Below are 72,089 nucleotides of genomic sequence, written 5' to 3' on the forward strand. Positions count from 1 at the left end.
ACCACGTCAAACAACGCCTCAGGCTAATGGGTGTCCCCTTCGCCATGATGTACCCGGCTGTCCTTAGGATCAAGATCAATGGCCAGGAGAAATCTTTTAGAACTCCAGAAGCAGTCTCAGCTTACCTGGATAACGTGCCTCAAGGGGCGGGACCGTGCTCATCCTCGCCAATCCCTCGTCTCCTCCTTTCTTTTTACTTATTTTTTTTCCCTGTTTATTATTATTGTTATTTTTTCTGTTTGTTTTCTTTTTTTCTTTTCGGGAGATAATAACTGTATACATATAGACTATTTTATTTAGCCATTTATAATCCGAATCCTTGTTTTAGCTGCGGGCGGGCAGCTATTTCACGTTACTGATTAAGAAAAGACTCATACTCTGGTCCAGCATCTTTCTATGTCCAAGTTGGAAAGTTTGCTTGCGCCCCCCGCTGGGCGTTGGAGACCTTTGTCTGACCTCCATACTCTCTGGTTTCTTGACGGTTCTGTTTCTTGTAAATAGTTTTTTGTTAATTGTTACCAAAGCAGGACGTTTGTTTTTCTATGTGTATTTTACTTGCCACTGGTGTTGTAGAGCAGTGTTTGGGAGCCCTACATATCAGCTATGCTTTGGTCACCTGAGCGTGGTTCCATGCTTATTTGAAATATTGTATGATCTGGTCTGCAGGATTACTTTCAGATGGTACATGATGCCACTGCCGTGGGTCTGTGAGTGACCGTATCCTTTGAATCCTATTTGCCACAAACATGTGAAAGCTCTTTGCATCATTATTCACGTATCCCAACACTACCTTGGAATCTGTCCAGAAGTGTTCTTCAAGATCACTTATCTCCAGTTCATTTCTTAACATTGCACTTGTTCTTGCAGCAACTACTGCAGCCGTTAATTCAAGTCTAGGGACAGTAGTGACCTTGGTTGGGGCTACACGTGCCTTTCCCAGGACTAGGGCACAATGAACATCACCCTTTGATGTTACTGTTCTTAAATAACTACACTCTCCGTAGCCTGTCACACTAGCGTCTGAAAAATGGTGTAATTCACACTGTGCAATGTCTGTGTTTGCAGGTAAGACATGTCTTTGAACTTTCACCTTTGACAGGTTTTGAAGATCTAGGAGCCAGGATTCCCACTGTGTGCTGAGATCATTTGAGAGTGGCTCGTCCCATCCAACTTTCTCTTGACATAACTGTTGCAGGATTTGCTTTCCTCTTAGGATGAACGGTGCCACAAATCCCAGTGGGTCATACACTGATGCTATTGTGCGCAGAATTCCTCTTCTTGTCATTGGGTGCTCTTTTACAGTTATTCTGAACTGAAATTCATCAGCAGAAACGCACCACTGAACACCAAGAGCCCTTTCCATTAATGGCTCTCCAAGTGCCAAATCTAAATCCTTAATACTTTCTGCACACTCTTCTCTCGGCAATGACTTTATCACATTTTCACTGTTTGATATGAACTTGTGTAATCTTAGTTTACCTGTGCTACACAGTTCTCTTGCCTCTTGGACTAGTTTTATGGCTTCTGACTCTGACATAACACTAACAAGTCCATCATCTACATAAAAGTTCCTTTGAATGAACCTTACAGTGTTTGGAGTGAACTTTCCCTCACCTTGCGTGGCTAGATGTTTTAACCCAAAGTTGGCACAGCCAGGAGAAGAAGCAGCGCCAAAGAGATGAACCTTCATTCGAAAGACTGAGGGTGGAACGCTTAGGTCACCATGCTCCCACCACAGGAAGCGTAAGTAGTCCTGGTCTTGAGGTGTTACATGAAACTGGTGAAACATGCGTTCCACGTCACACATTACAGCAACGGAGCCCTTCCTGAACCTACAGAGCACTCCCACCAAAGTGTTTGTGAGGTCAGGCCCTGTAAGCAGGTGCATGTTCAGCGAAGTGTCTTGATATTGTGCAGAGCAGTCAAAGACTACACGTATCTTGCCGGGCTTCTGAGGGTGGTATACCCCATGGTGGGGGATATACCAAACAGGTGTATTACAGTTCTTTCTCCGGCACTTTCTCTGCGTCACCACATGCTATCATGTTCGCCATAAAATTTGCATAGTCTGTGTAGTACCTTTGGTCCCTTTTGAATCTGCGTTCGAGACTACTTAAACATTGCATTGCACTTGGCATGTTATTGGGAAGATCTGGCCTGTCACCCTTGAAAGGCAGTGGCATTTCATAGTGTCCATCTAGCTTTTGCTTTATTCCTTCTTGTAGCTTTGTAATAAAGCGGACATCTTCTTGCAAAATGCTTGTCTCTTCCACTGCTCTCTCTGTAAAGTCTGATTCAAGTGCTTTGATTACATCTGGAAATGTTACTTCCTTTACTTGTGTCTTGCAGATGTAATGAACCTTATTCTTTAGTTTTGTGGGTGACTCAGTCTCTGGTATAACTTGTTTTACAATGATGCGGTGACTTACTCCAATTACATCATTACCCGTATCACATGAATCACAGTAGCTGATGATGCTCCAACCCAAATCTGTTCTCTGAGCGTATGGCTGGTTTTCTTCACCACATACGACCTCTCTGGGCATTAAGGCTTGTGTGCAGTTGTACCCTAAAAGGAGTCCTATTTCACAGTCCAAAGGGGGTGCAATATGTTCAGTGAGATGCTCCAAATGTGACCATGCCCTTGCAGTGTCTGGAGTAGGAATATGACTACGATTAGCGGGTATAAAGTCCCGTGTGTAAACAACTGGTACAGTGAGTTTCTTCTTGGAAAACAGTCCTCTTATTTGCAGAGCTTCAAGTTTTGTGCATGGTACAGTAGTTTTCTTGGATGACATTGTAGATAGATTGAGCTTAACTTGAGTTTTGGTTGTGTCCAAGTTATTTGCTACTTCATTAAGAATAAATGAAGAATCACTCTGTGTGTCCAGCAGAGCGTAGATCAGTACTTCTTTACTTGGCTCATTTTGTGTGGATACGTAGACTGGGACTATTGCGGATGTCTGTGTGTTTTTACTTTCATGAGTCACTCTATTAGATGTGGTCTCATTGACTATGTCTTGTGACTGTGTTACCTGATGCTGGGTTTCCTTCAGTTCACTTACTTGTTGCTCTTTAGGTGGTTCTTTCTTTGCCTCTTGTCTTTGTCTTTCTTCATGCAGGCATGTAGGATGTCGTTTTGAGCATGTGTTGCATGTCATCTTGTTGCTGCAGTTCTTGGAGAGATGGCCACTATTTAAACAGCCAAAACATAATTTTTCACCTTGAATGAATTTGACTCTCTCAGCGACAGGTTTCTCAGTGAACTTATGACACTTGTGTAAGCCGTGTCCTGCTCTTTTACAAAACACACAAGAGACCATGCTTCTTTCAGTAGAGTTAGTTGTGAAGATTTTCACTGTATCTTGTCTCTTAGGAATGGGTGTAGGTTGAGGTTTTGTCTTTGGTTGGTCAAAGTCACTTTGTCTTATGGCTTGGTATGATGTAATGGGATTACATGCGATACTTGCCTCCATTGACAGGAATGTTACAAAGTAACTGAAACGTGGGAATCCTTTGTGCTCCAGCTGGTACTCTGTAGCCTTTCGGTTCCACCTGTTACTTAACCAATCTGGTAGTTTAGCAGCAAGTCTTTGATTCTCAATGCCATCATTGAGAATGTTCAGATTCTCATTATTAGTCATTGCAGATTGGCAGCTTTGTAAAAAGTCCACAAACTTTCTTAGCTCTGCACTATCCTTTCCTGTGACCTTTGGCCAGGTGTGTAACTTGTCTCCAACGGCCTTAGCAATGACAAAAGGCTCTCCATAACGTTCATTGAGCATATTCCATGCTGCCTCATATGAGTCTTCAGAGCCAATCAGAAAATAGCCATCTAAGGCTTCCTTAACACAGCCACCAACATACTTCTGTAGAAAAAATATCTTTTCGGCAGTGGGAATGTTCTTTCTCTCTATTAGAGTCTGAAAGGACGCCTTCCAATGCTTAAACTTAAGTGGATCCCCACTAAATACCGAGGGCTCTGGAATAGGCAGTCTATTAGCTGACATAGCTTCTGCCAAAACCTTTACAAGCTCACCTGTGCTCTCATAAGTGACATTTAACTCTCTTCGTGGTTGTAAGGGTTGATTAGCAGTATTCTTGGACTCTGTTACCTGTAAGTTTGCAGGGTTTAGAGTGACTCTTTCTTGCTTTACTGAAACGTAGTCTTCCTCATAAACTTGTAGTTTTGCCTGTGCTGCCTTGAGTCCTTTCAGATTTTCCAATCTTTCAATTTCTCTTCTTAAGTCCTCAACTGACTTTCTCCTTGCAGCACTTTCCTCTTGTTGTCTCTTTATCACAGCCACTTTCTCCCTTTCTCTTTGTAACTTGCGCTCAGTTTCCTCCTTTTCCTCCAGGAGACGTTGTGACATTGCAGCAGCTGCTTGCTCTGCGGATATGCGTTTGTCTTCTTCTTCAAGCATTTGCATTCTTTCTCTGTACTTCTCTTGTTCTGTCATTATCTGAAGCACAGCCTTTGTGGCTTCATACTCTGCTGCAGCTTCTTGTCTTTTGGAGGAGGAACCATTAGAAAGAACTGTATTGGCTTTAAATGGACTATGAACTGAGACACTAACAGAGCTAGAGGATGTAAATATAGAGCCTGCATCAGGCCATACAATCTCCTCTTGAGTTTCTCCTTTAATGTGACATTTGATCTTTTGCAAAACTACTGTAGTCACTGATGTGCATTTGTCTAGCTTGGAACGCATATCATGAGGTGGTCCATCCATTGCTCTGTATTCATCATAAATATCATTAAGCTCGGCTGCTTCTCTTTGTACAACGTTCATGTGACCTTCAAGAATGTCAGGTGGATCTCCTTTTATAACAGATTTTTTTGCCACCTTGATTAATGCTTTCCATCTGTCATAAATACTGTCAAAGCAACGTTGCAACCCTTGTAACCTTTGATTATGGAATTCTTTTCCTTTTTCTGTGAGCATGCGAGACCTTTCACTTCTACGTTGCTCTATTTGCACTGTTTGCTCTAAAGAGGTTTCATCCACTTGCCTTGCAGCTTGTTCTGCACTGGGAGCTTCAATTTCTGTCTCATTTGTGTCTGACATTTTGTTTTTCTTGTAATGCACTTATTTGTTGATGCAAAATCTCCCTTTAACTTGACTTGAGTAATGAATTGTGAACTTGGGTGCATTAATTCCCTTCTTGCTAACTTGTGATGCTGTTGTTGTCAGGCTTAACACAGTTCCTTATTGTTTCTCCTTCCTTGTGTCATCTTTCCAAACATAAACTTTAATGTCTGGCTTCTGGACATCTTTATGAAGAAGCAACTGTGAACTTGTGTGTCCATTAACATTTGCAGCAGCTTGGTCCTTGGTGCACTGGCACGATGTTGCCACCAGGGGGCCGGGAATCATGCAGGTCCGAGTTCGACTACCACTTCTACCTCTTCTTAAAGTCAATAAAGAGTTCTTTTACTGATGGCATGAAGTTGGCTTTAATGTTAGTTGTAAGATCTTGGGGTTGTCACAGCTTCACCTTGATCACAAACTACGCCACCGTCGAACTAAAACATAACATAAAATCCAATGAGATAGTAAGACGAGTGAAGTAAAGACATAAAATGATCTATATAACATACAAACATACCTCGCTGGCTGACCCATGCTTTGAGGCAGAAATGAGCACTTTACAGATACTTTTAAGAAACAACTTTCTCTGAATTAAATTGGCTTCTCTTGCTTCAACTTGCCATGCTCACACATCAACATGGGCGTGCATCTCCCTCAGGTGCACCAGTGGAACCAAAATGCAGTACAATAGTTCCTACATGAGAATTTTCACAATAAATGACCTAATGGCATATAAAATATGCATAGTGCAAAACAAAATACATTAACTGAAAGTAAGGCAGTAAAACTATTACTCTTGTTCTCTTCTGCTTGTTTTCTTTTTTCTTTCTCAGCAGGTGATCCAGGTGATTGATATATGCATTTTTTTTTCTCTGCCCGTTCTGTTGGTTTTTGTCTTTTACCCTTCTCCCCCGTCCCTCTTCTCAGCTGTTTCTCTTTCCCTCTTTCTTTCTCCCCTTCTTTCCCCCAGTCAAGTCTGTCCCGTATTCAGCAAGTGAAAATAAAATAAACAATAAAAGGTGAATCAAATGGACCATTACGGCAAGGCTGGGATGGTCAATTTGGTAAAGTAAATCTGTTGGGCATCTTTGTTTGCCTTTAGACAACAATTCTGATGGCAAAAGAGCCAAACGGGACAGGCCAAAAAAAAGAAGAAAAAAAAAAAAGAAATATTTTTAAATGATCAGCTTGAACATTTTTTTAAAGATTAATGCAACCCCTGAAGTTTCTCCAGGCCTGCTTTGGGACACCCTGAAGGCTTACACCCGTGGACTGATTATATCATATTCAGCAGGCCTGAAACAGAAAAATCAGATGGAACAACGGAAATTAGAAATGGAATTGCACGAACTGCAAGATAAACATAATGAATCACCTTCAGAGCAATTAAGGAATGAAATTCAGGTGGTTAAAACAGCTTTGGAGGCACTATTGACAAGAAAGGCTGAGAAATCTCTTTTCTTCATGAGGCAGAGGTTATGAGTTTGCTAATAAACCTAACCGCTATCTGGCCAATCTTCTTCATAATAAGGGTGCTGGTTGTAATATCCCATGTGTTAGAGACTCATCTGGTTTACCTAAATATTTAATTATTAATGATACTTTTAAAACTTTTTATAAGCAGTTATATACCTCCCAGTTTAAATCAACATTGGAACAAGGTATGCATCACTTCTTCTTAGGACTAAATTTACCTAAAGTTACTGAAATCCAAAGGGATGATTTATGTAAACCTATAACGCAAAGTGAAATTTTGAAAGTTATTCAGATGCTTACAAATAACAAAGCCCCGGGTCCAGACGGGTTCACGGGGGAATTTTTTAAGAAATTTAGTACGATTCTGACTTCCCCACTGTATAAGATGCTTCTGCCCTCTTTTGAGGCAGGCACTCTCCCCCCCTCCTTAATGGAGGCTAATATTTCGCTAATTTTGAAGAAGGGGAAACCTCCTGAAGAATGCGCCTCCTATAGGCCTATATCTGTTTTAAATCTCGATTTGAAGATACTTGCTAAAGTCCTGGCTGTACGCCTTGAGCCAATACTACCTTCGATCGTTGAGAATGATCCAACTGGTTTTATACGGGGGCGGTATTCCACACATAGCATCAGGCGCCTACTTAACATTATTCAGCACTCATCTTTGTTCAACCCTGAGGCTCTAGTCATCTCACTTGATGCTGAAAAGGCCTTTGACCGTCTGGATGGCCGTTTCTTCTTTTCACACTTCAAGAATTTGGTTTAGGTGACAACTTCGTTAAATGGATCCAGATCCTTTATACTTCCCCTCTTTCGGCAGTGATTACCAATGGTTATAGGTCGGACAATTTCAGTATCGAACGTGGCAGTCGGCAGGGCTGTCCGCTGAGCCCTTTGTTATTCTCCCTGGCTATGGAACCCCTTGCCACAGCCATTAGGAAGGATGCTGCTATTGAAGGACTCTGTTTGAACAATTCTCAACATAAGATTTCACTTTATGCAGATGACGTCTTAATTTTTCTAAATTCTCCTGCTCACTCAATTACTAGATTAGTTGCGTTAATTTCCCAATACGGCTCCTTCTCAGGCTACAAGATCAATTTTTCTAAAAGTGAGGCTATGCCCCTCTCTGTTCTAAATGAGGTTGATCCAAACATTTCTCAGCCTTTTCCTTGGTCTCCCTCCGGTTTCACTTATTTAGGGGTAAAGATTTCACCGAATCTAAAAGAAATGTATAGTCTGAACTACACCCCTTTAATTCAGACCATCAATCGCAATTTGGGTAGGTGGTGCAGCCTCCCTCTGTCTCTCTTAGGTCGTATTCATCTGGTCAAGATGAATATCCTCCCTCGCCTCTTGTATTTATTCCAGATGTTACCGCTTGCTCTGTCAAAAAGGTTTTGTCAAAATTAAATGGTTCAATTATTTCTTTTATATGGCGTAAGAAAAGACCTAGGCTGAGATACAGTTTTCTGTGTTTGCCTGTTCAGAAAGGCGGTCTTGCCGCTCCCTCCTTCCCACAATACCTCTTGGCTGCACAGTTTAAATTTCTTACAGAATGGTTTATGGACGATCCGGATTCCATTTACCTCAGCGCTGAGTCCACTTCTTTAAAGGGTATCCGTTGCGGAACCTGCTATATATTTCCTCAGGTAAAGCCACAGTTCTAACACAAGATAATATGGTGCTAAAGAATATGCTCGTTATTTGGCGCAAAGTCAGGCGCCTGGAAGGATATTATAATTGTTTCTCCCTTCTTACTCCTATTCATGAAAACCCTGACTTCTTACCTGGTCTTCGGGCTGGTTTTGCGGACTGGTCTCAAAAAGGGATTAATACAGTGGGTGATCTTGTTCATGAGAACTCTCTTCTTACTTTTAATCAACTGAAAAGCAAGTTTGGTCTGACCAATAAGGATTTTTTGAAGTGCTTTCAGGTAAAGCACTATATTACTTCTAAATCGAAGGATTTTAATGGAGGGTTTGGTCTTTCTCCTATAGAATCACTCATGGTAAAAACTACCCAAGTAAAATGTATCACTAAAAAGATTTATAACATTCTGTCTGATCTTAGAATGGATAATTCTAACAAAATCAAGGGCCAATGGGAATCAGACGTAGGCGCTATAGATGCTGAAGCTTGGGATGAGTTGTGTTGTCGTCCTTTTAAAGCCTTGGCATCTAATTCTATTTGGGAAAGGCAGTTTAAACTTATAAATAGGCTTTATATTACACCTGAGAAGAGACACATGATGTTTCCAGCTTTGCCTAATCTCTGTAACAAATGTCAGTCTGCTGTTGGTTCCTTTTTTCATTGTCTGTGGAGCTGCCCTGTTATTCTACAGTTTTGGAGATCACTCATAGATAAGCTATGTACTATATTTAATTGCCGACTGCATCTGGGTCCAAGGACTTGCTTGTTAGGACTAAATGATGAGCTACCTGCCGGCTTTCGCAGCAAAGATCTCCTTCACATACTGCTACACTACGCTCGAAAGTGCATTATGGTACTGTGGATTTCTGATAAGGCTCCATCTGTCAACCAGTGGCTACAGTCTGTGATATGTATTGTGCCAATGGAAGCCTTCTCTACAGCACTTAAGGACAAACCTTTCCTTTTCTATCGCATATGGGACCCTTTTTTGGGCCATCTGGGCACTCCCTCTGCTCAGAGGTTGAAATCGGGCTTACGGGATTTAGCCTGGCAACAAAGGGACGATTGTTAACCTTTTTCATTGTTTATTACTATTGGCTTTTTCTTTCTGCCTCCCACGTCCTGCTATACATGTAGATGCATCTTTGTCCTGTGTATGTATATGCTGGTGACTGCTGTTTTCCTGCTTTGCAATTAAAAGTTCAATAAAAAAAAAAAAAAAAGAAGCGGCAGGCAGAGTTAAGAGCTCTGCCCACCCGGGGTAAGTCTTTTGACTTGTCCCCTTTTAGTGAATGAAAGCTGCCTAAAAGAGTAGTGACTCCCGCTGCCTCCCTTTCTTTAGTGCACCGAGGGCGCAGAACGCGGAGAGGAAGGCAAGGACGCCGCCGGGTTTCCCTCCTGCACCGCCTCACTGGATTTTTAATTCTTATACCGTGGCGGACGCCACTGGACTTTTAATGTTGTGTTTTATTGATTTTTATTGTGTTGTCCCCTGACCAGGGTTGTTTTAATTCATTTTACATTTTTAACTATTTAAATATAATAAATTATATTTTAATTATACAGTTTTTAATTCGTGTGCTTTCCCTTGGCGGCTCCACTGCTCTGTCCGTTTGGAGGAAGGTTTCCCTCCTTTAAAAACTCTGTGGAAAAAAAACATCACCTTCGCTCCGTTACAAAAGCAAACCACCTGAAAATTTTTAGCATTTTGTGTATCCCACAGATGTTGATTACCTTCTGCCAAACTTGTAGGGTGTGGGTTAACCAGGGGTTCCCCAGCTTTTCCAGCCGGCACATTAGACCCTTACCTGCCATTACAGCTTGTAGGGGGAATCGGTCCAACAGGCTGGACTGAGTGCCATAATAGTAATTCCTGAAGCAGGGGAGACCCAATCCTCCCTTTTCCTTGGAGAGCTGGAGGGTAGCATATTTAATCCTTGGCTTTCGGCCCTGCCAGATAAATCTGGAGATCCATTTGTCCCACTCAATAAATTGGTAATCGTTCACTTCTATTGGCAAGTTTCTAAAAAGATAAAGCAGTCTGGGGAGCGTGTTCATCTTGATTGTGGTTACCTGGGAGCTGAGACTCAAAAAGGGGACCAGATTCCATCTGTGCAAATCAGCTTTTATACTTGCAGATATTGGCTCGTAGTTTGCCTGAAAGAGCCCCAAGAGGTCCGCAGTCAAATATATTCCCAGGTACTTAATTTTGTAATTATCCCAATTTACTTTAAATTTCCTACGTAAAGCTGCAGAAGCTGTATAATTTAAAGTCATCACCTGTGTTTTTGAAATATTGACCTTATAACCAGATAACTTCCCCAAATCACTTAAAGTAGACATTAACTCACTAAAAGACCTCTCCGGCTCCCGCAGGTAGACCGGTACATCATTGGCAAACATTACCACTTTATGTTCAACTCCTGACAATGCAATACCCCTAATGTTATGATTTTGTCTAATCGCTTGGACTAATGTTTCTATGAATAAATCAAAGAGAAGTGGCGAGATTGCACAACCCTGCCTACAGCCACGTTCCAGAGCAAAGGGCTTGGAGAGATCACCATTCACCTTAATACAGGCTGAGGGTTGAGCATACAGACCTTGGATTACTCTAATAAACTTGTCTTGAAAGCCAAACTTCCCCAGAACCTTATACAGAAATCAGTCCAGTTTTCCATGTGGGAACAGCGTTTACACTGGAATCTGCCTTTGACGGCTTTTTTAGAGCAAATATGAATTCAGCAGTATAACTGACACACAATACAAAACAATACCTACACAACACACTAAGTACAGCCTCCAAACACGCTAAACATCACTAATGTCTCTTTCGCTCGCCCGCTTTCCATTGCGGGTGTCACTCCTAAAAACTTCCCCTTCTCCCTAAACAACCAAATGTCACATGTTACCTTATCATTTTTTTTGATTGGCTGACATGGTAAACTCTAACACCAATAGGGAAGTTTTTTTTTTCTCTTTCTTTTTTCACTCGCAAAGGGAGAGTGTTTGCTAGTCTGTAGAAAACGCCGATTTTACCGTTCTTCCCGCTGTAAACGCCACTGTTTTGTTCAGAAAAAAACATCGTGTGTAGTTTTTATCCTAACTCTGGTTTTACGTAGCCCATCGACACAATTCAAAAACTGGTATATAGTTTGAAGTCCACACTTTCGACCAGTGTTGGGAAGGTTACTTTTAAAATGTATTCCATTACAGAATACAGAATACATGCCCCAAAATGTATTCTGTAACGTATTCCGTTACGTTACTCAATGACAGTAACGTATTCTGAATACTTTGGATTACTTAATATATTATCATGCTTTTTACAACAACGTGAATGTACTATTGCTGTGTGATTTATTACTATTACTGAAGGTCCGCGACTCCGAACTGTAGTAAAGGGACCTCTGACTAATACGGCGGGGTCCCTGTCGGCTCGTAGCCGAAAAATAGCTTTACTTTGTTGTGTGGGTCAACTTTTCTTGCGAGAGACAGAGAGAGGCGTTGAAAGGCTGCTCCAACAGAACTTATTGTTTTCGGAGGAAAACACAAACACGGTGTACAGTCGAGTCTTAATAGCTTACTTACAGCTGGGCTCGTCAGGCTCTCTTCTTGGCTGAAGTGGTTATTATTATATTTACATGCTTCCAGCTCCCATTTTTCCTCGATGACAACTCGTACCTTTCCACTCCCCTTTTTCTCTCTCCCTCCTCGCGCTCACAGACCCATAACGTGTATGGCAGTCCATTCTCCCTGCAGCACGGACTACACTGCCCATGATGCTACATTCTTTAGAGCTATGCTTGTAGCATTCTGCCTGTTAGCTTAGCACAACAACAACAACAACAACAACGAAAAGGCGCTCTCTCACCCAGGAAACACACAGTCGCAGAGAGAGAGAGAGAGCGTCGCCCTGTAACCATGGCAACCGTAGCGCTGCCGCCTGGAACAACAGAACGTAGCTGTCAAACAAACCCAAACAGTCCTGACCCGCGACAAAATGAAACAGGAAAGTACCGCAGTGTAATCCATTTATTTCAACAAAGTAACTGTATTCTGAATACCACCTTTTTAAACGGTAACTGTAACGGAATACAGTTACTCATATTTTGTACTTTAAATACGTAACGGCGGTACATGTATTCCGTTACTCCCCAACACTGCTTTCGACCCAAGTTGAAATAGAGACTCTGAATCGCTGCATCTTGTAGCTGTGTCCTCTTAAATTGGTCATGGGATTTTGACACGCCCGGCGACCCCAGAGGGTTAAGTGGGAGGCGATAGAAATTAATTTACCTCTCATTACCGCTTTGAGCGTATCCCAAAGAATAGTTGGAGATACCTCCCCTGTGTCATTAACATCTAGATATTCTTTAATGTCTACCTTTAATTTGGAAACTATGGCAGGATCATTAAGGTTAAATTTCCACAATGTGGTACGTTTTTTCCTAGCCACCTGCAAAGATAGAGATAAGACTGTGGTCAGATAGATCTCTTGTTAATATGTCACAGTCCCTGACCCTACTTTAAACTTTAAACATGAAAAACTAGTCCAGCCTTGCATACACTTTAAATGAACCAGAGTAATGAGTGAAATCTATGGTAGATGCCTAGCGGTCCCTCCATACATCTATTATCCCCATCTCTACCATATAGGAATTGACTTTTCTAGTAAGTGCTGTTACCTAGTTGGTCGGGGTGGAGGAGTCTAGTTTAGGGTCAAGTCTAAAGTTAAAATCCCCCCCAAAGACAACTATCCCCTGAAAATCCACCATTAAATCAAACATATTCCTATAGAATAGCCAATTGCTCCCGGGGAGAGCATAAACATTTAAAATTGTGATTTCAGACCCCTCTATCCTTTCTGTTATTGTAACAAATCTGCCTTCCTCGTCACAGAGTTCTTAGATATGTTCATAGTTAAGTGTACCAGAGATAAGTGTAGCCACACCCGTCTTGTGTTTGGACTTAACGGAAGAGGAGAATACATATTTAAAACCCTTTCTTTTCAATCTCAAGTGATCTACTTGGTTCATGTGTGTCTACTGAAGTAGTGCAATCTGCAATCTGGGCCTTCTCCTTCCTTAGTTTGGACAGTATCTTATTCATCTTAATCACGTTCAGAACCCCGTTAACATTAAAAGAGATTACTTTCACTGACTCACTTCCCATAAAGATATATTAAGTTACCACAGCGCATAAACTCAATAGCAGCAGGCAACCCCCTCTTAAAACAGTAACAAGTGAAAAAAGTTAAGAATAAACAGAAAACATTTGAACATAACTGGATCTTGAAAGCTCCAAAGCTGGCTTCTGACAGTGGAGCACTTCCACTGACACCCTCACAACTTGAAGGGAAACCCCTTATTACTCCCTGAGTTAGGGGGCCTTCCACTGCGACGGCAGTCACAGCACGAGAAGCCCCACCCATTTTAGCTCGACAGTAACCATAATTCACCATGTTGTTGTTAAGGTTCACATAATTGAGGAAGGAGAGTACAAACAACCAGGTCCAGAAGATCTTGGTCAAACAATTGATTTTAATGAATACACGCGTGGGAAGACCAGTCTGTACGCAGACAGGGATTGATCTTCGACTTAATCAAAGCATACACAGATTTTTATAGCATCAGGGTTTGAATTAATGACGCCCCTTCATACGTCACAGACAGAATATATACATACGTCAAATCAAAACCACAATGACTTTTAACACAGTTTAAAAGAACGTTGTCTTCGTCTTGATGGCAGGTACATCCTGTCACTGCCGGATGCTCGCTTGTCATCTTGACACCTCAGCAGCAGTTCTGCGACAAACTGCTCTTTTTGCAACCCCAAGCAAAACATGATTAAACTTCCACCTATAAATGATTCTCTCTAACTGAGTGTGTGTGTGTGTGTGTGTGTGTGTGTGTGTGTGTGTGTGTGTGTGTCTATGTCGTCCTCAAATGCTCTCTCATCTCACCTGTTGCACTTCGGACCTTTTACCAGACCAGAGGCTCATCCTTATGTGTAATAACCTAACTGAAACTACATGTACTATGTTGAATAAATGTTTTAATCAAGAACTTCTACTAAAAACTTAATAAAAGAATATAAAAGTATAACAGACAATTTGAATAAGCTAGTAATTCAAATAGCCTTGTCTAACCTGCTCCTCAGAATAACTTAGACTCTGCTTTCACTTCTGCAAACTCTCTGCAACTTCCTGTCAGCCTGCAACTTAGTCTTTCTGAAAGACACACACACTGTTTAAACCTCTGAATACAATATCAATACTGTAAATTATATTATTAATGCAATGGTTTACTTACAGCTGGGCTCGTCAGGCACTCTTTTTGGCTGCAGTGGTTGTTATCATATTCTATCTCCTGTTTCTGCTCGGTTTCAACTCGTAATTTTCGACTCTCCTTTTTCTCCTTCCCTCACGCTCACACACACACAGTGGGGGGGGCAGTCCCACACGTTCTCCCTGCAGCACGGACTATACTGCCCGTGAGGCTACAGTCTTAAAGGGCCATGCCTGTAACACTCAGCTCATATTGCCTTTATATTAAATCAATTTGTGAATAATACGTTTTAAAAGATTTCTTCACATCAATATGCAAGTAGAGGTGACGTAATTTAGTGATTCACCTGATTCACCTGATCCAGCCTTAACTATAAGCTTTTTCAAAAAAGAAAGTCTTAAGCCTAATGTTGAAGGGGCTGAAGGGTCTGCTTTCCATACTACTTTTAAATATCCTAATAACCACAAGTAAGCCAGCAGTCTGAAAGTTATGTGCTTTAATTGGGTGATATGGTACTATGAGGTCTTTAAGATGTCTGTCAAAGGACTGTAAGGCCAGTATGTGGAGTGGGCCCAAAAGCAGGCTCAGTTGAAAGCAGGGACGATTTTAGCCCATTTTTGGGGGTGCTTCATGTTTGCTGCCCTACAATCCGTCCTGCTCTGTAGTAAAATCAGCGACATTTGACTGTCCTGTTGCTCCCATTGAAATGTATACAGCCTATTTAAAATCTAAAACTTAACATTGTCCGTAGCCTGCTGTTGTTATCACTGTCCTGTTTGAAATGTAATGAGAGAAACTGGTTATTTTGTCATATGTGCTGATATTGAACCCAAGGTACTAACTAGCTAATTGACTGGATGCCCATTAACCTTATAACTCCTGGTGTGTGTGTGTGTGTGTGTGTGTGTGTGTGTGTGTGTGTGTGTGTGTGTGTGTGTGTGTGTGTGTGTGTGTGTGTGTACAGAGAGACAGGCAGGTTCATAATGGATATAAGGAAGTTTTTTTAAAAACAAGAGCCACGTTTAGGTAAAAGTGTGAGATCACATGATCTATCAATAAAGGATAATGTTGGATCATCCATCCATCCATCCATCTTCATCCGCTTTATCCGGGGCCGGGTCGCGGAGGCATCAGCCTAAGCAGAGAGGCCCAGACCTCCCTCTCCCCAGCCACCTCCTCCAGCTTATCCGGGGGAATACCAAGGCGTTCCCAGGCCAAGCGAGAGATATAATCTCTCCAGCGTGTCCTGGGTCTGCCCCGGGGCCTCCTCCCGGTGGGACATGCCTGGAACACCTCACCCAGGAGGCGCCCAGGGGGCATCCTTGTCAGATGCCCGAACCACCTCAGCTGGCTCCTTTCGATGTGGAGCAGCAGCTGCTCTACTCTGAGCCCCTCCCGGATGGCCGAACTTCTCACCCTATCTCTAAGGGAGAGGCCAGCCACCCTTCGGAGGAAGCTCATTTCTGCCGCTTGTATCCGCGATCTCGTTCTTTCGGTCACTACCCACAGCTCGTGGCCATAGGTGAGGGTAGGGACGTAGATCGACCGGTAAATTGAGAGCTTCGCTTTTACACTCAGCTCCCTCTTCACCACGACGGACCGGTGCAGCGTCCGCATTACTGCAGCTGCAGCCCCAATCCGTCTGTCGATCTCCGGCTCCCTTCTCCCATCACTCGCGAACAAGACCCCGAGATACTTGAACTCCTCCACTTGGGGCAGGAACTCATCCCCGACCCGGAGTGGGCACTCCACCCTTTTCCGGCTGAGAACCATGGCCTCAGATTTGGAGGTGCTGATCCTCATTCCCGCTGCTTCACACTCGGCTGCGAACCGTTCCAGTGCGAGCTGGAGGCCCTCACCCGATGAAGCCAACAGAACAACATCATCTGCAAAAATCAGAGATGAGATTATGAGGCCACCAAAGCGAAAGCCCTTCGCCACTTGGCTGCGCCTAGAAATCCTGTCCATAAAAATTATGAATAGAACCGGAGACAAAGGGCAGCCCTGGCGGAGCCCATCACCCACCGGGAACGAGTCCGACTTATTGCCGGCAATGCGAACCAAGCTCCTGCAACGGTTGTATAGGGATCGAATGGCCCGTAGCAGTGGGCCAGACACCCCATATTCCCGCAACACCTCCCACAGGACACCCCGAGGGACACGGTCGAATGCCTTCTCCAAGTCCACAAAACACATGTAGACTGGTTGGGCAAACTCCCATGCACCCTCAAGTATCCTGGAGAGGATAAAGAGCTGGTCCAGTGTTCCGCGACCAGGACGAAAACCGCATTGTTCCTCCTGTATCCGAGGTTCGACTAACGGACGAACTCTCCTTTCCAGCACCCTGGCATAGACTTTCCCAGGGAGGCTGAGGAGTGTGATCCCCCTGTAGTTGGAACACACCCTCCGGTCCCCTTTCTTAAAGATGGGGACCACCACCCCGATCTGCCAGTCCACAGGTACTGCCCCTGATCTCCACGCAACATTGCAGAGGCGTGTCAACCAGGACAGCCCTACAATGTCCAGAGCCTTCAGGAACTCGGGGCGGACCTCATCAACACCAGGGGCTCTGCCACCAAGGAGTTGTTTAACTGCCTCAGTGACCTCGCCCCTGGAAATTGGCGGGTCATTCCCCTCATCCCCAGACTCTGCTTCCTCCTCAGAAGACGTGTCAGTGGGATTAAGGAGGTCCTCGAAGTATTCCTTCCACCGCCTAACAATTTTCTCAGTCGACGTCAGCAGCGCTCCGCCAGCACTATACACAGTGCAGGTAGAGCACCGCTTTACCCTCCTGAGACGTCTCACGGTTTGCCAGAATCTCTTCGAGGCAGTCCGAAAGTCTTTTTCCATGGCCTCTCCGAACTCCTCCCACACCCGACAGCAGATAAAGGATCTTTATCTGCAGTAAAGATCTTTTCATACATTGTATACATTGTACCATAAGCCAAGGTGTCTCCATTTTTCTAATTTTTTTAATAATATTTTGTACATTTCAAGGACTCTTCTATTTTTGGAGTGTATTTTTTATGTATCTTTATTATATTATACACACACATTAAAAGTGAATCTCTGTCCAAAAAATGCACTGTTTACTTTTTACTCACTGTGAGCATCATTCATTATTCTCCCGCAGTAATTAAGGTTAATGTCAATGGAAAATTGTACTTAGTAGTCAGTATAATCTTTTAATAATATAAGTTTACATATGGTAGTGATAGGATGTGCAATCCTTAATAGTCTGCAAAAGCTTTGCGTGCATTCCAGAGTGCTCTGGCATTCACACCCACATCCTAGGAGCATGGGAAAAGTCGTACCTTGTCTTATTGTTTTACGGTAGGATTAACGTAGCTATGTCAGTTTTAGTCTAAGTGCCCTTTTTTAAATGATTAACTGTTGGATTTTCCAGACCAGCAGGTTAAGTGAAGTCGTTTATGGGGTCACACTCTGACACACACACACACACACACACACACACACACACACACACACACACACACACACACACACACACACACACACACACCTCCACATTCCAATGTAAGGAATAAACGCCCACTGAAGTATAAATAAAGACCAGGGCAGTCTCAGCGTGGCGAGTCTCTGAGCCCTCACTCTCTCGTGCGAGCGTTCTGGTGACTGCCCTTGCTAGCAAGAAAACTGTGTGTTTCTCTGTGTGATTCTCAGCTTTTTTTTTTTTTTTTTTCTTTTTTTTTTTAAATGACATCAGAAACAGCAGTATGTGACATTACGTGATGGCAGAGCTTCAGTTCATCCTTTGTCATTTTTTTTTTTTTTTTTTTTTTTAATAAATAGGACAGGGGGAACGAATGAGAGAAAGAGGGGGAGAGAAAGAAAGAAAACCAAAGGGGAGAAGAGACGGTGAGAAGGGGGGGGAAGAGAGAGAAAAAAAAAAAAAAACTCCTGGGTCACCTGTATGGAGAAAAAAAAAAAAAAACAAACAAACAAAAACAAACAGAGGAGACAGCAAACAACAAAGAGCAACATAATAATAGAGAAAACAAAGCACCATCACAATAAACTAGCTAGTCATAGATATCAGTATTTACTAAGTAATAAACGATATTGTGCAGCACGCAAGATAGACAGCGCAGTGTGCTTTGAGGCAGCAGCCAAGAAAGCTTTAGTCCGCGTCTGTGAATACCCATGTGTGCATACCTGTGTGGATCAGCATGCTTGCATTCCAAAGGTTTCTCCATGTAATGATCTGCTAGGGAGTGTGGGGGGGCCACAGCCCCGTCCTCCAGGGTGTGAAGCGGGTATGGAGGAGATCAAAACTCCAGACATCCAGAGGCCCCCAGAACACAAGAGACCATGGAAGACCAACAGAGGGGCAGCCGCGCCACTGTCCCAGTAAGAGCTGAGGAGAGTCCCAGATGAGGGCTCGCCCAGCAGCCGCGGAGCAGAAGTCAGGGGGAGTTGCAGTGACGCGCCCGTGAGCTCCGCCGGCCCCCAGCTGCGCCTGAGTGACCGAGCCCTAGGCCGAGAGGCCGGGGGCACCCCACCTCCAAAGGGGCCCGAGCGAGCCCCAGGCCCCAGGCCCCGACAAGCGGCCGCCAAGGAGTGAGCCGGTGTGCACCCGGACGCCCACCCCCAGACACAAAGAACCACCAACGCACCGACACCTGAGGGAGTCCGCCACCGGCAGGGGAAGTGGTGGTGGGTGGAGATAGGCCTCCAAACCTTGGAGGGCCTGAGGTGTCCCCAGAGAGGTGGCGTCTGATACCCAACCTGACATATAGACACAGACATACAGGCACACACAGACACAAACATCCATTCCCACCCTCATGCTCTCATATGCACTCACTCCACACTCAACCAATGTGGAGACAGACATAAAGAGACACTGTACACACAATCACACTCCCCAAGCATACTCTACAAACCGGGTCTAGGTACCCTTGCCCCTGGAGGGGGGAATTGCACCCAGACCCAGGTGGTGTTACCCTTTTCCCTGCGGTGGGGAGAGGCAGACCACCCCGACTCCGCAGCAGCAGGGAGGCCCCACACCCCAGACCGCAGTCGGACGGCCAACTCCTCCTACTAGCCCTCCCGCTCCAGCAGGCCGCAGAGAATGGGGGTGGGAGAAGACTCCAAACCTCCCTCCACCCGCTCATTGTAGTGTTGATGCATATGTGTTCTAAGGTGCAATTAAAACCCAGGAGGGCATGGAGCTACCTGCCAAGGAGCAGCAGGTAAGCGCATAGTCCCTCCTGCTAACCCTCAATGACTAAGTGTATTTAAAATTGAGAGGTGGGCAACGACGTCAGGGGTGAGGTATACACCCTGATGGTGATTTGGACTCCGTGATTGTGCCCACCCCCAAGATCCTATATGTATGTGTAATGAGAGTGTGAATAATGTGAATGTCTAAGTTGTGGGATAAAATTGAGGCAGAGGCAGCCAGAAGGGGACGGGGGGGGGGGGGGGGGTAGCCTCCTCTGCACCCTGGTGACATACCCCCACTCCAAGGCCCTGCATGTGTGGGTGGTTGTGGAGGAGCGGGAAGAGGGAGGCAGCTGGAGATGGGGAGGGAAGGAAGGGAGGGGCAGGTGTGTGATTCTCAGCTGAAGAAGTGTTAGAATATATTTCTTAACAGTTAGGATATGTTTTTTTTTTTTTTTTTTTTTTTTTTTATTCCAATCCATTCTTCTTTGGCAGCATTTAAATAGCCATTATCAGATTTGATGATTTTGTTACAGACTTTTCAAAAAGTGTTTTGCTTTTGTTTTCACAAACGTGGGATTAAATTGTGTTAAAATGTACAAAACAGTGATGTCATGTTTTGAGAAGAGGACTCAGGCACAGAGAGACTTGATGAATTTAAGAATCTTATGATTTAATAAAGAAATTTGCAGACTTGCACTGAGAGGGTAAAATTATGATGACTGATAATGGAGATGAAGACAACAGACGATGAGGACAGGGAGGAACAGGGGTTTAAATGCACCAAGGAGACAGTCAGAGAGAACTCGGGACAAGTGGAGACATTTAGGGATGCAGGGACTGACAGAGACAGGGAAGAAGTCTCATTGTGACGAGTAAAGTTTGGGCACCTCTTTGGGTGCTCAGCACCCCCAAAGCTCTGATCCTAGAATCGCCCCTGGTTGACAGACTGGTTCACAATAATTTATTTAACTTAGGAGTTTCAACAATGAAAACATGGCAGAAGCGAGAGTCTCATGTGGGTCAGAGGGAAAGAAGGGTTGTTGCCAGGCAGAGAACACGGGCAGTAAGTAAATCTTGATAGAGTCAATCCTTACTTAAAAAGCAGCAAGGAGCTCTTGGAGGAAGCAACAGAGCTAATGTTCAGGTGAGTGGTGAGAAGGACTCTCAAGACAAGAACTGGAATTAAAAAGCTCCTCCTAAGCTCAGCTCTGCTGAGCCCCCCGCGGTCCGCAGCGCTGTTGAAAAGGCTGTGGAAGTCCCTGTATTAAACACGTAAACCAGGGGCCTGTTCTTCGTACCTCGCTAAGTAGGTTAGCTGGATTAGATTGTTGACGATTTCGCGTGATCTTGGATCGTTCGGTTCCCCGAAGCTCATCCGGGACTTGCTGTCATAGCAACAGAGCCGTAAGCGTAAACCTGCTGGGGAGCAGGTTTACTTTATGTAAACAGGATTAGATCGCGGCCACGCAGGTATGTCCGCTTCATTTATACGAAAGCAACAGCGATATTCCACCACTGTTTCACCATAAATAAATAACATCAATGTAACTAAAGACAATGCAGCACCTGATCCATTTATTGATTTCACACAGATACATACAGGTCATTTCCTAAAAAAGGGAAATCTACTATTAACATTCTATTACATGTATGTTATTATTACAGATGTAATTCATATTTCAGAGTAGTAATTGCAAATTACTTTGTGTAATCAAGATGAGAGACCACGGCTATAAAAGCGAAGGTGGATTTGGGAAGCCTGTCGCAGCCATGTCCTGTCCGTATACGCGAGCAACCCATTGCGGAAGGTGCAAGATTGATAAGGAGAGTCCTCAGAATCCAGCGTATATTGCGGGACAGACAGGATCCTTTAGCTCAGCGCGACAGTGTGCTCATAGAGAGATATCGATTTTCCCGTGAGGATATAATTTACTTAACCAACTTGTTGACGAGGGGGTGCAGGACCACCACCTGTCTTTTTTTTTTGCTCTGCCCTTTTCTTGGTTGCTGTTATAAACAAACAGATCATTCCAGGGTCTCTTTCCAAGAGACGAAAAGCAATATAAGTGATAAATATTACCATTCTGTAGAACATTCTTATATTGCACTTTTACTTGTTCCCATGTTCTAGTGGGTCCTGTTGTGGCTCTAATGTGAAAGAGGATATAATATAACATATTATAATATAATGTAATATAATATTGGATAATATAGTGTAATATAATAAATCTACCCTACCGCCTACTGGTGTTGGCCAGAGGGGCCGATGGCGCGATATGGCAGCCTGGCTTCTGTCAGTCTGCCCCAGGGCAGCTGTGGCTACAACTGTAGCTGCCTCCACCAGTGTGTGAATGTGAGAGTGACTGAATAGTGGCATTGTAAAGCGCTTTGGGTGCCTTGAAAAGCGCTATATCAATCCAATCCAATCCATTATTATTATTATTATTATTATTATTATTATTATTATTATTATTAAATTACTTACGAGTTTAATTTGTCAGCAACTTTCTGCCAGCCCTCTCTCCTTGCTTTTGCAGCCTTTGCAGTGTTCCCTTGCGTTCTGATTAAACTCTGAAACTCCTGAAATCCCTCACTCAAGAGTTCTTGCTCTGCTGCCGAAAAATACCGAGCACGCTCCGTCGACATTTTCGCCGACCAATCAGAGGGTTGCCGATCAATGTTTCGACTATCGATGCGTAGCCCCTTTTACGACACCCAGACGTAGAGACCTAAAATTCATTCCAGATACACAATATAACCATCCCTCCCAAACAGTGGTCACAAATCAGTCCAAATGTGTGGTAGTGGGCACATCTGCTATATTGAGATAATCCATCCCACCTCATCAGGATGCTGATCTGACATCATGAGTAGTGCACAGGTGTACCTCAGACTGCCCACAACAAAAGGCCACCCTGGAATGTGCAGTTTTTTGCGCTATTGGGGGTCTGGGGACCCAGAACCGGTCAGTATCTGGTGTGACCACCATTTGCCTCATGCAGTGCAACACATCGTCGCATGGAGTCTATCAGATTGTCAGTTGTGGCCTGTGGAATGTTGGTCCACTCCACTTCAATGGCTGTGCGAGGTTGTTGGATATTCGTGGGAACTGGTACACGCTGTCGTATACGCCGGTCAAGCACATCCCGAACATGCTCAATGGGTGACATGTCCGGTGAGTATGCTGGCCATGCAAGAACTGGGACATTCTCAGCTGCCATCTGCCCTGAACAATGTGAACCATGATTCATCCGTGAAGCGCACACCTCTCCAACGTGCCAGACGCCATCGAATGTGAGCATTTGCCCACACAAGTCTGTTACGGCGACGAGCTGGAGTCAGGTCAAGACCCCGATGAGGACGACGGGCATGCAGTTGAGCGTCCCTGAGACGGTTTCTGACAGTTTTTGCAGAAATTGTTTGGTTGTGCAAACCAATTGTTCCAGCAGCTGTCTGGGTGGCTGGTCTCAGACGATCTTGGAGGTGAACCTGCTGGATGTGGAGGTCCTGGGCTGGTGTGGTTACACGAGGTCTGCGGTTGTGAGGCCGGTTGGATGTGCTGCCATATTCTCTGAAACGCCTGTGGAGACGGCTTATGATTGAGAAATGAACATTCAATGCACGGGCGACAGATCTGGTTGACATTCCTGCTGTCAGCATGCCAATTGCACACTCCCTCATTGCTTGTGGCATCTGTGGCATTTTGCTGTGAACCAAAACTGCACATTCCAGGGTGGCCTTTTGTTGTGGGCAGTCTGAGGTACACCTGTGCACTACTCATGATGTCAGATCAGCATCCTGATGTGGCACACCTGTGAGGTGGGATGGATTATCTCAATATAGCAGATGTGCCCACTACCACACATTTGGACTGATTTGTGACCACTGTTTGGGAGGGATGGTTATATTGTGTATCTGGAATGAATTTTAGGTCTCTACGTCCATCCCATGGGGAATGGGAGCAGTAACAAAGGTGTTGCGTTTATATTTTTGTTGAGTGTATATAAATAAAACTGAATTAAATGGAACTGATAGTGAAGTACTGGTTTAGGATTTGTCTTCAAAATGCTCACAATAATTTATCATTTATAGCTTTTTCTCTCTGTAGCACTAAAAGAACCATAGTTTTCCACAGCTGCATACCAAACAGATAAATAGCACACTTAAGTAACACAATGTAGTATTTCATTCAGTGACATATATTATTATTATTATTATTAAACTAATAAAGTTTGACAATGAAAGTTTGATAATACCAACCATTGAATAAAATATCTTAAACCTTAAACTTGAAAGAAATGCCAAAAAACTAAAATTGCTTCCTCATACCCTTTTTTCTTTTGTGTTTTCTTTTTTATATTTATTATTTTATGTGATATGTTCTTTGTTTTGAAGTTGTTTCATCCCTGCAGGATCACTTAACCTATTGTTAAAATTTTTCCTAGTTAGATCACTAACAAAAACAGGCATTCACCTGTTATTCAGAGGAGATGTGATTCCTGTCATGACTCATAAATGACTTTTTTTTCTGGACTGCTAAATCACTATCAGACTCTGGACTGAGACTTGCCCCTTTGATGTTGTGACTATACAGCACAGTTGTTCCAGGCTTACTGAAAACAATTACCATTCACTGCTCACGATATTGATAATATGTCTGTGAAGGTTCTCAGTCATCCAGGTCATCGTAGTCAAAGGAGCTTGCAAAGAAAAGCGTCTGGACTTCTTTAAGTTGCTTGAAGACGTTTCACCTCTCATCCGAGAAGCTTCTTCAGTTCTAAGGTCAAATGGTGGAGAGTCCCAGATATAAACCTAGTGGGAGTGACCCCCCACAGAGGGACAAAAGGACCCCTTGATGATCCTCTAATCGCCTGAGCCAAGGTGTGAAACTGGGTGTGGGTCCCAATCAGCCAGAGTTTCGGGTGAGCTCATTGTGAAACCTGGCCCCACCTTATCATGCGAATTCCTGAGGTCAGATGGCCCAGGATGTGAGTGGGCGTTAAGGCGTCTGGGAAGGGATCTCAAAACTGGATTATAGATGGCGGAGAGTTGGTGTCGTAAACCCCCGCCTCTGTTCAAAGATGGTCGCTCACAGTGGACATAGATGGCTTCTTTCACTCCTCTTTCAAACCATCTGTCCTCTCTGTCCAAAATGTGAACATTGGCATCCTCGAAAGAGTGTCCTTTATCCTTAAGATGCAGATGGACTGCTGAGTCTTGTCCTGTGGAGGTGGCTCTTCTGTGTTGTGCCATGCGCTTGTGAAGTGGCTGTTTGGTTTCTCCAATGTAGAGGTCTGGGCATTCCTCGCTGCACTGTACAGCATACACCACATTGTTAAGTCTGTGTTTTGTCTTTGTGATGAACCAGTTTTTGTCTGAGCGTGTTGCTGGGTCTGAAATACACTGGGATGTCATGCTTGGAGAAAACTCTCCTGAGTTTCTCTGATACGCCGGCTACATAGGGGATGACAATGTTGTTGCGTCTGTCCTCCCTCGCTGGTGTCTGATCTTCTTTTCTGTGCCTCTTTGCTGACTTTAAGAACGCCCATTTAGGATAGCCGCACGTTTTGAGTGCTTCCTTTACATGTGTGTGTTCCTTCTTTTTCCTTCAGGCTTAGAGGGAACATGTTCTGCCCGGTGGTGTAGGGTCCTAATTACTCCAGGTTTGTGTTCCAGAGGGTGATGGGAGTCAAAGAGGAGGTACCGGTCCGTGTGTGTGGGCTTCCGGTAAACTTCGATGTTGAGTTTGCCGTTCTCTTCAATGTGCACCGCGCAGTCCAGGAAAGGCAGACAGTTGTCCTTTGTGTCTTCCCTGGTGAACTTGATGTTCTTATCCACAGCGTTAATGTGCGCAGTGAAGGATTCCTTAGAACTGAAGAAGCTTCTCGGATGAGAGGTGAAACGTCTTCAAGCAACTTAAAGAAGTCCAGACGCTTTTCTTTGCAAGATATTGATAATAGTTTTTATATAACAGAGTGAACTACTTCCATAAACATTAATCTGGCAGTTCAAATCGATTATGATATGATTATGATACAATGTCTATTATGTTACTATTATGTACACTCAGTTTCTGTGACTGAAATGAAATCCCATGAGTGTATATGTAGTTAATAAAATCCATTATATTATATATTACTGTTGCATAGATGCTTAACAATAGTTGTAAGAGGCAACTTTTTTAAATAAAACTTTTCAGAAAAAAATATTATATTTTATTATTAATAAATATAGCAAAATAATAAGCCAATTTGTAATAAGGTACTTTGAAGATTTTGTTTTGGAATTTGCAACCTGTATGAGACATTTAAACAAAAAAAATCATTTAGGTAAATGATTGTACGTATACAAGATGAGTTTAATGATGATGTTTAATGAATGATGTTTGCATCAGATTTAATACACACTGCCTTCACTCTTGGCTCATGGCCAGCTACAACACTTGCAACCGTCATCAAAGACAGATCCAGATCCACACTGGGAAACATGGGTCACGCCACCAGCACAGTTGTAAAAGCTGCTTTGGTCATCTGGGTTTGGGTAAAGGCCATCTGGTTTCCCATTGCAGAATCCCGGTCCCGGGGCATGGGTGGTAGTGGTTGTGGTTGTGGTGGTGGTGGTTGGAGTGGTGGTGCTCGCTCCAGGTTTTGGGGTGGTGGTTGGGGGTAGTGTGGGAAGCTCTGGAAAATACAAAGTTTAAATTCATGTTTATATAAGTCACTGCTTAAAATCAATTCTACCTTCTGAAAATATGCTTGTTTAGAAAATATTACGTCTTCATATCTAAATTTCACAGGTTCTTATGATACCAGTTGCACACTGTTTTTTTAAACATAGAAAGACTAAAAGAAATCATTGGCGTTAATCTGCTTTGGGCATACCAATTTCAAGAAGGTTGCGCAGATGAGAGAGCAGAGGATGGGGACCCTCCCCGCAGAATTTTCCTGCAAAGTCATCCAAATCAAGAGCCCACACAAAGGCCCCGCCAAACTTCTGATCTTTCAGGTAACGTACCTATTGGGGAAAAATTAAACAGAGATTGATATCACTACCTTGTACATACATAAATGTGTTAAACATAAAGAAATGATGCAAGCTTTCTCACTTACCTTGGTTTCATAGCTCTCCTTGTTGTCAAATCCTACCCACTCATTGTTTTTGAAAGCATAGGGGACTTTCTGGTCTTCAATCCAGTTAATGGTGCTGCCTTTCACGAAGGTACAGATCTACAGCACAGACTACATGGTTAACATTTGTCGTTTTATAAATATCATTAGATATCAAAGCAACATATGCTACACATCATGAGGCAATCATTAAATTCCAGCCTTAAGAAATGTACCTCATAATAAGACCAGAATCCAGCTTCACGGGTGTATGGACCAGCTGATGCTGGGCCGCTAGCTGGAGCACCAACACCAGTGTTTGATGATGTCAGGCGGAAGGTACGACCATAAGATGCAAATCCCATCCTCAGCTTCTCCAGTGGGGTGCCATTGTCTCTCCAATATTTCATGGCATAGTCCTATAGAAGTTAAAAAATGTGAAGTTTGTGTTCATAAGAAGTTACCTGTTAAAGTTACAGTTATCTTTTAAATGAATCTTATTTCAGTTTTAACGGTTTACTTACAATGTTGAAATAGATAAGGTCACCAAAGTCCTGAGATCCACGGTACAAAGGGCTGTTGTGTCCAGTGAATTGCTCCCAAGTTCCATGGAAGTCGTAGGTCATTATATTGATGAAATCTAATTCTCTGCAATAAGGAAATAAACATAAACAGTGACTTTCATGCTTACATTGCACAACTGTCAGATTTCTAAAAGTAGTAGATGAAGTAAGATGGTTTATAAAGCAGGACCCTCACTTGGCTATCTCAGCGATCTCATATCCAGCATCAATGGTTCCTTTTCCAGCAGCAACAGCAGCAGTTAGCATGAGCTGGGGATTGCCGGTAGCTTGGGCTTCAGCTGCAAAGGCAGCAACAAGTTCCTATAAAAGTGCACCACATAACAGTGTAAGAATGGAGTCCATGGGGTGGCTGTAGTTTAGGAGGTATAGCAGATCATCTACCGATTGGAAGGTTAGTGGAATCAGTCCATTTAGCATTTACCATTCAAGTATGATACAAACGAAACAACATCAATGAGATGTAGATTTTAAAAAATGGAGATCTATACCCACCCTGCAGAGCAGAGTAAACCTCTGTTTGTCCTCAGGAGGACTTCCACGGGATCCAGGGTACTCCCAGTCCAAATCCAGACCGTCAAATCCATGAGTCCTCAGAAATCTGATAGTAGACTGGATGAACTTCTGACGATTAGCTGCAGTAGAAACTGTGATGGAGAACCTGCAAAAAAACAAAAAAACACAAAAACCAAGTTAACATTTGATCTTTATAGTAAAATCTGCTTAGTGCTTTATGTCTTTAACAGGAGAATTGTGATTAATGTTTGCTGTGTTTAATAATGGAAACTTCTTTTTGATTTTGATTTGATTCAGACTGATGGTTTACACACAATATTTGGTTAGCTACGTACCATTGTCCTAATGTGAAATAATTTTCTTTCTTTAAAGTATTTCTTACTGTGTTGACCCAAAGTTCCATCCACCAACGGCCAAGAGAGTCTTCAGGTGGGGATTCCTGGAAACAGCAGAAAACTTGTAATATCATTAAAGAAACTGTAATATCTTAGTGGAAAACTCTTAAAGACACGATACGCTCAAGAGGTATTGTGTTTTGCTTTACCTCTGACCTATAGGATAATATCCACTTACTTGGTCTTCAGATCATTGAAAGACTTGTAGAGGACGTCGTCATTCCACTCGTAGGTAACCAGCTCATTGTTGTGGTTGATGATGGAGAATGCATAGATGAGGGTGGTGCATAGGAAAGGGTCCACATTTTGTGGCAGAAACTTTCCATCTCCAGGCCTGTACTGGGACCAGTTGGTGAAGTAGCACTCCATCCTGCTGGCAGATCCTGTGGCGGTGCAAAGTAATATTAATAAAGCACAGGTCCCAGTAGTGATACACAAGTAGTGATCAAAATGTCAGTTGTTTACCAAAGTAAACCCAACTTACCCAGCTGGCTTATCACCAGGCACAAACCTATGGAAATTTTAATATAAGAGTAAGCAAAATAAAAACTTGCATGATATACTTATATTACATAGATCCAGTAAATTCTTAAAATACCTGCTAGAATTGTGAGCCTGGCCATCTCAGATTCACTTCTTAAGAGTTCACTTAATAAAAATGAAGTTGGTTCTACAAATCAGGCAACACTGTAAGACGTATAAAAGTATATATAAATAAATAATCACAATTACGAGAGAATAACTTCGAGAGACTGTTCCCCTTGTTTACTCACCTTGAGACCAGACGAAATACCCAAAAAAGCTGCAGCGAAGGTGGGTCTTTTATACACCTGATTGTATTATGAAAACCAGGAAGGTATAGCACTCTTTCGTAAATCCAAGTCATAAATGGTTTCTTTATTAGGATGTGCTTTGATAAGAGAGTGCTCAGTCTTAGCCATAAGTAGACAATAATTTACTCTATGTGGTATTCTTTTTATGTATATGACCCTGGTGTACTTTAGGTCACTAGATATATCACATTATCATCAGTATTCAGTTAAACCAATCTTAGGACACAATAATCTCCTGATATAACCTTGTTTTGGATACAGAGCATATTGTTATGCTGTCATGGTAACCTTACCTGGGGAAATATAGGTATGCAATTTTATTTTTTGATTATTTTTGATTAAAATAAAGAAGAAAATAACGAAATGGATTATAAAACAATAATACACATTGAAATGCACAAAATGAAAATGTAAACTTTAATATTTCAAGATTAAAGTCAATCTTCAAAGTACAGTGAAGTGTTTATATAAAAATATTCTGCACATTTCAAGTTTATTCTGACAATACAAGAAAGAAAATCCTTTCTTACTGATTAATGATCTACTGATCTACATTATACTATATTTGCACACTTTGCATCTTGCACATCTTCATCCTGTCTTGTCTACAATATCCTGACCATAACTTGAACCTGGTATTCAATACCTACTGCACAATCATCTCACTTTACTGTAATTACACATGACCACTTCGTATTGTCTCTGTCCTGTCTTTGTTTATTGTACAAAGATGTAGTAAGTAATAGTACCTTTTTAGCTCTTAATTTCAATCAAAGCTTTATTCGTCACATTTACCCAAATTTAGCAATTTATTATTTATTTGTAATTCCTAGTTTTATATCTCTCTGAGATTATTTTTTTTTTATATTCTTATAAATGCACCATGGGGCTTGGGGCGAAATGGCATTTCGGTACGCTGTATACTGTGTATATTATTATACTGACAATAAAGACCTTGAATCTTGAATAATGCCTGGAACTAATGGTGAAGGTTTGAATTTCTCAAAATCTGTTTGTTTTTCCTTTAAATGGTCTGTTTTTGAGTTTCAGGTTGTTATTTAAAATAGATGTTGTCAGGATCTGACGGCGCCCTGACCGGTGGACCTGCCAGTGTGTATATTTGTGTGCGTGTGTATGTGTCTTCCCCTCCGGCTCCGCTGTCATGTGATATATGTGACATATAGATAACAAGGAAGACCTGAACAACAGCAAAAGATGTATTTGTTTTCCATGATAACTAATTTCTTTAAAAAGGGAAAATAAATCAATTCATTCAGGAATCTAACTAAATATCTAACCAAAGTATACTTATCTCTAAGTATGCTTTGGTTAGAAAGGTGGCAATAATCAAAAGAGAAGCTCGTAAACTCGTAAAGCTGTATTATGACATATGACATTTATTTCTTTATATCATATTATGGCATTTATATCTTTTGTTGAAGACTAGCCATGACCTTTGATCATCAACCATAAAGCAAAGCAGCAACAAAGTAATTCCTTCATATATATATATACACACACATGAGTGCGTGCATGTGTGTGTGTGTGTTTGTGTGTGTGGATAGGTGCATAGGTATAACATAATATACCTACATAATAAGTAAATAAGTAAATCACAAACAAGTATTTTTTTTTTTTAATGGCTCTCACCTATGGCAGTTCTTACAATCCATTCAAATAAATTTGATTCACTTCAATTCAATTTTACTTATATAGAGTCAGAATAATAATACTTATAATAATAATACATATGGTTAATGCTCCAAGAAAATAAGATAGTAACTAATTAAACTAAATAAAATAGTACAATATATTGTAAAGTTACAAAATATAGAATAGCTTTAATTATAAATATCCCAGTAGAGAGAGATATTAGGCCCCTTATGTCAAACAGAGTGATTTGTGGCCCCAATAAAAATGATTTGTAACCCTAGGAAGTAATAAAGGAAGTAATATAGGAAGTAACAAAAATATGATATTCATAAAAATATGATATTCATCAAAAAGTATGATATTCATCCAAAATATGCTAGTTCATAGCTCATTGCTTTTTTTCCCTCCAAAAAAGAACTAATTGATTATTTTTAAAAAAAAGTTTTTATAACTAATAGCATTATTTCATTTTTAAGCCATTAAAATACGTTTTTTTACTTTTTATGCTTAAAAACGCCATCTGGTGGTGGGTGTGTCTGGGACCGTGCTTGTGTCTTGGGTCCGTGCTTGTGTGTTTAAAAATGTGTTAAACCAGGGTAAAAGTGCTTAGTTAAACTTTTGCTTTGTAACGTTCAGTATGGCCAGACATACAGGTTGCATGCCTCGGGGGAAAACTTTATTTCAATTTATTTGCATTTGTTTAATCCGAACAAAGAGATTTAGAATCAAACTCAGAATCGCAAAAAACTCTCGCGATCCCCGAAAAACTACCCCAAGCATAAGCGCACCGCTGCGGCACACCTGCACCAGGGTAAACCTCCGCCTATCCCACTCCTGCTTTACAGGTGAATATAGAGCAACAGCACCGCTAGTCTTTGACTTTATTTATGTTCTGCTGTGTCTTACTTGCATCTATTTGAAAGACTGAGTGTAAACACAAAAAATATTTTATTTTATGTGCTGGGATGTGCAGAAAATAGGTTTAAATGTTAAACAAATTTCTTCCAGTCAGAGAATGTTGCATATAATTAAATTTTTGCTTGATGCATAAAGTTAAAAGATTAAAACTAATAAAACAAGTTTAAAAAAAAAGAGACTTTTCCATTTGATTACATTTTGTATGATGGATTATGCAGAAAAAGTAGATTTGGGCTGAAAGATCTATCGCTTTATCACCTCTTCAGGTTGTAAATCGTGTTTTTTAAAAAGTAACTAAGTAACTAATTACTTTTGAAAATAAGTAATGAGTAAAGTAACTGGATTACTTTTTAGGGGAAGTAATCAGTAATTAGTTACTGATTACTTTTTTCAAGTAACTTGACCAACACTGATTATGACCCATCTCACCCTGGTAGTTTTTGCGGTGTGCAAAAATTGATTAAAAGCGTACAGGATGAGACTGGTACAAAGATTAACGCGCAAACAGCTCAGCAGTTCCTGTCAGAGCAGGATGCTTACACCTTACACCGAGCTGCACGCCTGCGCTTTCCGAGAAACTGTGTGTTTGTCCCCAGACCTCTTAATCAATACCAAGCAGACTTTTGTGATATGAGAGCATTATCCGAGCATAACGATGGCTATCAATATTTACTTACAGTTATAGATATTTCCTCTAAAAAGGCTTATGCAAGAGTCTTGAAAAACAAAACAGGCGTTCAAGTCACTAAGGCTTTTGACTCTGTCTTAAAAGATAGCCAAATCCCTCAAAAGCTACAAACAGATAGCGGTATGGAATTTTTTAGTTCCAGTTTTCAATTTTTAATGAAAAAGCATGGTATAAATCATTTTGCTACAGGGAGTGATCTAAAAGCCTCAGTCTGTGAAAGGTTTAATAGAACTAAGTAAAGGAAGTAAAATGTATAGATATTTTACAAGATTTATTACACAGCTATAACACTAGTTATCATCGGTCCATAAAAATGGCCCCGAATCAAGTAAATTCAGACAACACAGCATTAGTATTTCAAAACCTATATGGCACTTCTTCTTCTTCTTGCTGCAGAAAAAGCCCATGAAATTTAAAAAGGGAGGTCACGTGAGGCTGTCTAAAGTTAGAGGTGTGTTTGATAAGCGGTATGAGCAAACATTCACCGGTGAGATATTTACTATTGACCAATGCATACCTGGAGACCCTCCTGTTTATAAAATCAAAGATTATGATGGGGAAGAAATTATCGGTAGTTTTTACGAGCATGAGCTGCACAAAATCGCTCTTGTCAAGGAAAAGCTCTATCACATAGACAAAATTCTCCCAAAGCGTAAACAGAGGGGACAGGTTTATTTCCTGGTCAAATGGAGGAACTGGCCTGATTTTGAATGGAGGAAAAAGGGTGATGCTGAGCAGAGGCCTGATGACGTGATTAAAATGAAAATACGCGCCGGCTTTTATGAGGACACGTTGAGAGCAGAGATTGAAGCCTGCCTCAGGCGTATCGACTCTGATATTTATCTAAAATATCACCCGATTGTTAAAAAGTTTGAATTCACAGCTGGGGGCATATATCAACTTAGGTTTTTCCCGCCTCTCGCATATATGCTTGGTGTCCCAGCAGGTGTCTGGCAGCGATTCGAGCGCAAATTTGCCCCATAACCTGCAGATATAAAGGCAGGGTGTTATCATCTATTCTGTTATTCTGATATAGCTGCGTTACAGCTCATGGGTGATAGCTACTCCCCCCTACTGCGTACGGAGATATCATCACCCTGTGCTTTAACAAACCAGACTACATTCCTGTGGCTCGCAAACACATCGAAAATATCCATATTGAAATCAAAACCGATCAGAACGAGCCTGTAAACTTTACCTACGATAAAACGATAGTCAAGCTACATTTCCAGCCTGTCAAGGATCTGCCATAACTCATAGCAATATGGATAATAATAGATTTATACGGTATTAGGAAACGGTCAAATGCCTTCTCCAAGGTGCGCCAGTAATTTACGGACGAGGAATAGCATCTATTTTCTCAAAATTGTTTAGATTTGTGACCCCGTTCATAAAGCGGGGTGTGAGCATCGCAAAATCTCATCTGAAAGCTGCTGTCAAAGGCTTTGCTTCAGATGTTGTCACCTCCTCACTCTCAAATTTGACTCGTTCGAACACACCAGAACAGCAAGAGGGCTCGGGGCTGAGCATAATTTCACGTAGACCCTTAAAACGGCCTCCGGGTCAGAGGCTGACAGAGTTTAAAAAGCAGAAGAAAACGGTGAAAAAGAGGCAGACTGGTAAAACCATCAGACGGACAGGACACAAGTCTAAAGCTGATATATTCTAAAAAACAACAACTAAGAAACAAACAGCAATGTCTTTACTTCACGAGAGATCAAGTGAATGCACCTTATAAAAACACCTTGTGTGTACAAGAGATATTGAATTGAGGATGAGGAAAATGATTTGACCTGATTACGGTAATTTACAGGGCATGGTAATGCTAAAGAATTCGCTGGCATGAAGTTTGTTAAATAAGTTTTCAGGCACGCGCTTGCAAGCGTGCTGCGGCTAAAAGGATCTACTCCTGTCTCTTCAATAAACCCGTTTCTGAACAATGTGGAACCCCGAGCTAGAATTTCAACATCGTTTTCACAGTATGAAAGGGCCTCTTTCATGAAATTAAAGGTGCCGAAGCTGACTGAATGATACCATTCGTAAAATTCCTGCCTGCCTTGGGTCGTCATCCATTCCAGACTATAAGCGGAGGGGGGAGGGTAAGGGCCTGAATAAGTTAGGTTTTGTTTCGAACTGAAACAATGGGGGGAAAAGCCTTTAATGCTGTCTGAAAAACCCATTGCTTTGGGTATAGCTGACAGTGGCAGTGTTGCCAACTCCTCAGTAAGGAAAATTGCTATTGGTTGTCCTAAAAGTCGCTAGAAGTCGCTAAATGACGTCATCACCTAATTTGCATAATTGGTCATGCTAATCTAATTGTAACCTACGTTGTTGGAGAGAGAAATAACATCGTGGAAGAGACATAAAGTGAGTAAAAAACGTCCTAAATGCATTTAGAGTTTATTTAGAACTACAAATTTAATTTCTTTTAGCAATTATTGTTTTTTTATAATAATAATAATGGATTGGATTTATATAACGCTTTCAAGGCACCCAAAGCGCTTTACAATGCCACTATTCATTCACTCTCACATTCACACACTGGTGGAGGCAGCTACAGTTGTAGCCACAGCTGCTCTGGGGAAGACTGACAGAGGCGAGGCTGCCATATCGCGCCAACACCAGTAGGCGGTAGGGTAAAGTGTCTTGCCCAAGGACACAACGACCAGGACAGAGAGCCCGGGGATCGAACCGGCGACCTTCCGGTTACAGATACGCTTCCCAACCCCCTGAGCCACAGTCGCCCCAGGGTTGGAATTTTAATGTCACAATTCCAACCCTGCTCCTTTACCCGGGCCTGGACCGGCAAGTGACCTGAAATAGGCGCTCTGGTGGAGTTACTTTGTGTGTGTGTGTTTATAAGTAGTTTTAAACCTTGTGATCCACAAAACAGCATAAGAGTAAAAGAAGAACTGACTGCGTTACAGCACCCGCTGCTTGTTGAGAGTAAAAGCGATACGCGCTTTCACGTCTTTTTTTAGGGGTCTGAAAACTCGCTAAATATAGCGACAAAGTCGCTAAGTTGGTAACACTGGACAGTGGCATAGGGAGAAAGCAGGAGGAGTCAATATAGCGCTGATTAAAGTCTGGGTCTGCAAAGCTGCATGATCAAGTTTGGTTTTAAACCTTGCTTAACCATGACCCTGAGAATAATGTACGCGTCAAACCCCTTAGCATTATGAGCGACAAAGATAGAGCCCTTAAAGAGAAGGTGTCTAAAATGTGCGAGGAACTTTTCAGCACAATCCTCACCCTGACAGTTCCAAGAGCGATAGAAGCGAGCTGGTTTCGTCTGCGTTTTTGCCTTGTGCTCCTGTTCCTCCTTATGAGATGCCCTTAGAATTTGAGGGTAAGATAGAAAATAGTTAATCATGTTAACTACAAAAGGGATAGTTTTTATAAAATAAGAAAAAAGTGAGAACCTAGAGAGACTGACCGTGATTGGATCTCAAAAGCCGGCGCCGTGAGTTTCGCCTGCCAGGGGGAGAGGCAGCATTGGCTGGGATGCTTCTCTGGGAGCCAGGGACACGGGGACCCAGCGCTGAGTGCAAATCTTGCCTATCCCTATCGGACAGACAGATATTTTTTTCCCCTATGGTCGCGGGAGAGAACAAGTACCAGTGGGGATGGAACTGTGGCCGGAAGAAGAAGAAGAAGCCGACCGACCTAGCGTAGAGAGCAGGCCTTGCCTGTCGCGGGTCGAGAGACGGATGTTCTTGTCTGTGGATCGCTGGAGCTCTGGTGGAGAAGAACTCGGTGAGCTCGAAAAAAGAAAGTTGTCCAAATCTGAGATGTCTAAAAAAAAAAAAAAAAGTTTTCTTTTGTACAATTAGCTTTTAATACGGGGAACAAGAATGAAACAAACCTACCAATTCGATCGAGAGAATCAAAAAGAGAAGAGTTGAGCACGCTTATTTCAGAGTCTAAAAAAGAAATAGCAAGGAGTATTTAAAAACAGGAAAAAACAGTAAACATATAAGCATTATATGAACAAGAGTAAGAAAAATGAGGTACCGGATGAGGCCATGATCGCTGCTATAGAAGCACTTTTAGCTCCGAGTGTTAAACTCGAGTTTATATACATTTTAAAAAGTGTATTCCAATTGTTAAACAAACCCTATTTGCATGGTTCTTGAAGATGAAAAGCTTTTTTTGACAGAAAATGGTTAAAAGCAAAGGATGATTAACACTTACCGATTGATATGCACATAAGGAAAGAGACGCCAGTTGTTGAAGCGGTCTGGAGACAGGGGTCTTATGCGAAGTCACAAACAGTCTGAGCGGCGCTAGCTGTCCATGCTTCCGAAGTCAGACGTCTTGTGGGAGCGCCGTGCCAGTCTTAACCTCAACGGGGAATCATAAAAATCCAAGCTGCGTGCGATTGGCTAACCAGGGTGCGAGGGGAGCCGCCCCTTTGTTATGTGATTGGCAGCGGGGTGAAGTTAGGCGGAGTTGGTCTCCGGCGCAAATTTCGAACGAGGTAAGCAAGCATTCCGGAGCTGAGCCGCGGAGCAATTAACAAGGAAAAAATTGTGCGCTGGCTGTGGTTCTATGCGAGTAAGAGCGAGGTAGAACTTAGGCTGTGCGCTGAATTTGAGAGGAGCTAGTAAGAGGTATCGTTTTGAAGAAAAAAGACAAAGGACTTTTCAGGATTTTTCCCCTGTTTTCGAATATAAGGTTTTGGGTATAGGAGGCTGCTGCATTGAGCTGCGGCCGCAAGGTGGTTGGTGCCTGCCGTGGTGGTAATCCCCGAACCAAATGGTGGACACCAGAGGTGAAGGGAGCCACCAGGCTGAAGAAGGAGTCCTATCGGGCTTGGTTAGCCTGTGGGACTCCGGAGGCAGCCGACAGGTATCGACAGGCCAAGCGGAATGCGGCTCGGGCAGTGGCTGAAGCAAAAACTCGGGTGTGGGAGGAGTTCGGAGAGGCCATGGAAAAAGACTTTCAGACTGCCTCGAAGAGATTCTGGCAAACCGTCAGACGTCTCAGGAGGGGAAAGCGGTGCTCTACCTGCACTGTGTATAGTGCTGGCGGAGTGCTGCTGACGTCGACTGAGAAAATTGTCAGGCGGTGGAAGGAATACTTTGAGGACCTCCTTAATCCCACTGACACGTCTTCCGAGGAGGAAGCAGAGTCTGGGGATGAGGGGAATGACCCGCCAATTTCCGGGGGCGAGGTCACTGAGGCAGTTAAACAACTCCTTAGTGGCAGAGCCCCTGGTGTTGATGAGGTCCGCCCCGAGTTCCTGAAGGCTCTGGACATTGTAGGGCTGTCCTGGTTGACACGCCTCTGCAATGTTGCGTGGAGATCAGGGGCAGTACCTGTGGACTGGCAGACCGGGGTGGTGGTCCCCATCTTTAAGAAAGGGGACCGGAGGGTGTGTTCCAACTACAGGGGGATCACACTCCTCAGCCTCCCTGGGAAAGTCTATGCCAGGGTGCTGGAAAGGAGAGTTCGTCCGTTAGTCGAACCTCGGATACAGGAGGAACAATGCGGTTTTCGTCCTGGTCGCGGAACACTGGACCAGCTCTTTATCCTCTCCAGGATACTTGAGGGTGCATGGGAGTTTGCCCAACCAGTCTACATGTGTTTTGTGGACTTGGAGAAGGCATTTGACCGTGTCCCTCGGGGTGTCCTGTGGGAGGTGTTGCGGGAATATGGGGTGTCTGGCCCATTGCTACGGGCCATTCGATCCCTATACAACCGTTGCAAGAGCTTGGTTCGCATTGCCGGCAATAAGTCGGACTCGTTCCCGGTGGGTGATGGGCTCCGCCAGGGCTGCCCTTTGTCTCCGGTTCTGTTCATAATTTTTATGGACAGGATTTCTAGGCGCAGCCAAGTGGCGGAGGGCTTTCGCTTTGGTGGCCTCAGAATTTCATCTCTGATTTTTGCAGATGATGTGGTTCTGTTGGCTTCATCGGGTGAGGGCCTCCAGCTCGCACTGGAGCGGTTCGCAGCCAAGTGTGAAGCAGCGGGAATGAGGATCAGCACCTCCAAATCTGAGGCCATGGTTCTCAGCCGGAAAAGGGTGGAGTGCCCACTCCGGGTCGGGGATGAGTTCCTGCCCCAAGTGGAGGAGTTCAAGTATATCGGGGTCTTGTTCGCGAGTGATGGGAGAAGGGAGCCGGAGATCGACAGACGGATTGGGGCTGCAGCTGCAGTAATGCGGACGCTGCACCGGTCCGTCGTGGTGAAGAGGGAGCTGAGTGTAAAGGCGAAGCTCTCAATTTACCGGTCGATCTACGTCCCTACCCTCACCTATGGCCACGAGCTGTGGGTAGTGACCGAAAGAACGAGATCGCGGATACAAGCGGCAGAAATGAGCTTCCTCCGAAGGGTGGCTGGCCTCTCCCTTAGAGATAGGGTGAGAAGTTCGGCCATCCGGGAGGGGCTCAGAGTAGAGCAGCTGCTGCTCCACATCGAAAGGAGCCAGCTGAGGTGGTTCGGGCATCTGACAAGGATGCCCCCTGGGCGCCTCCTGGGTGAGGTGTTCCAGGCATGTCCCACTGGGAGGAGGCCCCGGGGCAGACCCAGGACACGCTGGAGAGATTATATCTCTCGGCTGGCCTGGGAACGCCTTGGTATTCCCCCGGATAAGCTGGAGGAGGTGGCTGGGGAGAGGGAGGTCTGGGCCTCTTTGCTTAGGCCCGCGACCCGGCCCCGGACAAAGCGGATGAAAATGGATGGATGGATGGTATAGGAGGGTTCCCTACAAGTTATTCTAGGGGTTTTTGTGCATTTTTTGGAGAAATACAGAGGTTTTTTCGGGAGTTTTTTCCTTCTTATTAGCCTAAGGGATGTGGTAGGAAACTGCGAGAGATTTTATCGAGTTATTCTAGGGTTTTTTTTGTTGTGCGTTTTTGGAGAAATACGGAGGTTTTTTCAGGAAGTTTTTTATGTTGGGAGCCGCGGTGCGCTTATGCTTGGGGTAGTTTTTCGGGGATCGCGAGAGTTTTTTGCGATTCTGAGTTTGATTCTAAATCTCTTTGTTTGGGTTAAACAAATGCAAATAAATTGAAATAAAGTTTTCCCCCGAGGCATGCAACCTGTATGTCTGGCCATACTGAACGTTACAAAAGCACAAGTTTAACTAAGCACTTTTACCCTGGTTTAACACATTTTTAAACACACAAGCACGGTCCCAGACACATGCGCTGACCCACCGCCAGATGGCGTTTTTAAGCATAAAAAGTAAAAAACTTTTTTTAATGGCTTAAAAATAAAATAATGCTATTAGATATAAAAACTTTTTGATGAATATCATATATTTATGAATATCATATTTTTGTTACTTCCTTTATTACTTCCTTTATTACTTCCTGGGGTCACAAATCATTTTATTGGGGCCACAAATCACTCTGTTTGACATAAGGGGCCTAATATCTCTCTCCCAGTATATTACGTGAAACTCAATATAGATATAGTTGGAATTGAAGTGCCTCTCCTATCATATTGACTTTATTTTTTCTGTGGAGGATGTACAGATATTAAGTGTATGCAAATATTGGTGTCACGGTACAGGGTCTGAGAACCAGAATGTGTAAACTCTGGTTTAAATTAATATTCTTTGATTTATTTTTATGAATGGTTCTCTTTATTGTTTTCTACTTATGTTATATTTATAGTTTCTAGTCTTTAGGTTTCTGCCTCTGCCTTCCCTCTGTTTCATGTTTCTCCTTTTCTTACTTGTTTCCATGATCCATCTTCCCTCTGTCTCCCCAGTCAGTCATGTCTCCATGTCAAGTCTGCGTCTAAGTGTGTGTCATGTTTCCTGTTTTATTTTGACAGTCTTGCATCCTGTGTTAGTGTGCTCAGATTTCTTTCCTCCCATCTCGTTATGTTTTATCTGTCTCAGCTCTGTATCCCATGTGTTTTTTGTTTTTTGTTTTTCTACCTGTCTCGTCCGGCACTGTAACAGACTTATTGTCTGAAGGCCAAGAAAAATGCCCAACAGATTTACTTCCCCAAGTGCATCATTACAGCTTTTGCCATACTGATCCACTTGATTCTCATAGTTTACTCAATGTTTATTTTTTAATTATTTTTTAATTTTTAAGATATTATGATTAAAATGTACAGAATCGGGGGAAAGAAAAAAGACAAAGAAAAGTTACATTGGGAAATGGCTCAACAGAAACATCTTGATGCATGCTCAATCATCCAGGTAAGTAAATCTCCAAAAGTTGATTCTGTTCATCTGGGCTTCACTTCACTTGCATCCCAGTCACAGAAGCGTTGGAGGTCGTTCGTAAGAGATTACAGGATGACCCCAACCTCAGCAACAGGACCACTCTCAGCATTGACCAAGTGTGTTTGCTCTTGGAACTGTGTCTAAATTCCACCTACTTCACATACAAGGGTCAGTTCTACAGGCAGAAACATGGGTGTGTCATGGGCTCCCCAGTTTCACCCATCGTGGCCAATTTGTCAATGGAAGAAGTGGAAAAGAGGGCTTTGCTATCCTACCCTGGAACACCACCAAGCCATTGGTTCAGATATGCGGATGACACCTGTGTGAAAATCAAATCTCAGGACGTACCACAGTTCACATTAACTCGGTGGACCGACGCATCAAATTCACCAGGGAGGATATGAAAAGTGGCAGGTTAGCCTTCTCAGACTGTGAGATTTCCATCAGTAATGGAGGACATCTAAAAGCTGACGTGTACCGTAAACCTACACAAACAGATCAGTATTTAAGGTTTGACTCTCATCATCCACTGGAGCACAAACTGGGCGTCATCAGGACACTACAACACAGAGCGAACACCATCCCCACAGACACAGCGGCCAGGGAAGCAGAAGAACATCAAGAAGGCCCTGAGTAAATGTGGTTATCCCAGCTGGACTTTTGTCAAAGCTGGGAAGGCTCCTAAAGAAAGCTCCAGCCGATCCAGGAGAGAAGGACAACCGCTGCCTAAACGCAAACCTGTAGTGATCCCGTACATGTCAGGAGTATCGGAGCAGTTGAGACGCATTTTCTCTAAACCCCAAAACACACTGCGCCAAAAACTGGTCCACCCCAAGGATCGGGTCCCCCGACACAAACAGAGTAACATGGTGTACGCTGTTAAGTGCAGGAGGATTGGCAGGATTTATACATCGGGGAAACCAAACAACCTCTGGCGAAGCGGATGGCACAACACAGAAGAGCCACCTCATCAGGCCAGGACTCTGCAGTCTATTTACACCTACAGGCCAGTGGACACTTTCAATGATGAGGATGTAACATCCTGGACAGGGAGGAACGCTGGTTTGAGGACGGAGTCAAGGAGGCCATTTACGTGAAAAGGGAAAGACCATCTCTGAATGGAGGAGGGGCCTAAGGGTCCATCTGTCACCATCTTACAATGCTGTGATCGCAGCCATTCCCCAACTCTCTGTGAATGGGACTCATGGCCATTGATCATTTTTTTCTTTCTCTCTCTCTCTCTCGCACTTTTTTTCCGCTTCACTCCGCATGCGAGCCTTGTGCTTTGTGCTGGGCAGAGGGGGGAGGGGCAGTAGTTACAGTTGCAGTAGCACAGGAACAGAGCGGGAGGGAGAGGCAGAAAGAGTCAGGGACAACAACATCACATTAGAAAGGTATAGTAATCATCCACAACTATTTTCTTTCTTTCTTTTTTTTTTTTTTTTTTTTTAATAAACAACCCAGAAGAACACAAATAAACCAAAATAAACAAATATTCAAAAATAAACAAACGGGTGTGCCATCTAGTGTGTATATACACACACACACACACACACACACATACACACCCATATAATTAGACATACATACACATACCTACATACATATGTATTCACCTATACCCTCATACATACTGACATATACATATATACACATAACAATTCAGAAATGTGGCATACATAATTACAGAGATTCAAACAAAATCGGGTCTCCTTGACAAAGTGTAATGTTGCCATTTAACCCAAATATCACTAAATATGTCATATTGGAGTCTATTAATGAAGGTAATTCTTTCCATTTTAAACATCCCATAAACAGTCTAATGCCAGTCATTTAGCGATGGAATTTTCACACTAAGCCATTTCTTGGTAATAGTCCTACGGGCAGCCAGACTCAGAATACCATACAACAGCTTGGACGTTTTATCTACATTCACTGAGTATACAGTGGGGCAAAAAAGTATTTAGTCAGCCACCGATTGTGCAAGTTCCCCCACCTAAAATGATGACAGAGGTCAGTAATTTGCACCAGAGGTACACTTCAACTGTGAGAGACAGAATGTGAAAAAAAAATCCATGAATCCACATGGTAGGATTTGTAAAGAATTTATTCGTAAATCAGGGTGGAAAATAAGTATTTGGTCAATAACAAAAATACAACTCAATACTTTGTAACATAACCTTTGTTGGCAATAACAGAGGTCAAACGTTTACTATAGGTCTTTACCAGGTTTGCACACACAGTAGCTGGTATTTTGGCCCATTCCTCCATGCAGATCTTCTCGAGAGCAGTGATGTTTTGGGGCTGTCGCCAAGCAACACGGACTTTCAACTCCCGCCACAGATTTTCTATGGGGTTGAGGTCTGGAGACTGGCTAGGCCACTCCAGGACTTTCAAATGCTTCTTACGGAGCCACTCCTTTGTTGCCCGGGCGGTGTGTTTTGGATCATGTTGGAAGACCCAGCCTCGTTTCATCTTCAAAGTTCTCACTGATGGAAGGAGGTTTTGGCTCAAAATCTCACGATACATGGCCCCATTCATTCTGTCCTTAACACGGATCAGTCGTCCTGTCCCCTTGGCAGAAAAACAGCCCCATAGCATGATGTTTCCACCCCCATGCTTCACAGTCGGTATGGTGTTCTTGGGATGCAACTCAGTATTCTTCTTCCTCCAAACACGACGAGTTGAGTTTATACCAAAAAGTTCTACTTTGGTTTCATCTGACCACATGACATTCTTCCAATCCTCTGCTGTATCATCCATGTGCTCTCTGGCAAACTTCAGACGGGCCTGGACATGCACTGGCTTCAGCAGCGGAACACGTCTGGCACTGCGGGATTTGATTCCCTGCCATTGTAGTGTGTTACTGATGGTGACCTTTGTTACTTTGGTCCCAGCTCTCTGCAGGTTATTCACCAGGTCCCCCCGTGTGGTTCTGGGATCTTTGCTCACCGTTCTCATGATCATTTTGACCCCACGGGATGAGATCTTGCGTGGAGCCCCAGATCGAGGGAGATTATCAGTGGTTTTGTATGTCTTCCATTTTCTGATGATTGCTCCCACAGTTGATTTTTTCACACCAAGCTGCTTGCCTATTGTAGATTCACTCTTCCCAGTCTGGTGCAGGTCTACAATACTTTTCCTGGTGTCCTTCAAAAGCTCTTTGGTCTTGGCCATGGCGGAGTTTGGAGTCTGACTGTTTGAGGCTGTGGACAGGTGTCTTTTATACAGATGATGAGTTCAAACAGGTGCCATTCATACAGGTAACGAGTGGGGGACAGAAAAGCTTCTTACAGAAGACGTTACAGGTCTGTGAGAGCCAGAGATTTTCCTTGTTTGAGGTGACCAAATACTTATTTTCCACCCTGATTTACGAATAAATTCTTTACAAATCCTACCATGTGGATTCATGGATTTTTTTTTCACATTCTGTCTCTCACAGTTGAAGTGTACCTCTGGTGCAAATTACTGACCTCTGTCATCATTTTAAGTGGGGGAACTTGCACAATCGGTGGCTGACTAAATACTTTTTTGCCCCACTGTAAATATCCAAACAAAAGTTCATCCCAATTAAAGGGGAGTTGCATACTAAAAATGATCTGTAACTCAGAATGAATAGATACCGAAAAGTGTTGATCAGTGGCAGGACCAAAACAAGTGGAAGTGTTTTATTCCTTGGGCCCCACAGTTTCTCCAGCAGCTAGAGTGATTAGAATAATGTTTACTTTGTGCAGGAGTAAATGGCCTGTATTTTATATAGCACTTTCCCTAAGGACCCCAAAGCGCTTTACATATCCAGTCATCCACCCATTCACACACGCATTCACACACTGGTGATGGCAAGCTACATTGTAGCCACAGCCACCCTGGGGCGCACTGACAGAGGCGAGGCTGCCGGACACTGGCGCCACCGGGCCCTCTGACCACCACCAGTAGGCACCAGGACACAATGACCGAGACTGTCCGAGCCGGGGCTCGAACCGGCAACCTTCCAATTACAAGGCGAACTCCCAACTCTTGAGCCACGATCGGAGTAATAAAAAACCCACAGAGCCTCTTCCAACCAAAACATCTCCATATATTAGAACTAGAAATTCTCCACTGAAAAGCACACTGCTGATACCAAATGTCATTTGAAATTGCTGTATTTGTTTCCCTTTCCCATTTTTTTTTAATGTAGGTAGTATTCCGCTTCTTAACCTCTTGTATACCCTTATACAGTCTAGAAATCACCTTGAGGCCGGGATCTGCCTGGTAAGCCTTGACAAATATACTCAAAACAGGTAGAGAGAAAAGATCTGTTCTCTTAGGTATAAAGTTATGTAGGTGATGCCTAATTTGAAGAAACCTAAAAAAAATCCGTTTTGCTTAACTGGTATTGATCTTTTACTGATTGGAAGTCCCTAAGAATTCCCTTATCGTAAAACATACAGTATGCCATTAAGCCTTGTCCTGCCCATTTTTTATATCTTACATCTAACTTATTGGGTAAAAAATCAAAATCAAAAGCGCACCATTTTAAAATCCTGGCCTCTTCATTCCAATCATTCTTATTAAGAAATTGTAACTAAAGTTTTAAAGGCAAGTTAATCCATTGGTTTCGTTGATTAATTTGTTTTTAATGAGTGTCACATCCCCTAAGCTTGCCTGAATGGGAAAACCTCTTAAGGCCACTGTTTCTGTTTCTATTTCTTTCCATCTCGCTTGGTAGTCTACATTACACCAACACACTAATATCCTCAATTGAGCTGAAATATAATAATCTTTCAAACATGGGAACCCCAACCCTCCTTTGTCTTTAGCCAACTGGATAGTTTGATACTTAATCCGTGGTTTTTTCCCCTGCCATATGAACCTAGAGATTATTTTGTCCCATTCCTGAAATTATTTATCAGTTATTTCAACTGGGAGTGTTTGGAACAAATAAAGCATCCTGGGCAAGATATTCATTTTAACTGTATCAATACGTGATTCAAAATTTAAAAATGGTAATAAGTTCCATCTTTTAATATCCTCATTTATTTTATAACACAAAGGATTAAAATTTGCATTATATATCTTAGAGAGATCTTTAGTAATATTTACTCCAAGATACTTCATCTGCTCCGACTCCCAGTTAAAATTGACTTTAGACTTAATTTCCTGATTTGGCTTATAATTAAAAGTTAATATCTGAGTCTTCGATATATTTAGTTTATAACCTGATAGTGAGCTAAAGGTCTCCAGAAGTGATAACAGCTTGGGGAAAGTAATGTTTGGATTTGTCAAGTAAATCAAAATATCATCAGCAAACAAGAAAATCTTATGCTCTCGACCCATGATCTTGACTCCAGTAATAGTATTGCTTTGTATAACACTTTGACTCAGGGCCTCTATGAAAAGAGCAAAGAGTGAGGGACTTAACGGGCAACCCTGACGTGTCCCTCTCTGTAAATTAAAAACATTAGAAAGCGCCCCGTTAACTTTAATTCTTGCCCTTGGTGATTTATATAGTGCTTGAATAATCCTGATAAACGATTGATGAAATCCAAACTTGCCCATGACTTTATATAGAAATTTCCAATTAACCAGATCGAAGGCCTTTTCAGCATCTAAGCTCATAAGGACAATCTGAATTTTATTTTTCCCAACATAATCAATAACATGTAATGTTCGGCGAACATTATCTTGCGTTTCTCTCTGCTTAATAAAACCAGTCTGATCCAAGCTAATTATCTGAACAAGAATATTTTCAATTCTTTTGGCAAGGATGTATGTGAATATCTTATAGTCCTGGTTAAGAACACTATATAGGGCGGTAATTTCCACAACCAAGCCTGTCCTTTCCTTCTTTAGCTATTAAGGAAATAGAAGCCTCATTCCAAGATGGGGGGATTACTCCCGTCTTTAAAATATAATTGAATGATGTTCTCATCAAGGGAATCAATAACTCTTTCATTTCCTTATACCAATCTGATGGGAATCCATCCGGGCCTGGGGATTTATTAGGTTTTAATTTTTGAAATGTCTTAACTTCTCCCTTTCTAGGACCAGTATCTTCTTAGGAATGGTTTCATTTACCTGATAAGCATGAAAATGATCATGGAAACACGTTTCATGCTGAACCATAACAAAAACAGCTTTATCATCATGCAAAATTATCGAAGTTATCTTGCTGAAAACCGGCATGTTTTCATAAGTGCCTGTGCAAACAAAAAGCCCAACACGATATTCAACTCCACTACACTTTACCCAGTTTGTGAGATTGACAGTGTTCTGTAAATCAACATGAAGATATGGAGATATAATTTCTGAGTATTCTTGTGTTTCAAGTGAACGCATTTTAACTGGACCAGACTCAACTGCTTTTAAACTCATACATTCCCAATAATAAGCTAATGCAAACTGATGTTTCCTTGCAAGTGATACAGTCAAATTCTTAAAGTTCTTAACACAGTCTTTGAAAAATTTGTGTTTGGCTTCAAATCTCATGGTCCAGATATGAGTGAGAGGACCAGTCTTTCGAATGCACCTTGGATAGTGGACCATGAAATGATGTTTTGGAATTAAGTTGTTTGATGGGTATAGTTCCTTAAAGAGTCTATGGTGTTCAATAATCAGGTGCTTTAAATACACAGTCATTCCTTCAGTGATAGAGTATGAGAAAACTACGTTTAGAATGTGCAACAACAAAAGCAACAAATGCCAGTGCAAATCATCCTCTGGTACCAGGTCACCAAATATCAAAGGTATGTTTGTGATCAAACAAAGTGTTTGTGATGCATTTAAACCTATTCCATACCCTGCACGATCCAGGTTAATATTCGTTGGTTTATTTCTCTTTTCCATATAGCCGTAATTAAAAGCATATATCCTATTTAACAAGCTATCTTTAGAGATGAAGTATTCGATTAAATATTGAAATAGCAACTTGACTTCATATTGACCAACCCCTTCCAAAATATCATGCATGATGTCAACGGCATAATTTTCCGCAATATTGAAATATTTTAATGAATTAAGTATGCTCTTTCTTTTTATGCCGAATGAAGATGTTAATGTTGGATCATCTACCAAATTATTATAATGTTGGTTATTCAGAATTGGTGATCTAAGAGTTAAACATGGGTCGTCCTTTGAGAAAACGAATTGAGCTGAAGACTGATCAATTAGGCAAAATCTACAAAAATAATTAGCTCTAAACGATTCCAAAAACCCAAGAATGCTATGCATCCCCAAGTTATCACCTGTAATTTGTGCCAGAGTACCAAATACAGGAAATTTAGCAAATGGAACAGCAATCCCACTCGTCTCTAATATTTTCAGGTCCTTTACTAGGGGCTTCAGGATTTCATCAATTCCATATTTTTTTGTGTCTTGTGCATAAAATAATGATACCAGATGAATGTTCATTAAAGCCGAATTCAGACTGGGAGGAAGATTTCTAAGGATGAAGTAAAGGCAGCCAACTTTGTGTATACCCTTTTTTGAACCTAAAGGACTTGCACACTCAAATTCGTCATAGTACAATTCCAAATTTTTAAATAAATCTGCAATGGCTGATCTGGAGGGACTGTCATTCGGTAATAGGGTCAATAATTGTTCCTGAATATTAGATTGCCAATCTCCCACAAATTCCTCTAAGTTCTGAACTGTAGAAAGAACTATTGTATTTGGTACACCACTTCCTAAAAGTCTGGCAATAATGGAGGCACACATGTCCTTGCTCTGATTTGAGAATGAAGGGCCTGCTTCAGAATTTTGGCACTGAGATGATGTGGATGGTGTTTCATCATTTAAGCACTGAGAACTACTAAACTGTTGGGTATCATGGTCAGAAGGGGTCTCATGAGGAACACATGTGCTAACAGTAGCATGTATCTTATTCAGATGTCTTCTAAATCCAGAATAACTTGAGAATTGTAAACAACATCCTATCTGACCACATTTTAGTTTCAAATTTTTGCCAGGATACATTCCATGAACTAGTTTTAAATGTCTGAACAAAAGTAAAGCTGTACCAAAGGATAAAGCACAGAGAAAGCAGGTCAACATTTTGAATGCATAACCTGGTTACTACTTATTCAACAGCTTTGCTCGCAACTCTTTGACTCTTGGACTTTCCACTGTTGTGCCTACATCAATATTGTACACAGTGGTCTGCAAAAATGTGTACAGGCTGGACAGAGCGTCTTCATATTTCACACTGAAAACAAAGTGGCACTTGAACAGCTCATCAAATGCACCCAGTGATGTGCCTGACTGACATGGAAGAAGCTTTCGATCCAAGACTATGTAGAAGCTGAAAACCTGTGCTTTTGAAGTCCCTGTGGCCAGGAGATATGGCTGAGGGTTTCCTTCATTGTTCATGAGGTGATCCTCAAGGCTCTGGCAAGACTGAAACACAATAAAAAGCATCACTTTATAAACCCTTGGGTTAAGAAAAAGGAAAGGGGAGACAGAACTGAACTTCACTAACATATAAAAACTGATTGAGGGTATGAGCAGAAAATAAGTGATCCATTCACACATTATGCACACTGCTGCTTTTTTGATAACTTTTAAAAATGAAAACTAAAATTACTACACTAATAAAGTGTTACTTTAGGACACTACCTGGCTCATCAGCATCATCCATTTCTTCGTTCAAAGCAGATTTCAGCAATCTTTTCAGAAGACAAGTCTCTTTAAGGTCTCTGGCTTCCCTGGCAACCTTGTCTTTAAAACTGGTGTTCCATTTTTCCAGGAACCTGGAAGCAGTCTCTACTCCAAACATCACTGCAAAGTCCTGCAAAATCTAACAAAGGAGAAGTATGTGCATTAAAATCAATTTTTTTAAGTCAAGTATTTTTCAGATCCCCATTTGTTTACCTACCAGTCCTTTAGTGTCCAAAAATCGAGGAAACATCTGAAGAATGTTTGCTGATTCTTGTAGGTCATGGAGTATCTGCTGACGATAGTAGAATGTCTCTCTCATCTTCTGGAAGACTATATCTTGGTCAGTGGTGTGATGAAGAAGAGACATGGCTTCCATACATTGATCTCTTGTTTGCTGGTCATTAGTGAAACCAAACTTCCTTCGTGATGTGGGCCCTCCTTTCAGTTCCACTCTGTTCTGTGAAGCAGTGGGGGATTTGGATTGACGTTGCACTGTCTTGATATGCCATTCAAGAAAACCTTTGTTGCTCTGAATGTCATAGAAATGCTCCTACAGAAAGAAAGAAATTGCATACATTGTAGAGTGTGTATATATATTTATATATATGTGTAGGGAGAGAGACAGAGAGAGAGAGAGAGAGAGCAAGTCTTATTACACACTACAGTTACAGAGCAAACTCACATATCCCTTTTTGGAGTACGGATCCTTCAAAGATGGGAATAGTGACACGATTCCAAGTGCATGAAACTCCTTCGTTGCTTTACTTACAGTTCTCCTGCAAAAGCAGAAGTGTTTTTTGATAAGATCCTTGCCAGTTTTAAAAATGAATAGAATAAACATCATTCCTCTTACCCTTCCTTTTCACGCATGTGAGCTACAATGATGTTCACCATTAATCGCCTGGTGGAATCTTTCAAACTCCCAGTTTTTTCATACTCATGGATGACAGTCACCCCTGCTGGTTTGGAAGTCAGAATCTGCTCCACTGTCTAAACACATTTGATACAAAGAACAAAAAATTGACAAAAAATGAGACTATTTTAACCCAAACAACAATTTCAATCTGTGGATTATACATATGAACTACATGAAATACTATATCAAATTATTTTTCTCTAATCTGTTTTATCTTCGTGTTTAAGCTTTTTCAAGTAATGACAACTAAAGAGTCAAATACAAGTCCATTAAGTAATGTATCTACATTTCTTGCATGTATGCTGTCCAATAGAGGCTGAACCATTTGAAGTCCGGCATCGCTTGTGTCACTGCTCTGACTGCTGGTGGTTGAGACAGACAATGTATCTGTTAGACTTGGAGAGGAGGGCTCTTCCACATGTTGCTTCAGGACAGTCAAATCTGAGGGTGACAAACAAAAATACTACAATATAAGGCATATACAATCAAAAATCAACCACAACAAAGCTACCATTTACGCACATAGGGCCAGTAAATTGTATGCTTTGATTAAATTATACTTTCTCCCAGGAGAACAGATGGTTATTTTGTATTTTATTATGGTAATATACAATTTACATACCACAAGGTGTGAGTGTCACATAGTGTGTTAGGTCTGAGCAGTCACGCAGCTTCTTGGATGATTCCGTTTCCAGGATGTCTGAAATGCATGTGATAAATCCAACTTACTGTTGAGCCATTAAAACAGCATTTTGTGATTGTTACCACAGGATATTAGACAAATTAAAAAAGGTTTATTTAAGAGTAACTGTAGAAATCAAATCCCACAAAATCTATCAGAGCATATATTTACTTACCTTCAGCTTCAGTATAGATGACAAAACACACCTCTTTGACTCCTGCAAGTTCAGGAAAGACATCCTCATCCACCTCTATACCCTGCTCATCTGTGACTTTCAGTGCTGCATTTTCTGGTATGAGAAACTTCTGCTGCACTGAAGTAAAATCATCACTTAGTTAATAACAACATTATCATTTCCTCTTTAATGACTTAGTACAAACCATAACCATAACCATGGGCGATCGTGGCTCAAGAGTTGGGAGGTCGCCTTGTAATCGGAAGGTTGCCGGTTCGAGCCCCGGCTCGGACTGTCTCGGTCGTTGTGTCCTTGGGCGAGACACTTCACCCGTTGCCTACTGGTGGTGGTCAGAGGGCCCGGTGGCGCCAGTGTCCGGCAGCCTCGCCTCTGTCAGTGCGCCCCAGGGTGGCTGTGGCTACAATGTAGCTTGCCATCACCAGTGTGTGAATGTGTGTGTGAATGGGTGGATGACTGGATATGTAAAGCGCTTTGGGGTTCTTAGGGACTAGTAAAGCGCTATATAAATACAGGCCATTTACCAGGCCATAACTTACCTGCTCTCACAAAATCTGTGAAGCTGACTTTTCCAATTTGACATATTTCTTTGTCTTTCTGTGTTTTACTTTTATCAACATCTTGGCCACCTACGGAAAAAACCTTTACTAATATGAAACATAACATGTGGAAGAAGAAGAGGCTGTTTATGATAACTTTATGTGAACTGTGTATAACGTAATCCATAAACACTTTCTAACATTGAGCTAGCCTGTCCACACTAGCTACTGCTTAAAATCTATTTAGCTAGGCTAGGTTTAGCAGACAATGTGACTGCATGTTTGCCGCGTCCTTGTCTTTTCAGGTCTGGCGACAGGGTTGTGTGCATATCTGTGAAGCAGGACTAACTAACTTACGTTAATGGTACCTTGATATCCAGTGTTGGGTAAGTTACTTTAAAATAGTAACTTAGTTACATTACTAGTTACTTCTCTCAAAAGTAACTCAGTTACTTCAAGTTACTCGTTACTTTCAAAGTAACTAGTTACTAGGGAAAGTAACTTTGGTTTTACTCAGAATTCTCTTGTTAATGTGTTGCTTCCATAACTTTGCCAGTCTTCTAGCTTGTTTACTTGCCACAAGTGCACTGTGCCACCTACCAATAGAAAGGAAAAGATAATGTGCATATTTCCACGAGAGAAATCCCACACCTGGACCGTCATTGACTGCTGCCATGATTCTAGCCTACGTCACAGCGTCATGTGCGCCTTTTACATCCAACACAAAAACTGCAGTCGTGGTGCTTTCAATTGTACTCAGAACTCGGAAATTCTGCCTTCTGAATAGGAAGATGTAGGTAACACCAGACTGCAGATGAGCTGCATACAGGGCTGGACTGGGACAGAAAATTGGCCCGGGCATTTTGACTAGAGACCGGCCCACCATTATAGGAAAAATCATAAAGCCTTTGAATGAAAATAAACACTGTTGTGACAGTGATGTACACTGTTCTGATGGTATATATGCATCAATCTATCAATCGTTTGTTGTAAGATTCAGATAATTATTTTTTAAAAGCTAGACATTTTAAATGAGAATAAGAAAGAAAAGTATTTCTTTGTGCCCACCTCTCCCTGTTAATGCCCTACATGCCCCCTGGCAACACTTTGCTAGACCCGCCCCTGCACAGTTACCAGCTGTCAGCTACCTAAAAAAGGATCCTGGTGTTATTTGTGTCTCAGAAACAGTTCATAACTTCCCTTCAACTCATTCATGTCACCTAAAAGGTAAACCTGTTTCTCCATCACAGCTCTGATGATCCAGTAAGGACATCTCCTGGTTTCATCTTCATGTTTCCCTCTCACCAGATAACCAAACCGACATCGTGACCAGCAGCTTTACAGCTGTGGCTCCAGCAAACATCAGCTGATACTAGAAATTAATATTAAATAAATTCTAACAACAGCTGATCAAGCTTAAACGTGCTGCTGTTGTTTAACGCGACATCCGCTGGTTTCCTCTTTCGGCGCAAAGTGAGCGATAAACAAACAAGAGAGAAAAGCCGATCAGCTGATCATTGATCAGTTTTCATGACCTAAGTAGAAACGGGAGAGGGAGGGGGGGAGAATGAGAGAAGAAGAGGCAGCTGTGCAGCAAAGACACAGAATAACTCCAGCTTTGTGTCTTTTTCATTGTAGCTGAATTACGGGACAAACTGTTCCTTTTCACCTCAATAAGAAACGCGTAACATTTTCTCTGAATACCAGACGGGACGGTTGGCAACTCTAATAACTTATGAACAAAATAAAGTTCAACATCATTAACTTCATAACACCCACCCAGCTTTATAGAAACTCCGTCATGCTAGCTAGCACGCAGTACGGAAAAAGTCAGCACAACGAAAATAAACTCCACCTAAACTTGGTTCATATCTGACCCAGAGAGACTGCAGGTCATAACTTCTTACCTGAAGTTCAGTTCACACTTGGACCGGCGGCCGCCTCGGGTCTCTTTTCCTTCTGCGTCCCTTTTCCTTCATCCACCTGCTGGCCTCCACCACTTGCTAATGTTACTGAATCTGTGGAAGCTACGCGATAGCCACCACACGAAGTAACGAGTAACGACCCTATCTAAATCCCAGTAACGACTAACGCATTCCTGATTTTGGCATAATAACTAGTTACCGTGCTCGTTACCACAATAATAACGTAGTTACTGTAACGCATTACTTAATAACGCGTTAGTCCCAACACTGTTGATATCTCATCAATGCAGGCTGCACCTCTCTTTGGTTAAATTACCATGAGTCTAAACACAATATTACTGTAGTTAGCTAACGTTAAATGAAACATTAGTGTTAAAAAAAAGAAATACAAATGAACGTTTTCATTGACAACGTGAAATGTGTATCTTCAAATACAGTAAGATTAGTTAGCTAACTTTTGACTAATGTTAGCCTAGCTGCTATCAACGAATCAGCGTAACATGCAGAAAACACGTGTAGTGCTAGTTAGTTAACTTTATATTTTACTTATGCATCCATGTAACTGAACATATATATATAAATAACATTACTACACTCACAGAAAATTCCAAAATAAATAAAGTATTTTTACCGAGGCGGCCGCCGGTCCGAGTGTCAGGTGAACTGAACTTCAGGTAAGAAGTTATGACCTGCAGTCTATCTGGGTCAGATATAAACCAAGTTTAGGTGGAGTTTATTTTCGTTATGCTGACTTTTTACAGTCAGTTACAATAACTCGTACTGCGTACTAGCTAGCATGACGGAGTTTCTATACAGCTGGATGGGTGCTATGATGTTACTGATAGTGAACTTTATTTTATTCATAAGGTTAGTTAGTAGAGTTGCCAACCGCCCCGTAAAAAACGGAATTCAGAGATGTAGTCAGAGAAAATATTACGCCTTTCGTATTGAGCTGAAAAGGAGCACAGTTTGTCCCGTACTTTAGCTAGGATGGAAAAAGACACAAAGCTGGAGTTATTCTGTTTCGTTACGCTGCACAGCTGCCTTCTTCTCTCATTCTCTCCCCCTCCCGTTTCTACTTCAATCATAAAACTGATCAATGATCAGCTGATCGGTTTTTCTCTCTTGTTTGTTTATCGCACACTTTGCACCAGAAAGAGGAAACCAGCGGATGTCGCGCCAGACAGAACCAAAGTGTGAGCAGTTGTTAGAAGACGAACATCACCCATCTTGAACATCCATTGATCTGTATAGTGCACTCTATGTAGTATTTTGTAGTGTATTAATTGTAGGCTGGGATATCTAATCAATTTAAAGGTTTTTGAGCATTTCTGAGACCAGAGGTTTTGCTGTATAACTAGTCTGTCAAGCGGAATAAAGTCTGTTCTTTCTAATGTATATTCAAAGTATTTAATTCCTTTTCGACGCCAATCTGGGAAGTTAATCATATCATTGTTCTGTAGTATGTCAGGGTTGTTCCAGATAGGTGTACATTTGCATGGGATTAATGAAGACCTTTTTAGAAACTCCCACCATGCTGTCAGAGAAGAGCTGATGTTGATGCTTTTAAAGCATTCATGTTGTTTGATGTTTGAGCTGATAAATGGAAGGTCTGAAATCTCTAGATTATTACATAGTGCCTGTTCTGCATCTAGCCAGGGCTCATCTAAGAGGGCATGTTTTAAACATCCTGAGATCAATTGTAGCATATGTAACCCACATAAAAATAAAAAGAACTGCATCTATAACTAAATCGGAATCTTAAATTCCAACCGGAGCGTGTCCATGAAGGCATCGTGACGCGTCATGACGCACGCCACGCCGCGAGGCTGCATGTGCCTGTTGTGACCAATCCTATTCGCGAGGCACTATTATATGCCTTCCGGGTTGTCGCCTCGAAACGACGCGGGGGAGAGGCGTTAGCGGATGGAAGCAACAGGTACGTGGGGTGAGCGCTTTTCGCTGTTTACTATCTTGACTTGTTTTTGAATTAATTGTGGATTGCGTTCAACAGTATTTTGATACCGCCGCGGGTAGATGCGTGGGGCTCGTATGTGACATCGCACGTAGTGAATGGTGAGTTGAGCCTGAATGTTTGTTTGTATTTGTGACCTGTATCAGTATGCCAGTGCTATTAGCTGATGGGATAACTAAGGCTGAGGCCTACTACATTACTACTACTCTCACTTTACGTGGCTGTAGTTTTGTTATTTGAGATTGTCATTTATTTTAATTCATTACAATGGTTGGATATGTATTTGTTGTATTTTCTCATGGATTTCATTGTGTACACTGGAACTAAAGCTAGCTTGGGAAATTTAGATGAATTTTGCTAATGGTGGTCTTGTGATTATAGTGCAGGCTAGTGGTGCCCTGGAGAGACCACAGCGACACCACTACTTTGGATGGTGAGCTAGGCCCAACGAGCCAGAACCCCAGCTATAACTTCCTGCGGTCTGGTAGGAGGCTGCTGCGGCCTACACTCTCCCCTCTTGGTTTTCAGTCCCCTAAATCTCACTTTCGAGATCTCAGTCTTGGAATCTTAGTGCTGATCATCATACTTCCAATTTCAACCTGTCTAGACTGTCATACGCGTTGGACTTATATCAATCGTGAAATAAACTTTATGGACATTGTTTGCCAGAGGTTGGACGAGGTTGCTGCACCGCTGTGCAGCGGATATTTTACAAGCTTGAATTATGTTTTATCTTTTCCTGTCTGCAGATTTTGTAAATATTGGTATTTGGTAATTGCACTTTATTTTCACTATAAATAATAACTGTAATCACAATATCTGTGGTTGTATGTTTATTGTACTTCACTCACCTCCTAGAGCCGAATCTGATATCTTCTGAATTAGCCCAACTACTCATAACCAACTTAAATTATTTTAGCTTATGTACTTGCTACACATAGTTGCTAAGAAGTTAGGCAGATCCTCCTTTATCCTTGATCCTCTGTAGCATTTCGGTGGTGCCGACTGAAGCCCCATACCCATGAGACGGCATCTAAGACTGAAGGTGTTCTAAAACAAAAACATCTTCAATCTTTCGTCTCCTTGAACTCCACATAACTAACCATTTGGACTTTGCAAAAGAGCACCAAGCACGGGAAATTGAAAGGTGGAAGAAAGTTTTCTCTGAGAAAAAATGTAACCTTAATGGTCCTGATGGTTTCCAACGTTACTGGCAAGACAAGCAGATCCCGCCTGATATGTTTTGAGGATGATGGTCTGGGGTGCTTTTTCCTTCAGTGGAACAATGGAGCTTCAGGAGGTGCAGCTGTGTCAAACAGCTACTGGCTATATCCACATGTTGCAGAGAGCGTCCCTCATGACTGAGGGCCCACCTCTGTATGGTAACAACTGGGTTTATGGGTTTATCAACAGGACAGCGCTACAGCACACAATGCCCACAGGACAAGGGACTTCTTCCAGGAGAATAATCACTTACAGAGGATTGGCTCTCTCTTGAATTTATGTAAGCATCTTGCACATATTCAACACAGTTGCCTCATGCTTTAAAGTTAAGTGTAACTGTATATTGTTCAACACACTTGGTGAAAGCAAACTTTGGTTAAATCTTCAAGGTACTAATCACAAAAATCTTTAACAATAAAAACAAAAAACAAAGCCCAATGTCAAGTCTATTTGATACTCCCTTTATGACAAGAAATTCTCTAGGACACAAACAAATAGTGTAATTCTTTGGTAAGTCTTTCCAATGGCCTCTATGTAGAGTTCAGTCATACAGTATAGGGTGATCCTGGATTTTTCTTTTAGAGCAGGATAGAGCAGGATGTATTCTCCATCTCCCATATCCATATCATGGTTGATTTCATGGTTGAGTCTTTCAGTTTTTTAATGGCAGCACCCAAGAGCTTCTCAGATGACCAGCTTGGTTCAACATTTAATGGTAGTGCTTTCCCTCTTATGGGTCTCTTGTCAGTCTTTGTTTTGTTCATCATCCCAGCAAAAAGATAGATTACATATTAGAAAAAATGATGGTGGTCACAGGTTGAAAACCTGTTGTCAGACAACAAAATAAAAGTTTTCAAATCTTTTTTAATAAAAACCTTCACTGTTTTCTTTGATTTCTTTTTTTTTCTTTTTGGATTTTGAGAGCATCCTCCTTTCAGGCTCTTTACCTTCAGGGTATTTGAACAAATGCTGAACAAATGACTTGGCTGAAAGGAGGGAATGAGAGGGAGATAGTAAGAGGCTCTTCATTAGTTTATCTTTGTATATAACTCAAAAGCAAACATGATAAAGTTAATACTGAAAAAACATATGAATATAGTATACATAAAACACCACCTCTTCCCAGTCAGATCCACCACAAACACGTTTTTGCTTTCAGAAATGTAGATTTATCAGTCATATCACACCGGATGTCTACAATTTCCCAACTACAAACAAATTCTTTGATTTATGACACTATTTGCTTATACATGAATACAGATCTGAAAAGTTCAAACACCAAACATGTGAACAAGTCTTGCCCTCTTCATTTTATTTTCTTACAAAACTAGTTAGACTTAAAAGATAACAGCCGGTGCAGAAAGTATTACCTCTTTAGTATTTGAGGTCTGCTGCTGTGGCAGCAGCTTTAGCCAGGACAAAGCTGTTTTTTTCCACATGAACAATGAAATTTGTTTTCAAACTTAAACCCACAGAATGGACAATGCATCTTGCCCTGAAAAACACAAGTTGTCTGAGTTTAGTTGTTTATTTCACCTAAAGCAAAACAGCAGTCATATAAACCCTCATGTGTGTTTCAACAGATGACAGATTTTCAGGCTAATAGTTAACATCTAATAGCAAACCTATATCTATAGTATTTTCATTCCTCACAAATCTGAAAAATTCTCCACTTCTTTTAAGTGTCTCCCAGAGCAATGCTTAGCATGTTTTGGTGTTTATGTGTCCTTTTGCAGCGTTTTTCTGTTTGCTGGTGTTTTCTAAAGTTGCAGTCCATTTGGCCTCTCATGGCCACCGTACCTTCCAGTTTCAACATAACTTTGCACCAGTGAACCAAGTAAGGTTCATAAAGACATGGTTGAGCAAATTTCGTGTGGAAGAATCTTACTGAACTACAAAGAGTCCTGTCTACAACCCGATAGAACAGTTTTGGATTGAATTAGAGCAGAGCTTCTTATCCCACAGTGTCTGACCTCACAAATGTGCTTCGAGAGAAATAGTGAAAAGTTACCATAAATACACTACTAACACTCCCAGAAGGGTTGAAGGTTTTATAGCTGCAACGGGTGGGTCAGCATTGTATTAAACTTCTATGCATGTGAAAGCAGAAAAGAAAATAATTTTGGCAATATAGTGCATTTTGCAAGGTTAGAAACTCTAAGCAGTAATTAACACTTTATTCAAAGCTGAGGTGACCACTGTGACATTATTTTTGTTTTATTTGCTTTTTGTACGAGACAAAATCACTATTAGGCTGATGATGTCTGAACTGAGGCCTTCATTTTTGATGACGCGAGTTATACCCTGTTTATGGCAACTCTATCTATGTATCCAAGGACCCGAGTTATATAGGTGAATGAATGTGTACATAGAGGATACACTGATACACTTTAGTCCCTTTAATAGATGATGTTGGCACCAGATGTAATACACAATGCCTCTGCTCCAGGCTCAAGGCCAGTTACAGCATTTGCAGTTGTCATCAAAGACAGATCCAGCTCCACACTGCCCCACGTGGGTGTTGCCACCAGAACACATGTAGAAGCTGGCTTTGTCATCTGGGTGGGGATATAAGCCATCAGGTTTCCCATTGCAGAATCCAGTTCCTGGGGCATGGGTAGTAGTGGTGGTGGTGCTGGGTGGAGAAGTGGTGCTCGCTCCAGGTTTTGGGGTGGTGGTTGAGGGTAGTGGGGGAAGCTCTTGACAGTACAGATCAAAGGAATTATGTGTTATTGGTGGTTTTTCATTCATGTGTATCAATAAGCATGAATCCCTTAATGCGTAACTGGCTAAAACACAACCTCACCCTAACCCAACCCACTGTTGACCTATTAACATGAATTCTTCATTACTCCAATCGCTACATGAAGAACATTTACTGCCCTCGTACAAAAGTTTTACTAGTTCAAAACTGTATCGAACATATTTGTATTTTTATTGACTGTTGTAGTAACATCTTATCTAAATTACAGAGGTTCTTATGATAACAGTTCCACACTAATTTATTAAATATATATAGACTAAAATAATTAATCTATATGAATCTGCTTTGGACATACCAATTTCAAGAAGGTTGCGCAGATGAGAGAGCAGAGGATGGGGACCCTCCCCGCAGAATTTTCCTGCAAAGTCATCCAAATCAAGAGCCCACACAAAGGCCCCGCCAAACTTCTGATCTTTCAGGTAACGTACCTATTGGGGAAAAATTAAACAGAGATTGATATCACTACCTTGTACATACACAAATGTGTTAAACAAAAAGAAATGATGCAAGCTTTCTCACTTACCTTGGTTTCATAGCTCTCCTTGTTGTCAAATCCTACCCACTCATTGTTTTTGAAAGCATAGGGGACTTTCTGGTCTTCAATCCAGTTAATGGTGCTGCCTTTCACGAAGGTACAGATCTACAGCACAGACTACATGGTTAACATTTGTCGTTTTATAAATATCATTAGATATCAAAGCAACATATGCTATACATCATGAGGCAATCATTAAATTCCAGCCTTAAGAAATGTACCTCATAATAAGACCAGAATCCAGCTTCACGGGTGTATGGACCAGCTGATGCTGGGCCGCTAGCTGGAGCACCAACACCAGTGTTTGATGATGTCAGGCGGAAGGTACGACCATAAGATGCAAATCCCATCCTCAGCTTCTCCAGTGGGGTGCCATTGTCTCTCCAATATTTCATGGCATAGTCCTATAGAAGTTAAAAAATGTGAAGTTTGTGTTCATAAGAAGTTACCTGTTAAAGTTACAGTTATCTTTTAAATGAATCTTATTTCAGTTTTAACGGTTTACTTACAATGTTGAAATAGATAAGGTCACCAAAGTCCTGAGATCCACGGTACAAAGGGCTGTTGTGTCCAGTGAATTGCTCCCAAGTTCCATGGAAGTCGTAGGTCATTATATTGATGAAATCTAATTCTCTGCAATAAGGAAATAAACATAAACAGTGATTTTCATGCTTACATTGCACAACTGTCAGATTTCTAAAAGTAGTAGATGAAGTAAGATGGTTTATAAAGCAGGACCCTCACTTGGCTATCTCAGCGATCTCATATCCAGCATCAATGGTTCCTTTTCCAGCAGCAACAGCAGCAGTTAGCATGAGCTGGGGATTGCCGGTAGCTTGGGCTTCAGCTGCAAAGGCAGCAACAAGTTCCTATAAAAGTGCACCACATAACAGTGTAAGAATGGAGTCCATGGGGTGGCTGTAGTTTAGGAGGTATAGCAGATCATCTACCGATTGGAAGGTTAGTGGAATCAGTCCATTTAGCATTTAACATTCAAGTATGATACAAACGAAACAACATCAATGAGATGTAGATTTTAAAAAATGGAGATCTATACCCACCCTGCAGAGCAGAGTAAACCTCTGTTTGTCCTCAGGAGGACTTCCACGGGATCCAGGGTACTCCCAGTCCAAATCCAGACCGTCAAATCCATGAGTCCTCAGAAATCTGATAGTAGACTGGATGAACTTCTGACGATTAGCTGCAGTAGAAACTGTGATGGAGAACCTGCAAAAAAACAAAAAAACACAAAAACCAAGTTAACATTTGATCTTTATAGTAAAATCTGCTTAGTGCTTTATGTCTTTAACAGGAGAATTGTGATTAATGTTTGCTGTGTTTAATAATGGAAACTTCTTTTTGATTTTGATTTGATTCAGACTGATGGTTTACACACAATATTTGGTTAGCTACGTACCATTGTCCTAATGTGAAATAATTTTCTTTCTTTAAAGTATTTCTTACTGTGTTGACCCAAAGTTCCATCCACCAACGGCCAAGAGAGTCTTCAGGTGGGGATTCCTGGAAACAGCAGAAAACTTGTAATATCATTAAAGAAACTGTAATATCTTAGTGGAAAACTCTTAAAGACACGATACGCTCAAGAGGTATTGTGTTTTGCTTTACCTCTGACCTATAGGATAATATCCACTTACTTGGTCTTCAGATCATTGAAAGACTTGTAGAGGACGTCGTCATTCCACTCGTAGGTAACCAGCTCATTGTTGTAGTTGATGATGGAGAATGCATAGATGAGGGTGGTGCATAGGAAAGGGTCCACATTTTGTGGCAGAAACTTTCCATCTCCAGGCCTGTACTGGGACCAGTTGGTGAAGTAGCACTCCATCCTGCTGGCAGATCCTGTGGTGGTGTAATATTAATAAAGCACAGGTCCCAGTAGTGATACACAAGTAGTGATCAAAATTTATTTTCTTTAACAAAAAAGAAATAGAAAAAAAACGTACCCAGCTGGCTCATCACCAGACACAAACCTAAGAAAAATTAGAATGTAGGCAAAAGCATGATAAAATAAATGTCAGTGTTTACATTTATATTGTATGCATGCAATAAGTTCCCAAAATACCTGCTACAACTGTGAGCCTGGCCATCTTAGAGTGACTTCTTAATATTTCACTTGATGACTCTAAGAGAAAAAATGATGTCAGTTCTACAAATCAAGCAACACTATAAAAGCTACAACCTCCCACCCACCTACCCACCAGCAAAAAAAAAAAAGAAACCATGATTAAGAGAGAATAAGGGCTGTGCCCCTTGTTCATTTACCGTCAAACCAGAAGAAAGACCCAAACAGCCGCAACAAAGTTTGGCCTTTTATACACCTGATTGTTCTACGAACACAAAGACAATATAGCAGTCTTTCGTAAATCTAGGTCATAAGTGTACTGATTATTAGGACATGCTTTGATAAGAGATTGCTTAGTCTTAGCTATATGTAGGCAATAATTTACTCATTGTGGCACGTATATGACCCTGGTGTACCTTGGGTCACCGGTCACATATCATATCGTTATATAGTATATTACATACAGGGGGTAAAGTAAGTATAGAACATGTCACCAATTTTCTAAATAAATATATTTCTAAATTTGCTACTGACATGAAATTCTTATCAGAATTCAATCGCTAACAACCCATCCGATCCACACACGCAAAGAAATCAAACCATAGATGTCCGTAAATTATGCAAAATAATAAGAAATAATACAGGGGGGAAAGTATTGAACACACACAGAAAGGAAGTTGCAAAAACAAAAACCAGTCAAGACACTCGCAGAAATCCATCAGTAACTAGAAAGCAATTCTGTCAAGAATTAGTAATTAGCTGGTTCAGTCCCAACTGATGGCCTATAAGAAACACCTCATGATAGATAAAACCAATGAGCTCTCTGAGGACATACTGATAGCACTGGTTACAGAAGAATTTCTAGGCTACTGAAGGTTCCAGTGAGCACTGTTGGGGCCATAATCCAGAAGTGGAAAGAACATCATAAGAAGACACTGAATCAGCAAGTACAATTGTTCCAAAGAAGACAATAAGTTACTCACTCCACCGCCATGCTCACTGCGTAAGACTCCAGTGTTGAAGAAAAAGCATGTTGAAGTACATTTAAACTTTGCTTTTGGATGCCATAATACACGTGATGTTTGGGTGTCAAAAAACACTGCATATCACCCCAGAAACTCCATAAGAACAGTGAAGTTTGGAGGTGGGAACATCGTGGTGTGGGGCTGTTTTTCAGCACACGGCAGTGGGACACTTAAACTGAAGAAAGGGTGAATGGAAAAGTGTATTGAAACATTTTTGATAAAAATCTGCTTCCATCTACCAGGATAATGAAAATGAAATGAGGGTGGACATTTGAGCAAGACAGTGATCCCACACACAGCCAAGGAAACGCTCAATTGGTTTCATGGTTATTCATTAATTAAATATAGGATGATATGATACCTGATAGAATTTTTGTTTTGGATACAAATCATATTGTTATGCTGTCATGTTCCAGATTAAAGTCAGTCTTAAAATGAATCATTGGAGGAAGTATTTATTCCTTTATGTTTTTTCTATTCATTCATTTCAACATTTTATTCTCATAATACAAGATAGAAAATAATTCCTACCTGGTTTATGACTGTGCTAATAATAAAGGTTTGAATTTATTCTCAAATAACTCTTGTTTTTACTTAACCCCTCTTCTTTTAGTTGGGTTGGAGGTTGTTAAAGTGGATGACCTTATTGTTGTTTCAATAATAAAGTTTGGTTGAAGGTTGGTGGTTTGATTCCTGAAAAGAAGCCTTCTTTTTTTTTAATGTGTGAAGTTTTGTAGACCCAAGTATACAACATGTGTATGTCAGCTTTGTGTCTTTATATAATATAATAATATATAAGATATAATAATAACATGAAAATTTGATGTCAGTTGTTATGGAAAATCATTAGTTTCCAGTTGTAACTGATAAATTAAAAAATTAAAGCAAATAAAGCACGATTATATCATAATACAAAGTACATCGATCATATGGGTGCATTTTGTGATGAAGTGAATGACTCCAATGACTGATACCTAAACATAATAGAAGAAGTATGAAAAATAATAATCACTCAATGTTTGTCAGCTATGTGACAATAATAAAAAAGATGATCATAAACTGAGAAACATCATGACATAACAATATAGAAGTGCCCATCTTCTAAGATTAACCGCGTTGATTATTTTATATCTCTCCTTTGTTGAAGACTGGCCACGACCCTTCATCATGAAAATGTTTCACAGCTAGTGCCATAATTAACATTTAGGTGATTTGGAAATAGGCTTGAGTGAATACACGTTATCCTGTGCAATAAACAGATTTACAATGGTGTGACGTTTGCGTGTGCTGGAACAAGTGATAAACCACTAACAAACTTTCAAATGAGTGGAAAGGAAAAAATAATACAGGTGATTCTGATCCCCCACCTGCTGCATGAATTTACATTGTCAACAAATCATTCTTGACTGTTTTCAGATTTCTTTTTTATTTCATAAAGTGTTTTGAAACAACAAAATATACCCTTTATATAAAAAAAACAAAGAAAGAGATTTTCCTTGCTTGTGCAATCAGTTAGTGCTCACTCCTTCACGTTATCTTATCACTTATCACTGTAAGATAACGTAAGGCCATCTATCTAAACATTATCCTTTTAGATGGCACAATATCCCCTGTGCTTTCCCTTACAAACCCTAGAATTTCTACAGTTTGCCTCAATGTTACACATAGTTTTCAGGGTGTGAAATAAAGTGTGCAAATTAAAATTAAAAGGGTGCTTAAAAATTAATCTTCAAAAAATAAAATAAAATGCAAAACACAAACAGAACATATGATACATATTCTGTTTGTTCCATTTATGATTGCTTGACTGATAAACCTGCAACTTAGATTATACTACCAAAAATATTCGCTCATCTGCCTTTGCATGCATATAAATTTAAATGGCATCCCATTCTAAATCCATAGGGCTCATTATAATGTCAGGCCACCCTTTACATCTACATCAGCTTCAGTTTTTTTGGTAATGCTTTCCACAGTGTTAGGAGCATGTTTATAGGAATTTTTGACCATTCTTACAGAAGCACACTTGTGAGGTACTGATGTTGGACAAGAAGACTTTGGCTCACAGTCTCCACTTTAATTCATCCCAAAGGTATGCTATTGGAACGACTTCAGGACTCTGAAGTCAAACTCATTCGTCCCTGTCTTTATGGACATGGCTTTGTGTACTAGTGTGCAGTCATGTTGGGACAGGAATGGGCCATCCCCAAACTGGTTCCACAAATTTGGGAGTTTGAGGCCCCAGTCCGCGAGATCTTCAACGCACACCTCCGGCAGAGCTTCAACAGCATTCCCAGGGAGACTGGGGACATTGAGTCCGAATGGACCATGTTCAGCGTCTCCATTGCAGAAGCTGCTGCATTGAGCTGCGGCCGCAAGGTGGTTGGTGCCTGCCGTGGTGGTAATCCCCGAACCAAATGGTGGACACCAGAGGTGAAGGGAGCCACCAGGCTGAAGAAGGAGTCCTATCGGGCTTGGTTAGCCTGTGGGACTCCGGAGGCAGCCGACAGGTATCGACAGGCCAAGCGGAATGTGGCTCGGGCAGTGGCTGAAGCAAAAACTCGGGTGTGGGAGGAGTTCGGAGAGGCCATGGAAAAAGACTTTCGGACTGCCTCGAAGAGATTCTGGCAAACCGTCAGACGTCTCAGGAGGGGAAAGCGGTGCTCTACCTGCACTGTGTATAGTGCTGGCGGAGCGCTGCTGACGTCGACTGAGAAAATTGTCAGGCGGTGGAAGGAATACTTCGAGGACCTCCTTAATCCCACTGACACGTCTTCCGAGGAGGAAGCAGAGTCTGGGGATGAGGGGAATGACCCGCCAATTTCCAGGGGCGAGGTCACTGAGGCAGTTAAATAACTCCTTGGTGGCAGAGCCCCTGGTGTTGATGAGGTCCGCCCCGAGTTCCTGAAGGCTCTGGACATTGTAGGGCTGTCCTGGTTGACACGCCTCTGCAATGTTGCGTGGAGATCAGGGGCAGTACCTGTGGACTGGCAGATCGGGGCGGTGGTCCCCATCTTTAAGAAAGGGGACCGGAGGGTGTGTTCCAACTACAGGGGGATCACACTCCTCAGCCTCCCTGGGAAAGTCTATGCCAGGGTGCTGGAAAGGAGAGTTCGTCCGCTAGTCGAACCTTGGTTACAGAAGGAACAATGCGGTTTTCGTCCTGGTCGCGGAACACTGGACCAGCTCTTTATCCTCTCCAGGATGCTTGAGGGTGCATGGGAGTTTGCCCAACCAGTCTACATGTGTTTTGTGGACTTGGAGAAGGCATTCGACCGTGTCCCTCGGGGTGTCCTGTGGGAGGTGTTGCGGGAATATGGGGTGTCTGGCCCATTGCTACGGGCCATTCGATCCCTATACAACCGTTGCAGGAGCTTGGTTCGCATTGCCGGCAATAAGTCGGACTCGTTCCCGGTGGGTGATGGGCTCCGCCAGGGCTGCCCTTTGTCTCCGGTTCTGTTCATAATTTTTATGGACAGGATTTCTAGGCACAGCCAAGTGGCGGAGGGCTTTCGCTTTGGTGGCCTCAGAATCTCATCTCTGATTTTTGCAGATGATGTGGTTCTGTTGGCTTCATCGGGTGAGGGCCTCCAGCTCGCACTGGAACGGTTCGCAGCCGAGTGTGAAGCAGCGGGAATGAGGATCAGCACCTCCAAATCTGAGGCCGTGGTTCTCAGCCGGAAAAGGGTGGAGTGCCCACTCCGGGTCGGGGATGAGTTCCTGCCCCAAGTGGAGGAGTTCAAGTATCTCAGGGTCTTGTTCGCGAGTGATGAGAGAAGGGAGCCGGAGATCGACAGACGGATTGGGGCTGCAGCTGCAGTAATGCGGACGCTGCACCGGTCCGTCGTGGTGAAGAGGGAGCTGAGTGTAAAAGCGAAGCTCTCAATTTACCGGTCGATCTACGTCCCTACCCTCACCTATGGCCACGAGCTGTGGGTAGTGACCGAAAGAACGAGATCGCGGATACAAGCGGCAGAAATGAGCTTCCTCCGAAGGGTGGCTGGCCTCTCCCTTAGAGATAGGGTGAGAAGTTCGGCCATCCGGGAGGGGCTCAGAGTAGAGCAGCTGTTGCTCCACATCGAAAGGAGCCAGCTGAGGTGGTTCGGGCATCTGACAAGGATGCCCCCTGGGCGCCTCCTGGGTGAGGTGTTCCAGGCATGTCCCACCGGGAGGAGGCCCCGGGGCAGACCCAGGACACGCTGGAGAGATTATATCTCTCGCTTGGCCTGGGAACGCCTTGGTGTTCCCCGGATAAGCTGGAGGAGGTGGCTGGGGAGAGGGAGGTCTGGGCCTCTTTGCTTAGGCTGCTGCCCCTGCGACCCGACCCCGGACAAAGCGGATGAAGATGGATGGATGGATGGATGGATGGATGGATGGATGGAAATTGTCCTACATGTGTAGGTATGCCAGAGCATTAAAAGTTTCTTTCAATGGAACTACGAGGCCGAGACAGATTCCTGGTAAACAACCCCACATCACAGTCCTCCCTCTGCCAAACTTTATACTTGGTACAATGCGGTCAGACAATTACCATTCTCCTAGCAATCGCCAAACCTAGACTTGTCCATTGGATTGCCAGACAGAAAAGGATTTAGGCTTGCCTACCACTTCAAAGCTGAGTTACTGTCATTCCCAAACACTTCCACTTTGATATAATACAACTAACAGTAAATTGTGGGATATTTAGCTTTTTTTTTATGTCTGGACCCTGCTGCACAGGTGACATCTAACACACTGGGGTTTCTGAGAAAGACCCATTATTTCAAAAATGTATGTAGAGCCAGTCTGCATGCCTTCATTTACCTGTGGCCATGGAAGTGATTGCAACACCTGGTGGTGTCACCCTTCCAGCACTGTGTTTTGTAGATCTCTTGAACAGAATCATTATCACCCAGTTATTAAATGCTATATAAATGGCACTATTACTGGTAACAGAAGGCAAAAGGGTATGCATACAAAACCCCATATTACATAAAGCAATGCTTCAATGTGAAACGAATTCAAAATTTAAAACAAAATTTTATAAACACATAAAGATCAAGATCATTTTGATTTAGTCAAACTGAAAATGACCTTCTCTCTTTTTGCCATACACTGTAAATTCTAATTAGTTCCCAGAACTCAAAAAAGCTATGCAAACTCGTTCCCTCAACAAAATTGAGTAAAGTTTTACGTAAGATGACCAAGTTAGGGCAACTTACTCATTTTGAGTACACTGTACAGCCTTGTTAGTTCCCAGAAATCAAAAAAATTAAGGAAACTCGTTGCCTCAAAAAAACTAAGTAAAGCTTACTTAAGATGACTGTTAGGACAACTTACACATTGCAAGTCTGCAGTATTAAGAATAACTTGATATTTCTGACTGTACAGTACTAATTGTTTACCTACTGACAAACATTTCAAGTTCAACTAAATGAAAAAACTATTTGTGGTAACCTGAATATGATTAAAAATAATTAACAACACTTTTTGTAATGATGTTAAAATCAGCCCAACTTTTATTTTCAAACACAACAAAGTATAACAGCCAACATACTGGACACTGTTCTGCTGAGCAACAAACAGTTATATCGCCATCACTGTTATAATCTTACAATGAAACAAAGTCTCAGATGTAATTATTCTGAAAATAAGTTTAGGCCTACCACAACTTTGTTTTGTACTTACTTATATAATCAAAATAAAATATTTGTTGTTCTGTCACAAGTGCATCTCTGATTTAAACAACACATTTGTTTTCCATTCCAACACAGGAGCTGGAATGTTGTAATGTTTTAAGGATGCTTGTTTCCAGTCCAGGCATTACTGCTGAATGACTGTCATGGATTGAGGTGATCCACATGTAGGTGCAGAAGAAGGTCTGTAACTTCCCTTAAGTACAGTGGCAGTGGATGTGGGTTGGAGATGCAATGAGCTTGAACCTGCAGGCGACCATCTTCACTGACCACACCATCTGTGACGGAGGACTCATCTCTCCTGGTGTCCTGTAAGCAAACAATCATATTTTTTGGAACATGAACTTAATTGCTTTCTTAAAACATTTTTTTTCTGCATTTGGTATAAACAGACTCCAATTTGGACAATCTCAGGCTCCCTCCCCACGGAGAGGTGACACTGTCAGTCTGGATAGCCGTGACCCCCACCCAACACACAATAATGTCATGAAAGCATCATTTTAAAAAGGGCTATGCAAACATGGCCAATAACGTTCATTCTAATGATGTGCATTTGGGAACAAAACAAATGTTGCTGTTAGAAAACTTGCAGACTTCACTATATACAGTGTAGACCCTCTAAACTAAGTTTGGGGGATGTGATCTTTCAAGAAATGCAGACAAACTGTTGTTGTTTGTTTACTTACACAGCATGTCTAGTAGAATTAACTGGAGTCACCAGCAACAGCATTGTGCAGTCACATCTCAAGTCTAATAACAGAAGACAGGAAAAGATCAGTACAGAAACAACTTCCCCAAACCAAAGCACAAATAAAACAATAAGTAAAACAGGCTGATCTAAAGTATGATTAAAGCTCAGCCTCATTAATATAAATGTCACTGACAGTTGCTAATATATTGGAAAACCAAAATACTTACTGATGTCTTTCTGTCCAACAGCAGGAGTGCTGGTCCCTCAAAGACAGCAAGAAGCAAGCAGAGGGAGAAAACACAGAATTTTTTCAGAAGCTGATTTGATCCTTAAAGGCTGTGCAGTCATAATAACGTACAACACAGAGGGTCAATGTAGACCCCATACAACCAAATTAGACTAACACATATAGTAGTAAAAACACCATCTACTACTGTGTCTGAATGTGTGGTATTGGCACTGTCAGTTTAGGCCTAAAGAGATGTGTTTAAAAAAGACCACCTAATTTAAATATAATCATTACATGCTTGTTAAAAGCTAACTTCCAATATATAAAGTTTCTTATAAGCAAAATGACCAGATCTAACATATGGCAGTGTTCATATGTAACATAATGTTTCTTATGATTCAACTGTGGAATATAACTTAATTCTTTAGAAGGACAAGCTGTAATACTTTATTCTCAAGTATAAAGCCAACCTAGTCTTTAACCATTTAACAGGCCACTATTCTGGATTATAGCTTTCACCACAAAACTTGTTTTTAAACACATGTTTTAAAAAAAAAATACTATTGTTAATATTATTATTTAAAATGTAATTAAATAGAAAAGTCGGTTAAATATAAAAGCAGTTAAAGAAAGGCTAGATTTGACATTAATAGATGTCACAAATGTTCAAAAGCTGCCGCAAAGCAGTAGCGGTTATTGATACGGGCTACACGGGCGGTTGCCTGGGGCGGCATCATGGTGGGGGGCGGCATCACGGGCATCGGCAAAAAAAAAAAAAATGCTTGTACTCATGCGTCCCCGACGTCAGCCAGCGCATATTGGGAATGGTACAGGCGCCAATCAGTTTTCTATCGCCCATTTGCTGGGAGTATAGGGCGCCCTTTGTTTGCGAGGTGCGCCTGCTGCTTGCGGCACAGGGAGGAGAGGGCGGGGCGGCAGGGAGCAGCATCTAATAACCAACTCGCAAAGTTAAACAAAATAAAAACAAACCAACAAACACGAAAACACCAGACATCATGATACAGACTTATAATTTGCACCAATGTTTTTTCGAAATTCTGTACATGAAGAGTGAGTGCGAGAGCCCTCGGTGCGCCTGCTCGCTGCTGAAGTCAAAGTAAACTTTATTGTCATCTCTGCTACATACAGTCCAGCATATAGAGAGACGAGACGACAAGGCTCCAGCTACAGCAGTGCAAGTAAACAAACAATAAATATAAGAAGAGTAAGAAAATAAATATACACTTTAGGACTCGGGATAAAGGATCAATAACAATTTAAAATTTACAGTTTCATGATTTAAAGTCTCACACAACCCGTCGAAAGGGGAGGGGCCAGCTGCTTCCAAATAGAGCACATTTCATTTGTAATGTTGTAAATCCAAGCCCATTATGTATTCATGATTTGAATCCTGGGTTGTGTGAAATCCCAGAAATAAACCCTAGACAAAGTGAATCCGTGAACTAAGGCGTAGGTCTGTTGAGTTTATCAGCGTTTTTGGATAAATAATAATACATAATACTGGTAACTTACTTAAATTGAGTTCTAATAACAAATTGATAAAAATTTAGTTCAGCCTACTTAATATTTTTAATTAAACACAATATTAGATTTTACAGTGTAGAAAAAAAAATACATAACTAGCATTACATACATTGTGCAAGTTCACAGCAATAACCGAGAGAATAGCCCAATGTTCAGAGGATTCTGGTAGAAGTAGAGAAGAAGACCTCTCTTTTAAAAACTGCTGTGACCACTGATGAATAAGTAGAATGTAAAAAGACCACAGGACAACAGAAACAGGACAAAACACAATCTACAAGTGAAGACAAAAATTAATGGCATGCAATTGTTGCATATAGACAGATGGCAACTGAAGAGAGGGAAGTGGAGAAGAAATGCTTATCGTATCATGAGAAGTGCAGCAACCTTAGAATATAGCAGCAAAACTAAGAGATGGTCAAAGGTCACCTGATCCAGGCCAAACTATAGCCTTTATCAAGTTTTAAGCTTAGTCTTAAAAGTACAGACGATGTGTGTCTCCTGAACCCAAAATAGAAGGACACAAACTAAAAGCTTTGCCTCCCCTTCTACCACTGGCAACTCAAGGAAACAACAAAGTCACTCAGCCTGCAGTCTGAGAGCAAAGTCCTCTATCGGGACAATATGGTACAGTGAGGTCTTTAAGATAAGGTGGGGTCTAATCAGTCACGACTTTGTACACTATGTGAGGAGAAAGTTCTGACACTTAGGAATGTAATGTGCTGGACAAAAACATAGTTTTTTGTAGTTTCACACCTGTACACTACCACAGTGGATTTTAAATTAGCTGTTAATATATGATTGGAGTACTGCTTTTCAGCTTTAACTCAAGGGGTTTTGCAGTTGGGCTGGCTATAGCCCAGGAGGT

The 72,089-nt window shown here is 41.8% G+C and overlaps 2 protein-coding genes and 1 pseudogene across 2 annotated transcripts; all 3 read right to left on the bottom strand.

Annotated features, from left to right (window-relative positions):
• Window positions 1-26,128: 26,128 nt before the first annotated feature.
• LOC146669005 (acidic mammalian chitinase-like) lies at window positions 26,129-28,944 on the bottom strand. The gene is made up of 11 exons (XM_085407831.1): window positions 28,902-28,944; window positions 28,788-28,814; window positions 28,482-28,686; window positions 28,291-28,347; window positions 27,888-28,053; window positions 27,571-27,695; window positions 27,336-27,459; window positions 27,048-27,230; window positions 26,815-26,931; window positions 26,587-26,719; window positions 26,129-26,385 (listed from the first exon to the last, which is right to left on the bottom strand). The coding sequence occupies exons 1-11, from the start codon at window positions 28,924-28,926 to the stop codon at window positions 26,129-26,131; spliced, it is 1,419 nt and encodes a 472-aa protein (XP_085263957.1). The 5' UTR covers window positions 28,927-28,944.
• Window positions 28,945-46,577: 17,633 nt separating this feature from the next.
• LOC146669006 (uncharacterized) lies at window positions 46,578-51,637 on the bottom strand (annotated as a pseudogene).
• Window positions 51,638-59,128: 7,491 nt separating this feature from the next.
• On the bottom strand, window positions 59,129-63,053 carry LOC146669007 (acidic mammalian chitinase-like). Its single transcript, XM_085407832.1, has 13 exons — window positions 63,043-63,053; window positions 62,260-62,324; window positions 62,060-62,119; window positions 61,941-61,967; window positions 61,632-61,836; window positions 61,441-61,497; window positions 61,038-61,203; window positions 60,721-60,845; window positions 60,486-60,609; window positions 60,198-60,380; window positions 59,965-60,081; window positions 59,737-59,869; window positions 59,129-59,376 (listed from the first exon to the last, which is right to left on the bottom strand). Exons 1-13 carry the CDS (start codon window positions 63,051-63,053, stop codon window positions 59,129-59,131), a joined length of 1,521 nt encoding a protein of 506 aa, XP_085263958.1.
• Window positions 63,054-72,089: the final 9,036 nt, after the last annotated feature.

Source organism: Rhamphochromis longiceps, linkage group LG5, assembly GCF_057381845.1.
Source record: "Rhamphochromis longiceps isolate RC_006_pf linkage group LG5, R_longiceps_female_GT1.1, whole genome shotgun sequence".
NCBI lineage: Eukaryota > Metazoa > Chordata > Actinopteri > Cichliformes > Cichlidae > Rhamphochromis > Rhamphochromis longiceps.

Excerpts from the sequence above, each read along its gene's own strand:
- LOC146669005 (XM_085407831.1), bottom strand. The coding sequence starts at position 28,926 with ATGGCCAGGCTCACAATTCTAGCAG. Across the intron at positions 28,054-28,290 it reads TGGAACTTTGGGTCAACACA|GTTCTCCATCACAGTTTCTA; the intron begins GTAAGAAATACT and ends GTTTTTTTGCAG. Across the intron at positions 26,386-26,586 it reads GCGCAACCTTCTTGAAATTG|AGCTTCCCACACTACCCCCA; the intron begins GTATGCCCAAAG and ends TGTATTTTCCAG.
- LOC146669007 (XM_085407832.1), bottom strand. Across the intron at positions 62,120-62,259 it reads GTCTTTCTTCTGGTTTGACG|AGTCATCAAGTGAAATATTA; the intron begins GTAAATGAACAA and ends TTTTTCTCTTAG. Across the intron at positions 61,837-61,940 it reads TCTGGTGATGAGCCAGCTGG|GATCTGCCAGCAGGATGGAG; the intron begins GTACGTTTTTTT and ends ACACCACCACAG.